The 68,949-nt window shown below is 36.6% G+C and overlaps 3 protein-coding genes and 1 long non-coding RNA gene across 5 annotated transcripts; 3 read left to right on the top strand and 1 right to left on the bottom strand.

The window, feature by feature from the left end:
• Positions 1-14,621: 14,621 nt before the first annotated feature.
• On the top strand, positions 14,622-24,542 carry LOC136852616 (zinc finger protein SNAI2-like). The gene is made up of 3 exons (XM_067127504.1): positions 14,622-16,321; positions 21,765-21,952; positions 22,395-24,542. The coding sequence occupies exons 1-3, from the start codon at positions 15,747-15,749 to the stop codon at positions 22,835-22,837; spliced, it is 1,206 nt and encodes a 401-aa protein (XP_066983605.1). The 5' UTR covers positions 14,622-15,746; the 3' UTR covers positions 22,838-24,542.
• Positions 24,543-32,581: 8,039 nt separating this feature from the next.
• LOC136852617 (uncharacterized) lies at positions 32,582-46,015 on the top strand. Its single transcript, XM_067127505.1, has 3 exons — positions 32,582-33,273; positions 43,549-43,657; positions 44,118-46,015. Exons 1-3 carry the CDS (start codon positions 33,259-33,261, stop codon positions 44,705-44,707), a joined length of 714 nt encoding a protein of 237 aa, XP_066983606.1. The 5' UTR covers positions 32,582-33,258; the 3' UTR covers positions 44,708-46,015.
• Positions 45,831-48,670, bottom strand: LOC136852618 (uncharacterized). Its single transcript, XR_010857200.1, has 3 exons — positions 48,500-48,670; positions 47,995-48,103; positions 45,831-47,207 (listed from the first exon to the last, which is right to left on the bottom strand). It is a non-coding gene; the product is annotated as an uncharacterized lncRNA (long non-coding RNA).
• A 745-nt stretch (positions 48,671-49,415) lies between these two features.
• On the top strand, positions 49,416-54,003 carry LOC136852615 (uncharacterized). Of its 2 annotated transcripts, none has more exons than XM_067127503.1 (3): positions 49,416-50,069; positions 50,670-50,769; positions 51,079-54,003. In XM_067127503.1, exons 1-3 carry the CDS (start codon positions 50,046-50,048, stop codon positions 51,603-51,605), a joined length of 651 nt encoding a protein of 216 aa, XP_066983604.1. In that variant the 5' UTR covers positions 49,416-50,045; the 3' UTR covers positions 51,606-54,003. The 2 variants fall into 2 exon arrangements, 1 of the variants encoding a protein (XP_066983604.1); XR_010857199.1 differs by having other exon boundaries at positions 49,421-49,721.
• Positions 54,004-68,949: the final 14,946 nt, after the last annotated feature.

The following is a 68,949-nucleotide window of genomic DNA, read 5'->3' as shown; positions in this document are numbered from 1 at the left end:
TTTCGTTTTAGCATCTAAATGCGAGAATTTCTTACTTCTTTTTTTTAAGAGACTTGACATTACAATATAAACCTCATCTCTTCGACTAAAACTCTTCCTTTATTGGCAGTAAATAATAAACCCCACCCCGTTTATATTCGACGAAATAATGAGATACGGAACAAGAACAAGCAGTAAGAAAAAAAATAATTTCGTTAATAATCTGGGACCAGACCAAAACAAAGAGAGGCACACCTTGCGCACATACAGAGGGAAGTAGAAAGCCACATTCAAAGTTTCACGAAACGGGGCCCAGAGCTATTAACGTCAGTCAGTACATGTGTACTTTGTGCCACATACCTCTCGGTAACTAGTGCGGTTAAAAATGCGATGATACAAAAATGGCAAGACAAAAATGCAAAAAAATAAGGAACTCGGGTAATTACGAAAGAAGAGCTGAAACTAAATTGGTAGCAAAAAGTAAAGAAAATGGACAATGACTGGACTGTACGTGAAAATAATTGGGTATAGGTAAAGTAGCTTCTGTTTTTTTTAACTGATGTGACTGAACTAAAATTTGTTTCCGCAAAATTATGAATCGGCTGGTACGAAATCTAACCAGCCTAAATCTATTTGTGCTCCTCCTAAATCTAGGTCACTACTACTTTGTTACTAGGCCTGAATCAGCCATAAATGAGGCGGAATTAATTCGTTATACGAAAAAGTAAAAGTAACACAAATAACGAAGAAAAGGTAATGCAAAGCTAGAGAAAAAGAAGTAGAAGAGGAAGTATGCAGTATGGTACATACGTGTATAAATCGCCCTCACTTCGGAGCGGCAGCTGAACAGAAGTAAACGAAGAAGAAAAACGCCAAGAAACAGGAGCGAGACACAGACCAGCCATTTACCGAGGCGGATGCCTGTCTTACCTGCAGAAGGGAGAAGTGAGGGTAAGCGGACGAGAATAATACTGTCTCCCCTCTGACTACCTGAAAAAAAAAAAAAACTCGGAGGGCGAAGGGGAAAGGGTGAGCTTTTCTACCACGATACCACACACCACTCCATCCTCCTCTCGAGGGTAGCCCTGTTTTGGCCCTGTTTCTTCTCCCCCGTCCCCCATTTACGGAAAAAGACAAAATATCTTCTAGAGGGGTAGTTTTGAGAGAGAGAGAGAGAGAGAGAGAGAGAGAGAGAGAGAGAGAGAGAGAGAGAGAGAGAGAGAAGGAAAAATTGGAGCGGAATGGGGCGAGACAGAAGAGGGGAGGAGGCAGCGGGGCCCAGCAGCAGCTGAGAACGAGGGCACATGCCCATCGCCACCGAGCAGAAAGGAGCAGCTCTCAGGTGGCTTGTGAGCTAAGGTGGCACTATCCTCAGCCAAACTCAGGTGGTCTCTTTCATCCCTAGTCTTCAGGTGGTTCTCCTCTGCAGGTGGTTCTGATTCAGGTGGTTGATGCCAATGTACCTTCTTCAACCAGAACCGTCGCAAAGGAAGAAGCCTCTGCTGCTGCAGATCAAGGCGCAACACTTCCACCCTCCCGTCCTGCCAAAGGTAAGACAAAAAGGAGAACATGATGTCTGGCGTTTTTTCTTGTAATGAACGATCTCTTAATGAGGAAGTTACAGAATTACAGACAATTATGTAAATAATATTGTTTATGTGTTATAAGAATTTAATCTTGTTCATTTATATTTGATCTAAGGGTCAGTGTTATGACTGTTCCTTCATCATAACTTATGGTTCATTCTTATAAGATTTGGGCTTTGTATTTGGAAAGTTATAAACATATCCTATTACCTAGAACCCAAATTTGATTACACTTCAATTCTTCAGTAAAGTTTATGGGTAAAATAATAAACTGGAGATTCATAGAAAAGCCTTAAAGGGACTTTTTGAATCATTAACTTGAGGAGAGAGAGAGAGAGAGAGAGAGAGAGAGAGAGAGAGAGAGAGAGAGAGAGAGAGAGAGGTATGACTAGGTATCAAGGAAGAGGGACAGCTGCTCCAAGGAAATGCCCCGTTAAGCCTGTAGTATATTTTTGTCTGCGGATGCCACCAGTTTCCTGTCTAGCAGGGAACCGTCGCGTTTTCCTGACGTATGTCCCTCTCTTCCCGTCTTTTAAATACCCATCTCTCTTCTTCTTCTTCTTCTTCTTCTTTCGAAATTTACGAACTTCGATCTTATTTTCAAGGTCATGAACACTTGTGAATCGACATGCTTTGGGGCCTGAGCTTTCTGCTAACTGAGTAGTCATTTTATATAAAGAGCTTTGACATACTTTTTTTTTTTTTTGAGAAGTGAGCACTCATACACGTATCACTGCCACATTCCCACTTGAACTATTGAATAATGGATGAACCCCCGTGCAGGAAACTTTCACAACACTAGCCTTGTCGAACCCTCCCTACACACACTCGCTTCTTGGATTTTGAGGCCCTTCCTTAAAAATACTTCTTTCCCGACCGTTTTAAAACACTATGATCCATCCTTTCAATTACACTAACCCGTTTGAAGCTCCTATGTATCTTTGCATTCCTCACTCTGCCAGCTCTCCTTAAATCACAAAATATGTAGTGCACCGTTCATCTCTACAGCTTCTACCTTTCTTTCATTTGCATTTAACATTCACACTTCATTTCTGTAATGAAGTTGTGGCTTAACTATCACTTTATACTTTCCAACATTGGCTTCTAAAGGCAATCCAAGTTTTCTTCTAATATTTTGCCCACATTCTGTTATATTTCCTGCTTCATGTAATCTGTGATTCGCCAAAATCTCTATTCCAAAGTACTTATTAGAACTTACTGCTTCTGTTCTCCCACCGCCTCTACTAACATTCACTGCACCCTCTTCCTGGCTCCCTTTTGCCATTATAACCCTACCCTTGCTCATATTTACTTTCAAAGTTCTCTTCTTGTAAACACTTTCAAAATCTTTTAATAAAGTCTGGAGCTCTTCTTCATCATTCCCAATCAGTACTGTATTGTTTGCGAACATCAGTGATTCCACACTCGTTAGCGGTCGGCCCATCTTATTCCACAGTTTTGTCCCACATCTACTGTCTATCCCTCGACTTCTCCTGGCACTTCATCCATAAATATATTAAACAGGTACGGAGACATAACACACCCTCATACCTACACACTCTTAACACCTGCTTCACTTCCTTCCCAAATTCACTGGGAACCTGACCAATAACGGTTGCACCAGAAACAATGCGTACATAAACACACTAATGAATGGATGACTTCATTATACATGGAAAGTGAAAGTACGTAGTCGGTTTTGTAGTATTGCAGTCACAGAAAATCGTTATCTTTAAAATGGAGGAGAAGGTTTCTAAGGCTACGAATCGCCAACTTTGTGCCGATTTCTCGTAAGAGTTAGTAGCCTGATTCCGAGAGTCACTTGATGAATATCTCCAGGGAATTTCATTACAACTGGTCATCTGTTCTTAATATATTCTGCTATACACATGCGTTGGCGAAGGTGTTTAAGTCTTATGGTTATCAGTAACGTACGTATTCTCTTTTCCAAAAGTTATGGTACTAAAGGGAATGTTAAGTGCATACCAGACTCTTCAGTGGGCACCAAATGACAAACCTAGTATCTTCCAAAATGCAAACCAGCGGGAGGGGCATTAAACACAGGGAAAGGACATCGTACAAGAATAACATCTGTTACAGAAGTCATTCATTTCAAAATAAAGCCATCACATTTAGAGCCGGAAATTACAAACAAGAAATGTAAGCTGAGAAGTGTAAAGGCTTCAAACGAACTTTGGTAATAGCAAGGGATCAAAATACGAGGAATGTAGTAAATGTTTGTTAAGAGAATTACTTAACTGTTTTGAATCTAAAAGCTGAATTAATACAAACGAAAGCCCGCATAATGAACCCGTTTTTTATTTTTTTAACAAGATTTCAAAGACGGAAAACAAATGCATAAATAAAAGATAATCAAAGTTAGCACGCCCAGGACGTCCTCAACAATGGCATGGTTATTATTTGATCACAGAGAAAAGAGCATGAAACTGAGATTTTGGCGTGTTTAAGTACGGCGACAACTTTTGTTTACATGTCCAGTGAAAAATGCGCAGCTGTTTCAGAGAAAATGTACGACGGTGTCGTGCGTAAGTCTAATTGTTGCGTCATAAAGTGGCGCAGGGTATGCTCAGATTTGCTAAAACATTAAACTTGTAGCTGGCAATAGATACGTATATACGTTGTTCAAACACACGCAGTTCTGCGTAAAGATGTAAAATTTCAGTATCTTAGAAGTACCAGTATAATATATATATATATATATATATATATATATATATATATATATATATATATATATATATATATATATATATATAATGCGTCTGGCGTAAAATCGAATTTACGGATACCATTGCCGCAAAGAAGAAATTGTTATGAAAAGAATAGAAATAAAGATACCAGAATGGAATATTATGCAAAATAGCCTGAACAGATTTCCACAATACGGCAATTACTGAAATTATCAAAAGGAAGTGGTTTCATCCTCGTAGTTCGCATTATAATAAAAAAAAGACTAATAACTTCAGTGACTTCTCGACTGGCTAACGCCCTAATTGAATTTAGTGAATGCACACACACACACACAGTTTAGACGGGAGGATTAGGATAACATCTAAACCGGGGATTTAGTAACAGTGATTTCGGGTTTAAGATAAAAATTTCACAACCGAAATTTTTTTCATGAAGGTGTTACGTGAAAGTCCGACAGTGGACCTGATGAAGACGGAATCTTCAGCTAACAAAGGTATAGTACGATGAGCGGCCCAAAGCATAGTTATGTAAGATGGTTGACAAGATGCGATAGATAGTCTGGGATATCAGCTACTACTAAGGGCTCCTACTAAAATCTTTGTTAATAATATTCGGAATAGCACTGATGCTGAAAACAAAAATATGCCCATTAAAAAGGACGTTTAGCTGACGTCTTTCATTGTGAAACTCTTTACAGAATACAAAAATCTTAAATAATCATTGAGAGTGTTTTTGAATCTTGTAAAATAGGTCATTTTCATTAAGGCCGCTAAACGTCACTGGGAAGCACAAACAAGGGAGAACACGGAAAGTCATAAATGAGGGAATAAAACGAGTTAGCCTACAGTAAATTAAATAATGATTAGACAAGATGTCAAATTAATGAGAGAGAGAGAGAGAGAGAGAGAGAGAGAGAGAGAGAGAGAGAGAGAATTATAACGTCTCATTTAAGGCAGCTTTCAGTCCGGCAGAGAAAATCTTTCCACCCTCTCAAGGCAATAGAATGTTTGTCTTATCAGTTATTGCTCGACACAACTAGACCGATTATTTTATCTCAGAGGAACACTAAAGACAGCAGTGAGATCAACCTCGTGCCAGGAAGACAACGCAACCCGTGATATACTGAAGCCCAAGATTATCTAAGTCAAGGCCTAGGCGGACCTAAATAAAACAGCCCAAATTTGCTAATACTCAGTGGAATGGTCTTAGTAGCTTCCAAAATGCAAAATATTTTCAGCGGACTAAAAATATTCTGAAGTCTTTTCCATTCCTTTTGCTAAATGATTGTCCCCAGCTTATGATTAGCAACCCATTCTAAGCGCCTTTATGTGGATCCAAATCGGAACGTCAATTTTAGCCTGAAATACGGAAATCTGTTGCCTTTGTATGGCAGGACGTACAGACACACACACAGTTACAGAAATCACCGAACTACAGAGTAACAGTGAAAGTTTAAGGGCTTACAAATTTATTTCAGGTAAACCACAGGCTTCAATAGTTCACATCACTACCAGCCGTCACTATCACCATTGCAACTGGGACAATCCGAGCTATATTTTCTTTGCCGGCTCTTAAGAAAAGAGGGAGAATAAAAAAATAAACTACTAGTAGTCTTAAACAATAACCGCGTTGAACACTCTTCTCACCAGCGAGAGTCCCATTTTCTTAAAAATTCAACTGACATTTGTTGACCTAAGCAATCTATGGTGTTTGATGAGGCAACGCCACGTTTTTGTCTAATGATTTTCTACTGATTGTGAGCTCTTCTGGTTAATAATATAGACTTTCCCTATATTAAATTATCTTTATTAAGTGTATTTCTAACACTCGTTCCATTTCGGAAACAGTTGCGGGAATGAAATTGCTGGAATTAATTCGACAAAATTTCCAAGTAGCCTATATATTTGATTCAGTCCTAGAGGTGCTCTGTAATGTTACGTTAAAAGCATTTACCGGAATGGATGAAGCCCATTAATCTGTTATTTTTTCTTGGAAACCTTTAGGCCACTTCATCAGACTATTTGAAGGTAGTCTGATTTTACGCGCATTCAGTAAGTTACCCGGTTCTCATTTAATCCTTAAACTTACTTAAGCATAGTTATACAGTACATACACCAATGAATGCTACTAAAATTAGTATAAATTAAATTGTTAAAATAAAAACTGTATCAGTTGTTGAAGACACATACACACACACACACACACACACAGAGAGAGAGAGAGAGAGAGAGAGAGAGAGAGAGAGAGAGAGAGAGAGAGAGAGAGAGAGAGAGACTGTGTTTACTAGAGCACGGAAACTTGTCCTTGTGTCTTGGTGTGGTGGTGGGACAGTTCTGTCTGGTCTGAAGCCCTAGCCTAGTTGGCAGACCTCCACCCTCTATTTATTCTCATGCTTTTTCTTCTGTTGCCTCTGACGTAGACATTTGCCAATGCAATTCGAAAGTTTATCCGCTGCTCGGCTTTAATTCGGGATATTGCTGGCCGCCAGTATCTGTTGCATTTTAATAAAATAAAGGCTTAGCGATACTCAGCCTAAGATAGCAGTGTGATACTAGAGAAGAGTTGTCACCTTAGCTCTTTGTTCTTCGTAATTACGTTGCTTTGGTTTAAGATGTAGCCTACTCTGTAAGTGTTTGATTGGTATTCACTGTTGAAATGTACATAAACCTAGAGCTTTTGGCAGAAGTTGCAACGCAAGAGACAAGAAACTGAGTGCGGGGATAAGCGGAATTTACAGGTTTAAGTTCACTTACAGGTAGTCAGCTACAAACCTGCGCTTTGAATTTCTAATGATTGTCTTCAATTTGGGCATACGTACTCTCAAGTTAGAAGTAAACAGTTCATGGGCAAACAGCAAATAACTTTACTCTCCTTTGCCTCTAGCTATTAATAAACATCCACCTCTAATGTTTCTACTCATCTTTCCACACACCGTCATCACACCGTTACCAAAACCGTGGGTTTCAGATTTCCCAAAGAGCTCAATATGAAAACAAGTAACTTGGCATTGGTTTCCATTTGGGGGTAATATTATTCTTCTTAGCATTAATCTAAACTATGCGACAACCTGGCCAGCTTCAATGACATCTGAAAGGATGAGTAAGAACTGATAAAATTGCCAGGTTCCAACTCAAGACCGGAACTGAAAAAAGGAAGACTACTTAAGACATGTCAAGGCTTTGTTTCCCAGCGGCGCCATTTGGTGTTTAGCCTAAGCCATCAAAGAAAAGTCTTGTAAATCTAGCTCACTTTTTTCTTCCTCTTTCCTTACCTTCAAGCTTCATATATATATACTTAGAGACATGTTTATATCTATGCATATATATCTATATTAACCTTCTGGTTTTCAGCAAGTCACTTTTGCTAAGGTTGGTAACCCCATGGTTTTATCTACCATGTTGAGATCCACTAAAGCCAGCTCCCGACCTGGTGCATTATTCACTGCTCAAGCCAACAGTACATTGGATATATAATTCCAACACAGTTCAATATTCTTTCGTTAACAATATTTATCTACCCTTCCTCAGATGGCTTATATTATTTGCTTACTGCCCTTGGTATATTTTCTTAAGCTCTCAGGTATAAATAACTAAAAAAAGAAAGAAAGGAAAGCAAGAGAAGGGAAACTAACGTAAATAAGACGCGGAGGGGTTTGCCCTCATTTGGCTTTCGTATGCCGGTTTTCCCTTCATTCCGCGTACGTTTGCTTGATACCCTCTTTTTTATCCTCTGTACTGTTCCCCCTTTCTTAAAGTTTACGCCCCTCTCTATCTCTCATTAGACAGAGAGAAATAATTTAGATGCAGTACGGTAATAAATACTCTGGGTGAATTAAGCAAAAAAGTATGTAAGTTTATTAAAATGTGTTAGGTAGAACATTGTAAGAATAATCTTTATACCAAAACAATTAGTGTTTAGCATAGTGTGATGAATGTTCAGTTCACGGAGGCCCACAGAAGGTGATTATCTGCAACGTCGCATCAGAAAGGGAATGCCAATGAATGAGGCAGCTTCCCTTAGGTAAGAATCGTCATGACGCAGCAGAACTGATATAGCTAGTAGAATTCCCCGAGGATGAAGGCCAATGGAAACGTCTTGTTGGCCAAAGGACCAAGGCTTACTTCACCTTAGGTACGCTCTTCTGCGAAGGGAAATGCCTCGAAGTTAGTAGTAGAAGTCGAAGGCTTTTCTTTTCTAAATCTATACATCAGGAGGTCTTTTCTTTCTCGGAGAGAAGCGTCACGCAAAGAAACCTGTGGCGGGAGGCCACGACGACGCCTGGCCGTCAGCCAACAGACTTTGAAGTCGACTACATTGCACATTGCCCACCTGTCTATGCGCACGCGCACGCCGGCAAAAACGAAGAGGAGCGATCATCAGCACACGTATACATACACACACAAACACGTACACAGGCACCAGCTACCTACCACCTGTCCTCGAAACTTCATGCCAGAGGAACGCAGCCTTGCTTGGCCTCTTGCTCGGCAGGTCGCAGATCGGGGACTGCAATCACGCCTACGAGATGAGATACTGCACGTAAACAACACCACCCACCTGTTCATGTCATTCTCTACCTGAGGTTCTTCCTCCGTCAACGAAGGCAGAGGAAACTTGAAAGATCGTTCTCAGTCTAAAAGTAAAATTTGTTTCCTCTTATAAAATGGAAAACAAGTTACACTGAACGCTCCAGGGTCGACATTTAAAAAAATGGTGAACAAAACGTTCGATTCAGCGCTTTCCAATTTTCATTTCCTTTTCGCAAGTAAACAGAAGGTGTCGGGCGGCCCTTTCGATACTTTGAATAAACATTACCTTGCAGTTGTACTGTAAACTACAAAATTAAGAGGGGAAAAGCGCATGTATGCATGTTACTACATATATAAATGAAAGTGTTAACTTTTGTGTATTTGTTGACGTCTCTCTTTTTCTCTTAAACGGTTGCACATAGCCAACCGAAATTTAGTCCTCATTATAGCGAGGTCAAGGTCTTCTGTATACTTCGAGGTCAAAGGTCAAATAGGAATTTGACTTCAGCAATAAATCTTGAACTACGCAAGATAGACATGTTTGAGCCACCATTGTTGCCGGTGTTCGAAGGGAGGCCAAAGCCACGGTCATATTTAAAGGTCTAAGTTTGAATAGGAATTTTTTCCTGGTCATAACTTTTGAACTATGTAAGATGGAGAATTTATATCTGGTGTGCAAAATCCTCTAATACACCTATAGGTCAAAATGTCATATATGGATTTAACTTTGGCCGTAACTTTTGAACTATACGAGACGGTATTTGGCATGCATAATCAAGTAGCGAAATGACACCAATGCACAGAGTTTGGTCAAGATCGATTTCATATTTCAAACTCAAGTGAAATAGGAATCTGTTACTGACAATAACTTTTGAAGTTATAAGATAGCCACTTCATGTCTGACAAATGTCAAACAGTAATTTAACCTTAGCCAAAACTCTGAGCCATGCGAGATACAGACCTCTCTGGTATTAACAATTCATTAATAAAGCCATTGTGCAGAGTGACTACAAGCTCAAGGTTATACTTGAACTTCAAAGACCAAAACAGACTTTGACTTTAATACAATAATTCAGGGTCACTTTATAGCTACTTTCAGCTTGGACAATTCTGGGCATTCTCTCAATATGCAAAGAGGAGAACCACTCACATATTTGCAGTCTACAGGTTACAATCACCGGTTCTGTGTAAATGCAACATCTGACAAGTAATGACCTGCCATCTTCTCGATTACTTAATATCTTTAATTCGTTATTTTCTGAAAACCTTGACGCTGAATTTGGGAATGAAACGAAGAAACTCCTCTCCTTCAGACCTGGATTAGGAGGAATGGCAAGCCAGTTCTGTACAACAGAAGCTTTCCGTCATGAACCTCTGGGCTACAGATAGACAGCAATACAAGTGCAATTACATAGATTACACGGGAATGTCCTGTTATTTTATTTGTGACCCTCACTACTCTGAATGATTTGTCCAGTAACACTTGAAAGATTCTTGAGCCCTGTTTTAATAAAAATTCATGATAGGGAATATCTGTTTTCTTGAGATTTCATTATGCTTACAGTGAAAAGGCATTACCGTATTGTCTTTCTTGAAATAACTATTCAAGAAATAGTTATGTGCTTACTTTCCAAAGTGTCAATTGCCTTTTATTTCTATGAGGAAATAAAAAAAGTTTTTTGCTTGGATTTCAGTTGTCTTACCATAGTAGAGCATTTGCTCACCTTTCTCGAAAATATAATTTTTCTATAATAAATTCCTCTCTTATTCTTCACAATAAATGTAGTGAGGAGGATTCTCTATTCACTCTTCATAGCTACCATTCTTTCAGAACTATAATAAGAATAAAGTCAGTCACGCGCAGTAATGTCAGAGCAGACAGAAAAATTTACATAGCTTAGGAAAACGATGGGAACATTCTGACAGCCCTTACCTGATAAACCGCATGAGTGTTGACTGATGAAGTCTCTCGTTCCTAACGACAGCAGGGAAGATCAAAGGAAAGCACCTAGACCCTGGCGGCATCCAGGTGAATTTTACTGGGGAGTAGGTAGAGGACCCTATCTGTTTAGCCCCCACTTCCACCCCTCCCCTTCTCCTCCTCCTCCTCCTCCTTCTCTCTCTCTCTCTCTCTGCACTTACATATATATATATATATATATATATATATATATATATATATATATATATATATATATATATATATATATATATATATATATATATATATATATATATATATATATATATATATATATATATATATATGTATATACATATGTGGTGTGTGTGTGTTTGTGCAGAGAGAGAGAGAGAGAAAGGATATATTTTGCGGGCAAAACAATAATCACACGTAACTGACAGTGATGTACTGTACAAAGGAAATTCTTCGCCAAATGTCAGTGACGATGAGGTATCCCTGTTTCTTAATCATTGTCAGAAAATTACTCCAGATTCCATATAAAGTTCATGATGGCGTTCTACATAACAATGGTTTTAAATTACAAATAATCTGCGCAATTATGTGACAGTGCGATCAGTACATAATGTTACTGAGTTATCAAACAAGTCTCGGGAACAGAAGGTGAGTACTAATTTATTCTACATTAGTCTTGGATTTGCTTTACCAACACTTTCGAAGATGCATTCCTTGTTTTGTAAAGCATAATCTACTTATTTTCGCAGCTGATTCATTTATTTTTGTCATTTTCCAACGAGCGAAACGTTTGAAAAGCAATATAATTAATGAGTTCCCGAAATATAAAGTAAAATAATCTTTTCAATTATCACTATCATCCTTTGTCCTTTTACTGTCATAGCCATCATTACTGCTCTCACTATTGTCTTTTATAGTAATAACAGCTATAATGATAATAACCACTAGTTCTTAGTAAACCAAAATAATGTTCTCAAGCTTTGTCATCAAGGCTGACAGCCAGTAATGGACAGAATTTGGCAGAAGTTCAGGAAATGATTTCTTTCCGTCTGAGAATATCTTTACGTTAGGGAACAATATAATTGTATTTTTATTCTTCGCAATGTATTACACAGTCCATTCTGCATATTTTTTTCATGGTAATTATGTATTGTTGTTTTCTGTTATCTGGTAACATTGTGTTCACCGGTTAAAGACTACGAACTTTGTTGCCCATAGACTCCGGGAGGCAGCAGGGACCACCATTCACCCTCGACCTCACAAGCATCTCTCCCAGGGTAAAGGAAATCTATAGAGAGAGAGAGAGAGAGAGAGAGAGAGAGAGAGAGAGAGAGAGAGAGAGAGGAGAGAAAGCTTTACTGTGTTATAGGCTATATAATCCTATTATTTTCCGAATAAAAATAATGGAATGATATGTGCGAACAGAATCTGACGGAAGAGATCAGTTACGTAGGCACCAGCATAGCCCCTAGAAGTACACCCCGAGAGAGAGAAAAAGAAAGAGAGAGACCGAGACAGAGGAGGAAGAGAGAGACAGACGGGTAGACAGACGACAGAAAGAAAAGACGGGAACAAGGTAGTGGGGGTACTAAGACGAGTAACTCGAGAACGCGTTGGAGGTTTGAACCGACGAGGAATACACCAGACGGACAGAACGGGACCCAAGGATCAAGGAACAAGATTTCTAATGAATTTGGAAGCGGCCAGAGGGGGCCAGCGTTTAATTTCGTGAGGGATAATTTCATAATTCAAGACAGGAAAAACAGGGATTGGTGTACGTTAACTGTGTAGAATATTTGATAGAATATATACATATATACAAATATATACATTTATATATATATATACATATATATATATATATATATATATATATATATATATATATATATATATGTTGTATATATATATATATATATATATATATATATATATATATATATATATATATATATATATATATATATATGCTGTGTATATATATATATATATATATATTTAAATATAAATATATAATATATATATATATATATATATATATATATATATATATATATATATATATATATATATATATATATATATATATATACTTGTTTTGGTTTTCTACTTTTCCTGTTTAAAACAGTAGTTAAGGTAAGTATCATGCCCCTGACTTTCAGCAATTGTTTCGAGATGAAGCAGCTAGCCTCAAGCCCTCTTCAAATGTAACTGTGACTAACCACAGTAGGCTATTAGGCATATATTACAAAGATATGTTAACAGAAGCAAAATAGGTTTCCATAGATCATGGGACCTTGTGTTTAAGTGGCATTTCCATTGTGCCTCTGTTGATCCAAGCAGTGAATTTTTAATTATGTTGATGGTAGTCAGTCAGCTATTGCGGGCTTTAGTCAGGGTGTAGAAGGGTATGGAGCCAGCAGCCTCATCCCATAATTCTACTTGAAAACCGTAAGAATAGCACCTTCTGCGGATACGTTCTTAAGAGAAAAAGACAATTTGTTGATATATATATATATATATATATATATATATATATATATATTTATAAAATATATATATATTATAATTATATATATATATATATATATATATATATATATATATATATATATATATATATATATTATATTATATATATATATATATCATTAGTTAGTATTCATAATTACGCATTCACAATTTATGGAATTAACTGATCAATTAACGATAATGAATAATGAGTACTGTATAATGTATATGGCATTAAAATATCTGTTTGGATATTGCACAGTGTTAGTGTGCAGCAAAATAGTAATAACTTTAAGTGTAGGCTCTTTAGCAGAATAATTACTATTTGTTATTATTAACAGCACTGCGGTTTCTATTGCTGTTATCGTTTTGTTACTGTTTTGTGTCACTTTAATTATTATTTTGATAAAATAGTTTATAGTACTACTACCACTACTATTATTGTTGATTAAACTTTTGAAAACAAGGAAAAATCACGGTTCCTAAAAGACAAACCATCTTGCATCTTTGGTTTTCACACACACACACAGAGAGAGAGAGAGAGAGAGAGAGAGAGAGAGAGAGAGAGAGAGAGAGAGAGAGAAATGGTTTTATGTTTGACACACGAGAAGCAGTAAGCAATGAAGAAATAACATTCCGAGATAAAAGATTCGTCAGACAAAAAAAAAAAAAAAAATATTTGCCGGTAACCTAGGACAAAGGAGGCTGGAAGTCAAGGGGAAGCGAACACAACAGGTGTGCTCGGGATGTCTTCTGTGTAACCCTCCTCTTATTCTTTTCATCAACAATTCTTACTAGACGAAAGTACAAGGTTTAAATCTCTCTCTCTCTCTCTCTCTCTCTCTCTCTCTCTCTCTCTCTCTCTCTCTCTCCCCTGGCGCGTACGAATGGCAGTCTGTCTACTTTGATAACTATTCGGGTTGCATGACCATCACAGGTTTTCCCCTCGTAAAGATGTTTCTAGAAAAAGAAGCGATGAAATTTTGAGGCAACTTTCAATATATAAGTTAAGGGTTATGGAAGCAATGTCGGTTGCTTGTAAACTTCAATAGAAAAGGCGAGCGAAGAAAGAAACAATGACAGCTCCTCTTCGTGTGATGACTCACTATAACCTATTGCAATCTGTTAAGCCAATTTCTTTCGGAAACTGAACTGCATCTATTACCATTTATATCTCAGCTTCAGATGGTGTAAGTATGTACATGAATTACGCAGCGTACGCTTTCATTTATTGCACACATGTAAACGTGTGTCTTTATTTAAACATACAAGTTTTAGTGCATGCAAAAGATTTAAAGTACTGACTTCACTTATTTCCGTTAATCGTCATCTAAACCCTGTCAGTCTTTTTACCTCTCTCTTTAACAGGGGACCTAGTTTACAAAAGGAGTAATATGAAGTATATGATATGCTGAGATACCGTCAAGAACCATTCGTCCTAAAAGAGATTTGACACAGGATACCCATGACAAATTCGGGATTATGCTTAGTAATTCATATTTTGCAAATGTTCCATAAGCAACTGCAATCAAAGTTCATTCGTAAAACCCAAGCACCTAGTAGACAAAGTCTTTGCCAAAAGGAACAAGAGGTCCCTCCGCAGGAAAAGAGAGAGAGAAAGAGAGAGAGAGAGAGAGAGAGAGACTCATAATCACAGTTTTCTGTTCTTCAGTGATGCTATTCTTGTGCAGTTCTTCGGAGCTCTGTTCCCTTCATGCCATTCCATCGGCATCAGTCGACGAAGAGCAAGATGTCTGAGAGTGATTAAGCAATAGGACTTAATCTCTGCAATGCAAATGTTCTCAAAGGTAGCTCAATGTAGGGAGCTGCATTCAGCCCTTAATTCATTATGGAGCAAGGGCGCAGGTGGCAGCAGATGTTTCAGAGAAGAGAAAATGGAAGGTGTTTGATGCTGTAGACGCAGTAGCAGAGAGACGGCGGTGGTTGGTAGTTGTGCCGATGATGATGGTTGTAATGGTGGTGGTGGTGGTGGTAGGTAGCCTAAAATAGGTGTGGTTGTGCTCGCACGTGGCAGGGGAGTGTCATGCCAACCACCGGCCGCCCGTTCTTCCAACCCCCAGTGCCACTACCAACTCCGAGCGCCCAGCAAGTGGCTCTCTCCCGAAAAGATTCGTCACATGTGTTCTTTAAGCGAAGGCATTTCTCTCTATCTCTCCTCCCTCTATCAGTTGCTAGGACTTTGACGGAAGAGCAAAAGATACATGAAAGAAAGTCTGAGGGAGGCCGTGCAAGGCACTACGCCAATCGGAAAGGGTCGTGATTGTGCGAAAGTCTTTGGAAGTTAAGAAGTCGGTTTACATGAGGATACCTTTAATCTTTCAAAGCTGTGCCTGCAGAAGGGGCCAGAAGAAAAGGAAGGAGAGAAACAAATAAAACAGCAAGAACAACAACAAGCGATCCAGTGTTGGTGACTGAGTGTGTGGCGTTCAATCATTGGGTTTTGTTTGTGACTTGCCTCCACCTCTTGCAGGTATGGGAGAGGCGAGAGTCGTGTACACAGTTAGTGGAGGGGCTTCTGGCACGCCTGTCCAAGGATCAGCCATCCAACCTCCTCCTCCACCACCACCGCCGCCCATGTACGTCAGCGAAGGAGGGAACGGGCCGCCCATGTCCCCTCCTGAGGGAGAGACCCCCTGGCCCCCTTCTCCTGCTGGTCCCCACGACTCCTTGACGCTGTTGGCAGACATTGCCCTCGTCTACGCCGACAAGCCCTGGCTGGCCGCCCTCAGGCCTGAGGACCTGCCCGCACAATACAGCACACCGACGCCTACGCCCGCACCCACTCCCCAAAGGGAGACCAGCACCCCGGTGTTGGAATTAGACGCGCACACGACTATCATCACAGTAGCCCCCCAGCATGATCAGCCCTTAAACTTGAGCACCAGCCCTCCTCGAAGTCCAGTTCTTCAGGCGCCCACACCGCCCTCCACGCCTCCTCCCCCCGTGACTCCTCCTTCATCCTCGTCCACTTCTACCGCCAGGGACGCCCACGTTTGCCCAGAATGCGGGAGGACTTACTCCACGTCTTCCAATCTAGCAAGACACAGGTGAGAATAAGACGCCATTTGCCCTTGCACGCACTTCGGAGATTGCTTCTCTCCATATCTCCAGATCTTTTATTTTATACGAACTCCTAAACTTTTCTGGGATATTCTTTCTCGATATCGTACACTTTTTTTGCTATGTAAGAAAGTATTTTTAATCCAGTGAGAATGCTCATAAAGCCATAACGTCACTTACATATTCAGAAGACGTAATTTACCCTCATAAGTAATGCGCCAAGAGATAATTTTTTTTTCTTCAGTTTTTTGGAAGGAACTACGTAATATTACATTTTCCCCTAAATACCCCAATTGATTTCTGTCTAGAGTTTATGTCCCTTTCGAAAGACAACGGATTTTAAAGAAAACAATTAAGGTATTTGCGCTCGTTCTAAACAAACACATAAAAATGGAAATGACCGGATTTAGCCTTAGAAATAAAACCCCGAGCCTTACACACAAACACACATAAACACGCACGCTCTCGTGCCCACGGTGCGAAGACAATAATTATTTATAGGTACAAACATTGGGGTGGGCGAAGTTTAAAGGGCCCGAGTACAGGAGGGGAAGTAAGCCCAGAAGTCCTCGTAAGGGGACGGGGGCCTCTGGGATGAGAGTAGGGGAAGGTGCCGGAAGGAGAGCGACGCATGAGGGAAGGCGGTGTGAGGGGAAGGGATGCAGGTAGGGATGGTAGTAGCCAAGAGGGTTAATCGGAAGGTACACGCGGCGCTTCTTCTTCCCCAGATGCCGAGGAAGATTCCTTAGCTACTTAGTTTCCTGTGTTTAAAGGTAATAGGAAGGCAGGAAGGAGGAGGAATGTAGGAGGGGGGTGGGAGAGGAGGAGGGGGAGGAGGACTCCGCGAGCGAGCAGCATTAACACGTGCGACGTCTGGTGGTTCACACACTCTCGCACTCACTCGCACACTCTCACATCGCATCTGTTGACGCAACTCCTCTGCCGTCCTGCAGAATGTTTACGCGTGGTAATATAGCTTTTGATTGCGTTTGTCTTCCGTTTTTCTGATTTCATGCTTTCTTTATTCCTCATATTTTTTCATAATTCAAATCTCTTACTATGCAGTTATTTTGTTTTTTTTGGTCAGTGTCCAATTTTTTTTCTATATTTGCCTTCGTACTTATAATTTTATATCATGTTCATGTTTTAAACTACGTTTCTCAGTTATTTCATTTATTTCACGGTTAATTTTTACATTTCTTTTATTTCACGGTTAATGTTTAAAATTTCTTTTATTCTGCGGTTAATATTTCATATTTCATTGATTTCATTCATCTCAAAATTATCTTGGTTTATCATCAGAATCCCAAAATCTGGATTCGTAAATATGCAAGAAATTGCTGTCTTTTTAACCAATGCTTTTTAACTTGGAATTTTTTGTTTTGTTTTTACCATACGAATATATGATAGCTCGCATTTTCCATAAAGGATAAATATTTCCTGTACCTTTATTAAAGAGAGAACTTACAGCACTTAAGATTCCATGACAATGATTAGTTAGCGTATGCCGAGGTTTTGTACGGATTGATTCGTTAAACACAAACTACAAGAAAAAGGGAATTGGCACAGTATAACACTCAAATTCGATTACAAAGAAGATCTCTGGTGCCTTGTCTCTCTCTCAGCCCAGAGAAGTCAAGAATTGTGATAATGGACACATTTCTTATCGTCTTTTCTCCGGAGGCAAAAGAAGAAACACCCTTCTTCTTCTTCTTCTTCTTCTTCTTCTTAGTTGGGGTTGCTGTTTTTTATGAGCCTCTATTTTTCCAGGTTTAGGCTAGCTTGCCCCTCAGTGGTTAGGTTTTTTAATCCCTGTACACCAAAAATCATTGTGCTGAACAATACCAAGATAATAATAATAATAATAATAATAATAATAATAATAATAATAATAATAATAATAATAATAATAATAATAATAATAATAATATACCTCATGAAAGGTCTTGGCCTTATGCAAATACAGAATACGAGACAACAGAAACAGTTTGAAAAATTAGCTAGAAATAAGCACCATTAATAACCATCGCGTTAATGATGACCTGAAATGTTGTGGTACCACTTCATGATTAAAAAAATCGACGACTTACTCAAAATTTGAAGAGCACTCTTAACTGGAAGCTATTTCCTTGAACGGCAAATATTCTGGGTACAGGGTCGTCAAATAAAAGTGCCTGGATGGTAGGCAGAAGCAGAGTCTTTACGTTAGATAGGAATGGGAAAAAAATTATTTTTGTTTTTATTTTTCTGTGGCGGACCGAGTTAGGATTCTCGCTTGGTAAGCTGCTAATCACTGAGATATTATTATTATTATATTATATCAGATTTTCGTACTGTAGTTTCTCTGTTGATGCCAAGATAACTTAGACGAATATAAATTAAGAGAACGCGTGGTTTTTTGCTGTGACATCCGTCACTGCTACTTACACCTCCCAGATATGTTTTGGAAGAGGCGTTCGCTACGTTTGTTTCTTTCAGCCGTGTTGTCCTGAGCTTATCTTCCCTAGACTCTGTTCATCTCTCTTTTTTTCTCATAAAGTATCCTGTTCCATGGAACATTTCTGAGCAAGTTAATGGGCTTTTTGGACTATGTAATGATAATAATAATAATAATAACAATAATAATAATAATAATATTAATAATAATAATAATAATGCGAGTGAATCTTGTTTGTCCTCCCCCGGATGACAGTATGGGAGACACGACACAGCCACCCACCCTTGCAAGCCAGTTCGTCTGCCCGGGTAAGGGCGGGGTAGGTAGGGGAACGGGAGGGTAGGGGAGTTATTCACCCTCCTCCTGCAAACCTGTTTGTCCACCCCGGGTGGGGCAGGGTAGGTAGGGGATAGGGAGGGTAGGGGAGACAGCAGCGCCGTTCCAGCGCTCGTAGCGCTCGCCAACGAGCTTGTGATAATAATAATAATAATAATAATAATAATAATAATAATAATAATATGATACGCTCAGGTACACAAAATTTCGTACATAAATACCAGATATACAGTAATTCATAAAAAAATAACTGTTTCGATTTCCTTCCCTTGTCAATGACAACAATATCGCCAAGAATATAACTTCATCTGATGCGTTCAAATAGTTTAACTACGTAGCTGCTTTCATAAGACATTGATTTGGTTAGCTGAACACTTAATTTTTTTTTCTCAGCTATATTGAATGACTTTTCCATTAAATTTCTGATATGACGACCCAGACTTAAGTTCTTTACAAACCTGATTCCGTGCTTCCAGTGAACCAGATACCTCGAAGATTCCATAAGCAAAGGTGTTTTGGACGGCGGGAAATAGTGTTATAATCACTCTTTCATATTGAATAGTTTACGTTAGATACTGATAGATCATAAGAAACGAATATTTGATAAGACAGAAAAAGTTTCTATGTTTCAGATATATAAGAAAAAGTACTTGTGTCAAAGTGTCCTGGAAAGGGAAATATTTCCGATATTTTCCATTCAGGTAATAATTCTTTGAAAGACAAACCCTGACTTTAGATTAACTCAGTTTCCTGTAAAAGCAAACAGCGATGAGTCACCGTTCTCTGCCTACTTTGATTAGATTGTCATGGATTTTCCTCATGAACTCGTATAGCAGCCCTCATATGTTTGTTTTTTAACACCCTTTAATGCTTCCTGATCTTATAGAGCTCTTATTAACATAACAAGGTATAGTGAACTAGATATCAACGGGAATTTGTCGCTTAATATTCTAAAAAAAGTTGTGTGTGTATGTGTCAAACTTATATATACTGTATATATATATATATATATATATATATATATATATATATATATATATATATATATATATATATATGTATATATATATACTGTATATATGTGTGTGTGTGTATAATCGAACTCCAATGGAACACCCACCTAATGTCTTTACCTTGCCCTGTCTTGAAGGGAAAGGAGAGATTACGAAAGGAGCGGGCACAACAGGTCCCAGAATATTTAGATTTAACTGAGGCGATAACTTTTAGCAAAGAATTGTTTGCAACTGCATCTAATGTTAGAATAAACTTCGAATTCATATCTTTTTCTATTTTACGACAAATAGATCTCTCGGTTCTCTTTTATGGTTTTAATCCTGTCTCATCTTAATGTAATACGAATCAGGAAAACACTGAGATGTACTTTGAACATGTACCGATGAGCCTGATCAGTGTGTTAACTTAATGCACTGATATTTGAATGCAGAGATTTTCTTACTAATGCAGTGGTAAGAAAATCTCTGCATTAAAATATCAATGTATTAACGAGGGCAACGATTCGACTTTCCTGCTGAGTAATTTGACTTATGGATTGTGGTTAGTTCATCTAATGACAGTAATTATGGCTAGAATTATAATACAATGTTTTCTTTTTGAACTCTGTGTCTTTTTCCATTATCTCAAAAATTTACTCAGCGTTCGATTTTCCCTGCTCAATATTATGCTGATTTAAACAGCCGTAATTTTAGCTCGAAATATTTCGTGAGAATGTATTCAGGGTCTGATAATCCAGCTTCATTCGAAGTTAACAGACTTTTACTTAAAGAACACCCTTTCCTTTCAAGGGGATCCCTTAGCACCTGTGACCCTGTATTGCGTTCATTTCATTCATTTTGCTGAGTTGTCTCTGTAACTTGACCCCCAAACGAAATTCAACCTAATTCGATTATTTCTTTGAGTGTGATTCTTTCCTGAATTAGTTTTGAGAGATAACTGGATTTGGAATTCTTCCAGAGGGGTCGCCTGATTTCCATATATATTTCGAAGTCCAATTCATTATCGGTCTTAACGTGTGTTACATCTGTCGTATCTCAAGTTCTTGGTTATTTACTTCTAAACTGTTGCTCTTGGTGTTTAAATTCCAGTTCATATATTCCTAGATATATTTCTGGTTTTGTGTAAAGTGAGAGATTAAGGATCTCTCTCTCTCTCTCTCTCTCTCTCTCTCTCTCTCTCTCTCTCTCTCTCTCTCTCTCTCTCTTTTCATTTTGTCACATGTCAAGATTCAGCACAAGAAGCAACAAACAAGAATATGCTTATTACATTGAGAACGGTTTGACATTCTTAGAAATAAATTTTTCTATCATATTTTATAATGATTTTAGTTATTGTAAAATTTTTCTCGATAGATTTTAATCGAAAACAAACATTCTGGTGATTACATATTTTCATAACTTGTAAATTACTTACATTAATTATAGTCGAAAGAGCTAAATCATGAAAAGATTAACATTACCAGTGATACCAGCCACTTACCAAACTACAGTCACCCATTATGCATCATTGATGATGAGTTCACCCACCACTGTCGAATTATAGTTGTTAAGTCCATCCGTCAGAGTAGACTCAATTGGGAGATAAGATTTTCTAAGAAGCAGATGTGACAAATAAAACTATATATTTATATTTTTTTTTTTCAGACAAACACACCGGTCACCAGATGACAAACGAGCAGCTCGTAAATGTCCATACTGTGACAAGGTGTATGTCAGCACGCCAGCCTTCAGTCAGCACATGCGCACTCACAACCAGGGGTGCAAGTGCCCCACCTGTGGAAAATGTTTTTCAAGGCCCTGGCTTTTGCAGGGACATATAAGAACCCATACAGGTTAGTGGTTATGGTATTTATGTAAAGAAGATGTTTAAGATGGCTCACCTCGACTGTCCCTCTCTTGATCGTTTTGGGACTATTTTGTAGAGGGACTGAGTTAAAGTCTTTGGCTGAGTTATTTAACCACATTTCTTATAATGATTTTGTCGATATTTTACCATTAAATGTCTGAAGATTTTTTGATAATAATGTTCAGTCTATGAAGCTAAAGTCTGGTTTTTACAATACCTTTGAATTATTATATTTTGTTATCTACAGTAGGAGATTTTAAGCAAAAAATAGGGCTTGGCAGGTGATGAGATAGCGATCTTCTACAAGATTCTCCTAGAAGTCTAGGTTTTATCTCTAATACCTTTGTACCTTTAACCCGACATTATTTTAAGATTACTTGTTTCTCTTTCACGTAAGAAAATCTATAAAAGATATTCTGCATTTCCAGGTGAAAAACCATTCCGCTGTAGTATGTGTGGGAAGGCTTTTGCAGACAAATCAAACTTGAGAGCACATGTCCAGACCCACTCAAGTGTGAAGCCCTATGCTTGCACTCGTTGTGGGAAATCATTTGCTCTTAAATCCTACTTATACAAACATGAAGAATCCTCCTCGTGCATGAAGCTACATCGAGCTATCAACCGCGGAGGAACAGAGACTTCTCAGCCAGCTTCTCCAAATTACACTCCTTCGGTTGGAGTTGTTCAGAGTGAATTGCCAGAAAACACGGTTATTCAACAGCACCTCACACAGCCACCACCTCCTCATCCTCCACAGCCAGGAAGCATAGCTTGCAACGGCACAGTTGGAGTGAGGATGGCCACTAGGCCTATGCACACGGTGACCATACTTAGGTCAGGCCCCCATTTGCCAGTGGCGAAGGCTCATTGACTTGAGGAATAGTCCAAGAGTCTTTTTAGGAAAGCTTGGCGGCTACTCTGATTCTTACCGGAGTACAATGACTGTTCCAGGTTAATGTAATATAGCATAGATATTACTATAGTACTTACTTAGTCTGTCTGCAGACAATTTGTAGTCACTGAATTAGGTCAGTGTTAACAGGAAAGTATACTCACTTGGGTTGTATGAAGCAGGGGAGACGATTTATTTATCTATTTATTGACTTATTTATTTATTTATTCATTTATTCCTTTGTCTGTTTATTTATTATGGTTTAGTAGTAGCCATGACTTTGCTTAATATACTGACGATTTTTCAAATTAAAAAAGATGTACAAGGACTTTGAATTGTTTGTTTTATGTTCTTTAATATCTTCATTATTCGGACTAAACTGAAGTATCCCTGCTTCTTACACGTTTTTAGCATTCTCATAGATCATCCAGTTATGGATATTCCAGATTCAACTTAAGGGACCGATTTTGGGTTAGTGCTGTGTCTTGACTGTGGTTTAGCTGAAGGTGTGGAGCAGTGTGTAAACAAAGCTTCCAGTTCTTCGCTAGGTGTCATTTGCCTTGCCATTAGTTAGCAGTATTGATTGTGGAACGCTTTATTATACTGTGCCACAAATAATCTTTACCAGCAGGTATCGATGTCAGCGGTGAAAACAGCCCCACGAAAGTGCCTGTGAAAGCCATGCAATACTCTGATCACTGATGCAATGAGGAAAAGTGTTCAGGCTATGGCGCGCAGAACCAGGCGCTTCCAACTGTTTTTGCACCGAAAGTAATTTCTGTACAGAGTTGTCAGTAGTTTAATTAAATGTGCAGGATGAGTTGTACATTGTACTAGTCGTTTTTCAGGTATAATGATAGGTTCTATTGGTGTATGAATGACACTCTAACTTATCTATTACTTGTTATTAGCAGTGTTAGGACTTGCTGTGTCTCGTTCCGCTGACACGTAGTCATGTTACTCTAGAGACAAATTTAACTCTACGTCGTGTATATAATTTTTCATAGCCTGAGTGCTATTTGATAGCTTCATGACTTAAGTTGAGGTAAGAGTTTTTCTTCCTTAGGTCTTGTTGCAGTGCATGAGTAATTAGTCTTAGTATTATAAGGGCCTTCTGATGAATAAATAAGCATCTTGAAGTCACCCTTTGCTTTTGTACTTAGCGTTACACAGTAATTATACCCTCGTAATATGAGAGATTTCAAATACTCCATAACATTGCTCATGAAGCGTACTCAAAATTAAGCTACATTTATGAATGATTTTATTTAGTATTATTATTTAGATGAATAGACTGTTAAGAGGGGCCATATGGCGTTTCACCTGAGATGATATTACACTCTAAGAAGGTTTATGGTTTAGTGTAAATTTATTTGTGTGTCTGTGTATGCATGCAGGGAGGGCCCCCCTCAGTGATGTGACCGAAATCATCAAGTGTGTAGGTTATATTCTTATAGTGTGCATAGTATGTGTAGTAGAGTTTTGTTTGGGAGAGCGTAGTTCTTTAGTTTTCACAATTAGACTTGGATGGGATATCTAGTCAATAATTTAGGTAATGGTATCTTCGCCAAGCCTTGAAAATGGGGCTCGGCTCAATTCCTGAAGTGCCTGTAGTCATAATCTGTGGGACCATGGAGTATAATGCTTTTTTACCCTTTGTATAAATTTTTAGATAAAAACAAAACATCAAAATACTCAAAAATATGTATAGGTATTTATGTGTCATGAGATATAGATCAGTCAGTCTTATATACAGTATATATATATATATATATATATATATATATATATATATATATATATATATATATATATATATATATATATATATACAGTATATATATATATATATATATATATATATATATATATATATATATATATATATATATATATATATATACATACTGTATATCGCCATCACAACCGGTCACATCAAGTATCATAAGACGATTTTTCCAAAGGCCACATATGCTAATAATGTTAGCATTGACACCAGTTTTCTAAGTTATCTGAAACAATGAAAGTCACTGATGATATGAGACCCACTTCAAGAATAAAGCTATCCATTAGAGGAAAAGGAACGGGAAAAACATTATAAAATCAAGGAAATATAAGTAGTTTCTTAACTAAAACACAGGCTATTGTATATTTTACAGTTAAGTTCCAAATTCAATATTTTTTAAGTAGTAAATACTTCTACCACCTGTTTCTTGCCGGTATTAACCTGGTATGTATCCACCAGGACCCACTTATCCACCTACGCTTCACCTCAGAGATGCTAGTACTAAACATGGCGGAAGTACTAGCCCTCGGGGATCAAAGTATTGTATACACCCATTTATATGTATTTCTGTATATTAATAAACGATATCTTTGATCCGCGAGGGCCTAGTACTAAAAACGGCGTCCCACTGAGCTTCCGCCACGTTTAGTATTAGCACCTTGGAGGTGACGCGTAGGTGGATACATACCGGGTTACTGCCTTTCTTGCCTTGACTTCAAGTCCTGTAGCAATAGCCCCTTATGGCCGTCTTGATGTAAGAAAACTATTTTAAAACCACGTGGAAAGCAAATGGAATATATGTTGTTGGTCTAAGATAATTACTTCAAGAATTCCAGGTCTGGTTAAGTTTTCTAAAACAAAAATGAAAAAATTCCAAGAAAAAACAGAGATGAATAAAGTAAGAGGGGAAAGAAACAGGACACATTCATTTGCATATTCTTTATTGACCTTAGACCTACTTTGTTAGTCACTTATGTAATCAGTGTTTCGTCACCCTGCAAATGGGTGCTAGCTTGAAAAATGCTGTTATTATTATTATTATTATTATTATTATTATTATTATTATTATTATTATTATTATTATTATTATTATTATTATTATTAGTGACCTCGTATTCTTATGGAACAAGCCAAAATATCATGAATTTCCCTTATAAGAAAATGAAACAAAAAAAGCCTTTTTTATTCAAAAGACAAAACGACCATAGTAATCATAATCACGATAACGCAGTGAACACAAACTTCAGTACAGACTGATTGATTTTCTATGTCTTATAGGCGCATAACCTTCTCTCTTTTTAGCATTCACGTAGGTTACTAAGAGAACTATTTTTTCTTCTGATCGGTTTCAGTACTTAATTAACATTAGCAACGAGCAGTCTGTACCAGTTCTTGCAGAGAGAGCTTGGAGGGACTCACCCAGTGACAAAACAGTCTTAGCAATCCATGTATATGATCATTGTTACCTTTCTGTTGGGTTAATATCAGTAAATAAATCTTGTATAAAACATGTACAGTTTAGTTCAGTTGTGTCTGGTACAACAGCGTATCCTAACTATCCTCTTGTTGGATGAAGATAGGAGTAATCGTGTGAAGTTTCTCTCTGGGAAGGTCTATTAAAACCTAAGAAACAGATCCCAATTCATCCCGAGAAATTCTGTAAAGAGAGCGTCAAGCAACACGAGAATCTGACACAGCGATAGAAGAGTTCATGTTAGGTATGAGTCTTAACAGAGGTTTAATAATGCACATTTTGCTTGTTCAGTCATGTCTCCTGACAATGTCTGGCAAGGAAATGGCCATACGACGGATTTTCTAAGCAGAAAGTAAATTTTGTGAAACAGCAATACAAAAAAAGCTGAGTTATTCTTGCGGATCTTTGGTTTCATTTTATTTCAATAGTTTTAGTGTCAGCAGTGTTCAACGCTGGCCAGTTTCTGTATATAATTCTTCTTTTAGTCTTCTGTTCTCTTCATTGAGGGCGTCTGTCAGAATGACCGCCCTTGGCTTTGGTAAGTGGCTTTAAAAATCTATTTATTTATAATATTTATACAACTTTTTTACATTAAGTTCGTTTTTTTGTATTTATGTGTGTTTGTGTGCAATATGTTTACGAAATAAAGATAGAATAAAACCTTGCTTTCATTACCACTGTCTTGCTAAACACAAAGTACATGAAAAATAAAGACACTGCGTCGAATAAGCAACAAACAGGCAGAACAGTATTGTTATAATATTAAGTCCTCCTTAGGCTTATATTATCATGAGTAACAATTATAAACACTTTGATTCTTTAACGTTCGAACTCTTCTGAGGTTTTAGAGAGAGAGAGAGAGAGAGAGAGAGAGAGAGAGAGAGAGAGAGAGAGAAGCCCATGTTCTATTTCCTTGAGATTGTGTGTTCAATCAGCAGGGTACTTAATATCCCAGAAGAACTGATGTAAGGTAAAGGAAAAACATCAGCATTAGACACTCGTCAAGTGAGAATTGAAGGGAGAGAGAGAGAGAGAGAGAATGGAGCTTTTGGACCTCCACATCAGTTTTCGTTAGAAAGTATTATTATTATCATTATGGTTACAACGAGCATTACTGCTCATGGTGTGAGCGCAACTTAAAGTGTGTAACATCATCATCCATGAGCAGCAATATTCGACGGAATCGTATGAGTAGTAGTAGTATATCTTAACAGGTTAAAATTGAAAAACTGGGAAATTATTCCCAATGGTTCCAAAGAATCATGTTAGCTCCAAGTCCTCTGAGGAATTATTTTACAAAAAAAAAAAAGAAAAAAAAAAAAAAATTAAATAGTTTCAAAATATTATTCAGATTGAGTCTTCTCTGACACGGTCTCGATTCAATGACAAAGGCTTACAAAGCAAGTAACTAGTCTATGCAGTATTTACAGAGTTACAACTATTCCTTTTTTATTCTTAGATATAGACGTATTTAACTTAGTTGAGACTAAGTTATAAAAGGAACAGATCGATGTATATATATATATATATATATATATATATATATATATATATATATATATATATATATATATATATATATATATACTGCCACGATGTGTGCCAAGTACCTGGTTTTTACACAATTAGTCACAATATCCAAAAATTTACTTCACTTCAGCCAGATACCTGAACTCTCATAACAATAAAATTACAACCGAGCACTCTAAAAGTAACAGTGATCCCCAAAAACTTGCTTATCTCTTGAAAAATCAAACTAAGTTTATCAAGATATGTGTGGGGTATTAGGAATTAAACAAGAAATATACTAGAGAAAAAGGGCATCACTCCATCAAACAACTGTTTACCACTTTGCCTTATGCACACACAATTATTCCTATTCACTGGTGGTCAACAAATGAAACACTGTTTAAACATTTTAAATGCAAAATTTTATTTTTAACTTCAAAATCTATGATTAGAATTCACAATCTGAAAAATTTACCATTACTTGAAAGCAACACAAGATTTATTTAATTCTTAAACAAAATTAATTCACAAAATTTTAATTTATCAAGGAATTACATTAACTAAGCAAAATTTAAACTATCAAGAATTACTCAAGATTTGAAAAGGAAATCTTAATAAATGAAACTTAAATCAAGTATGCAATGTTAAAGACCCAAAAATGTGTAAAATGCTAAGTAAATAAGTGATAAATCACCAACATAAAAATTGGGCAAAATCAAGAAATTGCAAACACAAGAACACATAAAAATGCACAGAAGATTTATCAACACAAGAACACACAAAAATGCACAAAAGATTTATTAACACAGGAACACAAAAAATGCACAAAAGGTTTATCAACAATAATTGCACTAAGACAAAATCTTCCTAATATACCTTATTATGCCATGGTAACAATAAGAAAAAATCCACTTTACCTTACACAAGCTTGTGAGAACCTTTATAAAATTCACAAAAACACACTTTCTATGAGGCACCTGTTACATTTCTATTACACTTTTCCTATGATCAGATCTCAAAAAGGGAATATTATTACTAGTGGCCACAAATATATATGATAATAAAATTTTACTCTGTTTTGAAGAAAGAGAGAGAGAGAGAGAGAGAGAGAGAGAGAGAGAGAGAGAGAGAGAGAGAGAGAGAGAACAACCAACTAACCCCTACAGGGTCTCTTACAACAATGAAAGCCTCCCAGGTTCTACTGTACTTTAAAAGAAATCTATGTTGCCACCAAGGCATTTTGGGAAATGGGCCTGGGAATTTTCCCTGGAGAAGGGATTTTTCCCCCTGGGCCAAAAGGGTCATGTAGACCTGTCAGTAAAATCTCTTTTAATGACAGGGGATTTCCTGACTTAACACTTGTTCAAACAACAGGCTACCAGTGTTATCTAAACCTGTCATCCCACATCTCTTTTGATGTCAGTTTAAGTGGGTAAGGCACAATCCTTCAAAAAAAAGGCGGTTACCCTGGTTGAACACCTGACACCTGTGTAAACATCACCAGCCTACCACTTGAGTAAACATCACCCTAACAACAAAAATGTATTTTTAAATTCTACTTCCCTATAGAGATCTGATATCTGATATTTCAACAGTCATTATCACACACAACACATGACAAATACAAGAGAAAATACATTAAATTTACAGAAAACATACATATTACAAAAACCACGTCATTAGAATATATATATATATATATATATATATATATATATATATATATATATATATATATATATATATGTATATATATATATACACTGGGTGTTTCAAAATAAGAGGGCCCCCTCCACAGAACGAATGGAAAGTTATGAAGTTTTCTGCTGCAGCCCATCTCCAAGTACATTATTTTAAGTTTCTATTAAGCTATTTTTCATTTTACATTTCTTGTATTTTCAGACTGAGTGACGGAGTTAGATACAGTATGGCTAACGACGCGGAAGAAATCAGATGGATTGACCAAATCCGGGCTATAACCTTCAGAGAGGCCAGGGATGCTGGCACATCCTTCATTTCACGTTCCTGGATAGCTAAATACATTAAAATGAATCCTTTGTTAAAAGAAACTGGAACAAAAATCCATAGGACTGTCATTGCAAAAAGAGTGAGAATCTTGGAAGGCCTGAAGTCCTTTCTCAGGAGTCAAAAGACATCATAGCTGAGGCAGTGGGTAGACCAAGAAAGTCTTTATGTAAATTGGCGCTTGACCTAGAAACAAAAAGGGGAAAGAAGAGAAGTTATAGTGCTGTATATTGTGAGTTGAAAAAATCTGGTATCAAGCCATTTCATGTTATCAGCAAGCCCAACATCACTCAGCAACAGAGAGAAGACCGTGTATGTTTCTGTGGTTCATTTCTTAAAGATTGGGATGAAGCCGACTTTCTCCATGTTGCCGCATCAGATGAATTCTTCATTTACACAGTCAGGAAGCCAAATAATAAAAATGACATCATTTGGGCTGCAAAAGTTGGATGATATCAGCAATGACGTGCGCTATCGCCAAGTTGTGAAATTTCCTGAATGTTTGGGAATTTTTCTCTGTTTCACAGCCAAATGGTTAATGTGGATCATCAAAGAAAAAGGACAGTCATGGAATGGCGAATACTTCAGAGAAACTGTGCTTACTGGTGGAGTATTTCCTTTCCTCAAAGATCCTGAAAATGTGTTATCTGTTGAAGAAGTCACATTTTTGCATGATAAGGCACCATGTTTCAAGGCTCTTCAGACACAGGAGCTGCTTCGAAACAGTGGTATTGATTTCTTCTCATCAAGTGAATTTCCAGGTAGGTACCCTGACCTTAATGTGTGTGAAAACATTGGCAGTATCTTAAAGGATCGTGTTGAAGGGCGCACAGTGAACTATGATGGTATACCAAGCCTGGACGACCTGCGAAGAGAGGTGACCGAAGTGCTCAGGGAAATGGAGTTTGAGTCTCAGCTTTTTTGCGATTTGCTGAAATCATACCCCTCAAGAATGCAGGCTGTGGTACAGGCAGATGGAGGCCACACAAAATATTAAATACTCAGAGAGAAACTTAAATAAATACCTGTTCTGAATTACTTTTGTTTTTGTCCATATCAATTTTAGTTTATGCTGTAGAGGGGGGAGCTCTAATTTCGAAACCCTGTATGCATATATATATATATATATATATATATATATATATATATATATATATATATATATATATATATATATGCATACATACTGTATGTATGTATGTATGTATATATACACACACACATATATATATTATATATATACTGTATACATATATACAGGGTGTAACATGAGTTTATGCAAATATATTTTGGGAAATGAAAGAGAAAGTAATTCTGAACAGAAAGTGTTCTATAAACATTTGCATTTTAAGGCTTCATTTGTCGGTGAGGTGAAATTTTAAAATAACTGTTATTAAACGGGCAAGGAAGATGGCATATGGAATATTGGAGTGAGTAGTCAGGGATATGGAGGGGAGGGAATGGAGCTGATCAATTCACTTGTTACAATGAACAGTCTCGCTTTTCCACCAAGATAAGTGAGCGCGTCTGGCTTACAAGTGTCAAATTCCAGATTCATTTTGAAAGCAACTGAAGACAATGCTTTACCATTCCAGTAATGTGGAATATGGAGATAAGATGTTTACTGATGGGTTTTGCAACAGTTCAATTTCTAGATAACATGGTTGTAAACTCCACTTTTATACAAAGAAGGAAATCGGCGATTAGCCCGATGTGAATGAAATAAAATTTGTTCCTTAGATACTGAACAAAGGGGAAAATTGAAACCTCCCTCTCCGTCAATGGTATTCACTGGACTCGGATAGAGGAAAGAAAAGCAAGCCTTATGGAATCTTGCTTCCATCAAAGATAGGCCTATTCATTAAACACCAATCAAAGATTTCAAATGTATTATCAAAAATCTCTCCTTCTCCACCAAAAATATTCATCACACACCAGCCAAAGGAAAAAACGCCCCTAGGAAAATGCTTTCGCCTCTGTCAAATTGAAAAGAATGGGAACATTATGGAAAATTAAATTTCTTCATTCTTTCCTGTCAGAGGTAGCCTATTCATACAGTAACTGAAAGAGGCAAAACAGCTGAAATTGTTCAAAGTGCAGTATCCTCCCTACCTACAATCCCTTGTCATCATGATTACTGTCACTATCACTCATTCAGCATAGGCATAGGCCTAGTCCTGACTCCTGATTCAACAATACCGTGACGAGGCGGTAGGACAGTTTGCGCTAGAATTCAGCGATCACAAATGACTGTTGCCAAACAACATTTACTCTAGTTTCTTGGCACATAAGGCTAATCATTAAAATGAATTACATGACACCTGTTCACGGGTGATTTACTAGTTTAAGGGACTATAATGTTACTTTTTTCTACAACCTGCAAGAGAAAATCATAAGTAAAAGGCTAGCAGCTGACTTCCCCCCACATCCCTGATTACTCACTCCGGCATCCCACACGTGCCAACTTACTTGCCCGTTTAATGATAACGATTATTTTAAAAATTCACCTCACTGACAAAAGAAGCCTTAAAATGTATGTTTATAGAATGTTTTCTGTTCAGAATGACTTTTTCTTTCATTCCCAAAATATTTACATAAACTTGTGTTACACCGTGTATATATATATATATATATATATATATATATATATATATATATATATATATATATATATATATATATATATATATATATATATGCATAGGTGAGTGTTTTGTGTAATATGAAATTCCTCATAAACAACGCTTTATTTTTCTGAGAAAACTAGCTGAAAAGTATTTTTTTTTGTAGGTCATAAAGCAAAATAATAAAAAAACACTGAAAATAGATATCAGCCGCAGGCGTTCAAGTTTTTTGTGGTTTCTATCTGAAAATACATATCTCCTGCGATAACACCGATAAAGACGGGAAGATAAGGAAACACAGACTCACAGTCTTCCCTAATGTTTTGTGAGTGATACTTAGACGTGTCCAAATCCGAAAATTTTGCAGATGTAGAATCCTAAGGCCTAGACTTCGGTATCCTACTTGAAGATATGCTTTCACTAACACGAAACAGATCGTATAATGTGACAAATTATTCAGCAACACTGAATTAGTGGTTTCATGGAAATATAATTCCCAGTCAATCTGTAAGCGAAATTTGCTCCCTGAGTGTAAGCACTGATTCGACAAAATACCGCCTTGAAGGGTTGCAAAATGTTTGCACGCTTGGAAATTTGCAAACATATTCTTGCTAGAGTCTGAATTAATGAGAATTTGATCGAAATATATTGCCATGCATCACCAGGGGGAGTGAAATTGAACCATCGGTTCTGAAGCCATAAAATTGCAGAGCGTATAAGACCGATACTTATTTATTTCGCTTATCTATTTAATACTAAAGTGCCATGAAATAAAGAACTGAAAAGAGATGAAGCTTAGTGAATGGCAACTAATATTCAAATGCTCGTTGCCAGAAACTGCAACGTGAGTCGAGACTAACAGGAAGCTTTCCAGATTAGGTGGCGGCAATGCCCTTGTGATTACCGGTAAATAATAAGTCGTGGCAAGTTTATTTACTGAGATTAAATTTTATTGTGCAACCGCAAAACAGGATCGTTTATAATGCAAGAAGGATGGGTATGTAAAAAAAAAATTGTTGTCCCCTAAAGCAGGGCTTTGTCGCTTTTAAATGAATCTTTGAAATTGGAATTTTACTGATTAAATAGTTAACCCCTACTTACTAAGCGACAGCTGTGAGAGTGAGAGCCTCCTGTCTGCGCACAGTTACCTGGATGTAGACATATATGCATACATTCAAATGCAATGCATGTGTGTCTATGTCTGTCTTATTTTACTATGTGCACGTACTTACACGCACATGCACATGCACACACACACACATATATATATATATATATATATATATATATATATATATATATATATATATATATATATATAATTATGTAGAATCTACAGATACATATGTAATTGTAATAGTCACGATGCCCTCTTAACTTCTCGAATTCTTCGCGTTTTTTTGGATACGCTTGTCACTACAAAGCCTTAAGATCCAAGTGCAAGAAATTGAAGTGGGTGAGATGTCTGGTAGTGGGAAACGAACCCACGTTACCATAATCACAACGAAGTCACGTTGTCGACTTGACCACGTGGTCAGGTAAATGGCAATTTGAAATAGTACCCAGAATAGGTGACAGTAATTTAACTGGATATTTAGAAAGTCTATAACTAATAGAACCGGTTGAACTGATAATGGGCCAAATAGGAAAATCTCTTTTATGGGTTTTGATTAATCCGTACATGTACGATAAGGATGGACCAATCGTTGACACTCTCTTTTATTGAACCGAATTCCTTTAGTATGACATCAGCTAGTGGGTCTTTCCATAGTTTTTTTGTAACCACTAGAATCGGATAACAGTTTTCCATTTTTTCAACATAGCTAATTTTATCCATTACTACAAAACAACTGGATTTGTTGGCTTTTAATGTGCAAACTTTTATCTTCCTTCATTTCATGAATTGCATCTATAAACCTTTTCGGGAAATTCACTATTTTATTAGGTATTTGCAGTAAGCCGAAGAAAAGACTTTAACTAAATTTAGTGAAGGTGATACAGTTTTGTTTTTCTTTTCCAGTTTGGATATCTCTGAGGTGATGTTTATGCACAAAATGTCATCACTAAGAGAATATGATAAGCCATAGCCTAAAGCATATTTCAGATTCTGGTCCAGTTCTTTGTTCGAGAGGTTTATTACACAATCGTCTTTATGTTTGTTATTCCAATCACTCATCTCGATGAGACTTTTTAATTTATGATCCAGGTGGTGAACTAGTTTGTTTAGCTTGAAACTATAAGTTTATTATAAATTCTGTTCAGTAGCACTGTTATCCAATCCGGGGGAATCCTATTCATGAAATTAAATCTATCCGTTCTCAGTTTTTTTAAAATATTGAATTCGAGCCTTCTTGTCTTTTCTATATGTTTCTTGAGGGAGATTACACACAATTCATTGAAAGGAGATTCACTGTCCACCCGTAATCGTGATCCCAAAGTCATTACTACCTAGACGATGGATTGTTTTTTCCCCCCCTCAGAATTTATTATTATTATTATTATTATTATTATTATTATTATTATTATTATTATTATTATTATTTATAGTAATAATAATAATAATAATAATAATAATAATAATAATAATAATAATAATAATAATAATAATAATAATAATAATAATAGACTTATTTTACATATATACACCGGATGACAGTTATATCTACTCTATAATAATAAAATCAGAGTGGATCTTGTTTGTCTTCCCCTGGGTGACAGTAGGGAGACATGACACAGCCACCCACCCCCTGCAAACCAGTTTGTCTGCCCTGGGTCGTGGAGGGGTAGGTAGGCGAATGGGAGGGCAGGGGAGACATCCACCCTCCTCCTGCAAACCTAGGTTGTGGCGGGGTAGGTAGGGGATCGGGAGGGTAGGGGAGACAGCAGCGCCGGGTAGCAGCTGTGTAGCGCGCCCCAGCAAGCAGTTATATTTATTTATATAATAATATTATACAACTGGGATGGGATTGTGTATGCAGTATTACCATCTTGTAATTGTATTTTCATATGGTTATAAATGCCTTTCTACTTTACTAAAAAAGATTTCATTTGTGAACGATTTTGCCTGTGATCTTGTAAGTATGAATATACTTTCCCATTAATCCCATAAATATCTGAGCCATTCTACCGTACATATCTGAAAACTAGAAAGGATAATCCAGTTTGTGAGTTAGTTGCATCGGTTGATGTTTTTTTTGTTTATAGACGACGTTACGTATGCACGATGCTTTTTGGAGTACGCACTACGTATGCATATTTTGTTCATTTTTGTTATTGTGAGATTAAGGCGGAATTGTGCCACTGCAACCTTTTATCCAATCAAGAAGGCTATTATTTAGGTAATATGTGTAACCTTCTTATGTAGTGAAACTTAGAAAAAAAAACATGTTATAGACAAGTAGCGAATAATTTTTACATGGTTCCTGTGTCTATGAGATAAGCATATCGTGGACTGCATCATTGTTTCTTATCTGTCATATATCTTAGATTAAATTTGATTGAAGGGATTCAAGGACAGTGCAAAGGAGTTGATACTTCATAACCTTTTATTTAGAGTATATTTACATAAGGCCAGAAACGTAAGTAGAACATTCATCTATAAATCTATAAACAATGCGTGAAGTAACTTTATTTACAACAGAAATAACTTACATAACACACTTGACACACGGCAATAAAATTTTCCATGTTCCTTATAGTTTCTCGGAACCTTTTCTATTTTTTTAAGCAGAGAAGACTTAACTTACGAAATATCACAGTGATCCTGGAATTTTAACCTGAATGTCATCAAACCCGTTGTAGAAAATGGAAATGACAATCACTTAGCTAAAATGGAAGACACTCGACGTGAAACATATTTTGTAGTGGGTGACACTTAACACTCATGTTGTTTTGATGTAAAATACAGAATAAAAAAAAATTACATCAGTGTGCAAAGGCAAGTACTGTTTTATTATGGGGCAAGACAATGTAGGTACGATAATTAAACTGTCGAGATCGTATCTGCGAAAGAAGTTTTAATGGTGAATCAGCATTACCTTTTAATACTAAACAAATTAGTGAAAAATTATGCCATACCCACACACATACATACACACACACACATATATATATACAGTATATATATATATGTTTATATATATGTATGTATATAATATATATATATATATATATATATATATATATATATATATATATATATATACTGAGTATATATATATATATATATATATATATATATATATATATATATATACTGAAATTCATCTTCTTTCGACAAAGCCTATCAAGATTAGTCACCAAACGACCTCATATAAGGAGAGGACGACCTATGCGTCACTGAATAAGAAAAACCGAAAGAAATAAAGAAAAATGACAAAACACCCTCGGTTCTGCCGGACGTGTGAGTGTGGTTTCGAAAAATAGAAAAGTACAATTAGTCAAGCGACTTCCTTTCTAAGAATATGTTACATAAGGACCCTAGGTAACTTCTCATGAGAGACATACTGCACAGTAGGTTCAATAGTTCACGTAACATCGTTAACTTGGAAAATATTAGACCTTTCTAAGGCCTTCGGTGCGTACTTTAATATATTCTTATACATGGATGTTTTAGGTAGATATGGACTTCATTGTTCATATATCATAGAAAAGTTACAGGTATAGTCTACCTTTTCTGCAGAGAATATTGACCTGTTAATACTGAGCTGAAATGAAACCAATAATAGGTTACCATTTTGATTTCAGATATTAAAAAAATATCATATATTAATTTGATAAACCCCTGCAGTTTTTAGCACAAGTCAACATTTCTGTTGAATGTTCTGCCAAAGGGACCGACACATTTTTATCGTAGACTTTTCGAAATAAGTATGAAATAAAATCTTAACGTCGAAATATTCGACGAAATAATGTCTTGGACCACTAAGGGACCTTTTCCATGAAAGGTCCTCTTTTAGGAATACGTAGTTCAAGTTTTTTTCACACTGTCTAAAAGTATTAGAGTCATCTTTTATGATTAATTTAACGCATTATTGAAGTGGCTCTTTCTAACGAAAGCCATAGACACTATTGGCGGTCGAAAAACTAGACTCTAAGGAGTCTATTCTGTTTAAAGGAACCATTGGTCGTCTGGTGTTTTCTAAAACGACCTGATCACAGAAGTCATCAATCTCTTCGTAAATGGGTTCGTCCTGGTTCTCATAACATGGGGGCGCGTCCGTTTCCTCGTAGAGATGTTCTTCTGGGTCCTCGTAGATATGTTCCTGTATGGAATTTGTGGCTGCAGTTTTCCCGTGGTTCTGGAAAAGCATGTGTGATTTAACCCACTTCTTGCAGACGTTGCCCATGTTTGTATTTGCGGTGTACGACCATCTCTGGTCACTCGGGTCCACGTTACACCCACTGGCGCTCGAGCAGCTCCCGGGAACTGAGGATGAGGGGGTGACCTGTCTGTGAGGTGAACTCTGACTGCAAGAACTGTTGGAAAATCTCAGATCATGAGAGCGACTCTGGAAGATCGCCGGGGATGATATCAGAGAGATGGTCGACCTCGTTGATACCTTGAACGAGTTGCAGGCACTCCGCGCTCTCGACTGCCTTTTCAGCTTCCTGGAACAGTAGACGATAATGCACACGAGCATGATCACCAGCAGAATGGCCAGCAAGAAAAACATGATCCATGGAAGAGCAGCTCGAGAGAGGAGCTGCTGATAGTCGCGCGGGTCACACTCGTAGCTCCACAGAACTGACCCTTTCACCAAGACCTGGATGTGGGTATGGTTCAGCGATTTGTAAGTCATCGGCTTTCCTATTTTCTTTTCATCATCAAGGAACACTTGGTATATCTTATGTTTCTTGTTTGCGTGGACTCTCACCTCGTGCCAGCTTTCCGAATCACGGAAATCCTCTGAGTACAGCCTCCGTGTCCCTAAATTTCCCATTCCAAAAAGGGCAGGCGAGCAAACTCTGTGGTAGGTATTAATTTCCATGTACTGGAAACCTCTCTCCGGTTTTATGTATATCTTTGGGGTATTCCCTGTGTATGTTTCGATAAGGCAGGGCTCAAGGCCCCCATCATCAACGTTTCTGTAAAAGTGGCATCCAACACTATCGGTAGCTTTCAATTTACACCGAGGCGTGGTTTCACAAGTCACGTCACTTGCAACTGAGCCGATAAAATTGCGGATAGATTCCCTTTCTTCCCCTGAAGAGGACTGCACGCACAGTGCAACAAAGACAACCACGAAAAAATACTGATCCATTGTCGCAATGAAGTTATTCACTTGCACAGGAGAGCTAAAGTTGTTCGAGGGCAAAGACCTTCACCATCTACTTCCCATTTACGAGATAAAGTTTTTCAAGGTAGGCCTCATTCGCCACGATTTCACTTTCAGAAACAGGACAACCTGGAGCTATGCGTCAGCCTCCCTTGACAGTCAGCTTTGAAGTGGAAAAATAGGGTAGGAGAAGGGTTAACCACATATGATGAATAGAGTGATTCACATCCTGTCGTGGTATGTATGAGACACCAGAATAAAGAAAATGCAGGTATGGATTCAAAGAAACCACACGTGGACATATTCTTATTCATTTTTAAAAACGATGAAATAAAAGATGGAAGGGTACTTGTGGTTCAAAGGGGTACTTGGCGCTTCAGAGAAGATGACCAAGATGAGTTTGGTAACCCTTTCATGACGGGATAATCTGATTTTTTCTTCTTTCTTTAGTCACTGGGCATAAAACCACGGGTTTTTTCAACAACATTTTTAATAAATTTATATTAACATGATAGAACGACAAAATTAGAAGTGATGATACTCCCAGACTGATTCGCTTGTGAAGTAATCTGTCACAAACTTTGGCAGTGCAGACTGGACCCTGGAACTAGTTTCTTAATTTCGAAATGTAAATCTTAAACCGATAATAATATTAATAAATGAGATGTCACAGCTTAATCTAGCTTTCGAAATAAGTTATCATGCTTGCATAGGAAATGAGGCTAAGGGTATAGAAAGTGGGAGAATCGGAATCATATCAGCATGTTTCAGAAGCAATTTTAAATGTCGATTTGTTAAGTGATATTCACGAGGTCAAAGGTTTGTAAGCCATCTGCAAAACTTTTATTTACAAATTTGTACTGTCCTGTGAACCACTGCGCGAAATAAGCTATTGAACTGTGAACTCAGACATGTTTCTTTATTAAGTGACGTCATTTCTCACCCACAATACTGAATGGCAAGCTAACAAAGACAGGTGAACACTCTGACTGTTGCTAGGGGGAGTTTATGTACTATTGAAAACATTAGTGCAGAAAACACCTGACAAGAGATATGGGCAAGCACACACACACACACACACACACACATATATATATATATATATATATATATATATATATATATATATATATATATATATATATATATATATATATATATATATATATATATATATATATATATATATATATATATATATATATATATATATATATATATATATATATATATGTATGTATGTGTGTGTATCCACACTAGCGCAGTAATGTATAAGTTTATAAATAAACACACGCGTGGATACGCAAAACTAAATAAAAATATATTAATTCTTATTTTTCATCATTGTCATTAACAATGGGCAAGTATTCTTATGGAACAATTACAATGCCATAAATCTGGCTAGAAAGCTAATATTGCTTGGAAAGCCCAAATGTGAAAAGCAAGTAAAAAGAAAATTAGAATAAACTGAATACTTATGATAACAATAAATACATAGTTAGCTGATAAGATGCATAAGTGATTAAAAAATCAGTAATTAAGTAAAGAAAAGGAAGCGCGAAATAAGAAAAAAAATAAATAAATAAACATACGATCTGAAACCAGATCGAGACAGCCATTGCATAATGAGTCGCTGATTCGCTGTCATTGCTGACGCATCGTAGAAACACGATGACGTCACAAGACGTGAACGAGAGAGAGCCAGTTCGTCACTCACGCAATTTCACGAGTTTCTGGCGACGCGTGTGAAAGATAAAGCGGCCTATTTTTTTTCTTTAACGCAGGATGTTTGTTTGCTCAAAGAGGGAGGGTATGTGGCTTAAAGCCACGTTTGTTGTGGATTTTTTTTTATTTTCTTTTTATTATTCGTGAGTGTTATTCATGATTACTATCTGCAGTGAAGAGTTACAGCCGTATTGTGCTGAGCTGTGGATGGTGAAACATGCGGTATTTTACGCCAGATGATATTTCTTTAGTATCTGTCTGTCTCTGCCTGTCTATCTGTCTGTCTGTCTGTCTGTCTCTCCCTTTAGCTCTAACGCTACTTTCTATGACTCTGTCTTTTGACCACTGCCCTAAGCCTAACTAACCAGTCATGCTATATAAACGCAATAAGTATCCATAAATTTATTTTCTGTGCGTAATAACGATAATTTATGAATAAAGAACCACACATTTAAACTCGCCGTCGTCCAACCCGGCGCCACCCTCCAGCCCCTACTCCTATTTGAGTAGCCAGGTGAAGGTGATGTTAATTAACGTTCTTAGGGTCAGGAATTTCTTTCCTGATTCTCTTTTATATTGTCATTTTCTTCTACTTTTTCCATTTGGTCGTAAACTTTGCACCACTCAGCCAGTATTGATGGGATAATTGAAGTCGTGACAACTCTCTCTCTCTCTCTCTCTCTCTCTCTCTCTCTCTCTCTCTCTCTCTCTCTCTCTCTCTATATATATATATATATATATATATATATATATATATATATATATATATATATATATATATATATATATATATATAATGTATGTATATATATATATATATATATATATATATATATATATATATATATACAGTATATATCTCAGTCTATCAGTTGTAATTTTGTCATTGATAAGTAATACTAACAACTACTTCAGGCAAAGCGAAGCGGGAGACCTAAAAGACAACAGAAGCCTCACTTATTTGGGATGGTCTTCAAGAATGTTAACAATTTTGAATGTCAGAAGACTCATTTACTTGCTGCCGTCCAGTCAGTATTTACGTAATCACGGTGAAAAGATTTATTTTTTTAATATATCAGAAATGGGCCTAATCCAAAATCTCCCTTGACTGATTAAGCCTGCAGTTACGATTAGGTTAGTCCTCAGATGCCGCGTTGTAAGGTATTGTGAAGTATTTCAGCTTGAAGTTATCAGTTTCTTTTAGATAATTCTTGAGAACCATGAAATGCTGGGTTACATGATGAGCTGAGAGATATCTGAATGTTCAATTAATTTTCGTCAGAAACCTTATGAAAGATTTATCTGAAACACAAAGATTTTTCTGATGCTGAATGTTTCGTACGTAAACGTAAATGCCCGTAAGGACTAGGAATCTTTACTAGTCTCGAAAGTTCAAGTAGTTTTTAAATGAATAATTGTATTCATACAATACCAAAAAGGATTGTCACATCTGAAAAGAAAAATGTGCAAATTAAAAGAAATAAAACAAATGTAATTTTTGTATTCCTTCCAGTGTAGAAAAAGAATCACAGATCTTCATGTTTCCTTCCGTTCTCCCGAAATTCACCGCAGTGTTTTGTCAGTGCTCGAGGAAAGGGATAATCAAATCAGACTTCAGGATGCCTGCCAGAATAAAAAGAAATCGCTAAGAAATTTTTATATATATATATATATATATATATATATATATATATATATATATATATATATATATATATGTATATACACAAGCGTGGAGATTTGTGGAAAATAAAGCTCAGAAAAGCGACGGAATTTCACAAACTCTCTCCTTTACAAACGTCGAAGGCGACGATGATGATGATGATGATGATGATGATGATGATGGCAGGAAAATGCGTCTAAATAATCAATCTATGAGACATATTTCTCTAACGTTTCCCGTCCTTTTATGCTCTAACATTATATCTCTGTCAACACCTATAACCTCAGAGAGAGAGAGAGAGAGAGAGAGAGAGAGAGAGAGAGAGAGAGAATGAAAAAATGATGAGCGTTTTCGTTCATACCCTTCGAATCCAACAGACAGAGAGAAAAATGATTTTTTGTAAATTATGGACAGGTGTCACATACACTTACGAGTGTCTCAGGTTACTAAGGACTCTCAGATGACTAATAAGACATCCTGTCCTTAGTCAGTTTCCTGCCTTCTGTCTTAAGACCATACTGTCGGTAACCGCTTCCTAATGTAAATATTAGTCATACGTTCTCGTACCTGTAGTCAATGGAACAGGGCTTTAACACTTTAATGTTCGCCGACTGACTGTGTAATAAAGAATGGAAATGCAGTAACTGATTTTGCTTGAATATTGCTTGACTGATTTTTAGTGTCTGGGATTGCTTTAAAACGGTCAGTTTTATTTTTTTCAAATGAAGAGTAAAACGCTTATTTTTCTGCTGGCTAAGGTCTTAGCAGCCAGTGCCCTGATAGAGACTATATATCTTGTGATGAAATGTATAATATGCATGGCTGCATTTAAATTGGATTGAAGGAGAACTTCAGTCAGCCTCAAAAATATTTGTAAAAATTTCTCGTTAATCTTGATTCTCAGAAATTAAAGGAAATAACCGACAATTCTCCCTTATCTCTCATCTTCGTTATCTCTTCAGACGGCAGAATAACTTCTCACCTATAAGGGTGTCTGTCTTGATAAAGTATAAATTGAAAGATAAAACTTCACCTAAAAAGTCTGAAAATTGTATTTAACGGTCTCCGGAGGCGTCGCGTGTGTGTGTTTCTTTTATTTTTTTTGTCTTCGCAACCTGCCGTCTTCGTAGTCATCAGAAGCATATGGCTCATTTGTTTACTTCGATAATTATGTAATTTAAATAACTTTGCAAGTCATTTAAATGAATTGTAGGTTTTAACAAAGGGAACAGACCACGATTTGATCAATTTCTGTATTGCATTCAGACGTCTCTGGATTACCATAATGTTTTATTTCTTATACCGCTTAACTGTCTCAGTATTAAACGCTTTAAGTAAGCTCAGTTTACTATTATTTTAGGAGATTTTCGGTAATTTGTATGGCATATCAAGGTTTCCAAGTTTTAACAAAATAAATGCATAAATTTCATTACGGCATCTCAACTCATTTGGAGCCCATCTTACAGTAAAATTTAATGTAGATGAATAATTACTTATGTTGCATATAGATATAAAAAGCTGTGAATATATAACAGTTTCATGGCTGTGGACAGCTTGAATCACTTGAGGATATTTTGGAACTCTTATAATTCTGTATTTATTTCAGGTAAAAGTTATTCGCTTGATCACCATCTTCGTAGTGTCAGGTCTTCTCATTATCTTGGCCCTGGTGTGGATCTTCACCGATGGCTCCTTCTACAGGAATCGCTTCTTGGGTGAGGGAAGGTTGAAAAATTTAGCAATGATGTTAACAGAGGCAAGAGGTCACAAGAAAGAAAAAGCAAGGATTTATGATTTGCGAAAAAGAAGAGACACAGCCGCATCATAAAATGAGTTTGAAGAATTGCTATTAACATTGTTGCTGTTGTTCATTCACTGTCTTGCCAACGTGCCTTAAGTGAAAGAGGAAAAAGAATTAACAGATGTTCTCCTCATTCCATAAGGTTTGGTGAGGCATCAATTGTACCAACAATATTCAGAATTCCACGATTTAAATGTGGTACATCTGAGGCTTTGGTAGTAATAATATACTGCTTCTGTTATTGTGTTTTAGATATTCCTTGTAATGACCACCTGACCAAAATGATAGATTGTTATTTGTTCGTGGTCTAAGCCTGATACCTTGTTCATTTCTTTGCTGTCATCTTACTAATATTGCATTCTGCTCTTTTCCAGAATCATTTATGGTTCTTCTGGTTATCATATTAGTCTGCACTACTGTGGAGGTGTGTTGGAAACCTTTTACTTCCGAGTCCTCCTCTGCCCCCAGCTTTCCCAGCCATGGAGGCAGTGTTTCAAGTAGCACAAATGCGGATATACCTCTGGTATATTCTGAATCTCCTCCAGCCTATGAGGACGTAGTCAGAACAACTTTTGAAGAAACCAGTTTTTCAGAGGTTGAGGGTCCAAGGAACGATTCTAGCCTAGGTGCCGTTGCCTTGCCTACTGATTCGAATGGTTCAAGCTCATCCACTAGCAGTAGTGAAATGACGAACGATGGGCGCAGCCTTTCCAGAGGTGTTTTACTAAGGACTGAGGAGACACACGACGATTTTCAAGAAGTCTATATCCCAAGGAGATATTCACCCTTCTTCAGTGAAGAGGGTCCAGTCCCAGGCTCGCCCACGACGTCAAGAGAACTACAGCTTGCTGTCGACTGCCTGCCGACTTACGAAGAGGCTGTTTGTACTCTTCAGTTACAGTCCAGGGACCCAAGTGGGAGCGACACCAGTGTGCAGAACAGTAACCTAATTTTATTCATGTGAACCAAAATGGGTGCTAATTTTTACATAAATTTCAGCAAAAGATGTTAGTCGATACCAACACTGTCTTTAAACTAAAAGCACTCTAGGTGTAGTTTAAATATCTAAAATTATTTAATAACTGTTTTTATATAGTGGACAGTGCAGAGAAAAAACAGATGTAAATGGAATGTAAGCACCCCGTACGAAAAACTGTTATTTTAATATAGTCTTAAGATATTCATGTTTCATCATACCAACTACAGCAGCATTACAAAAATTGACAAAATTTACAAAAATATATACGACTATTGTTACGAATTTTTGTTTTATATTATGCGATGATGAGTTTAAAATATTAATCCTAAAAATTAATGACAAATTACCGAAACTTTGTACTAATTATCACTGCAGAGAGTATCTTATAGTTATTTAATGCTACTTGCCAAAAATGACAAGGCTTTTTGTTAAACCTGTAACATCTCTCAACTCACCAGTGCTATGGGAGGAATTGTATCTATGTTGTAAAGTATTATTATAATTCTGAGAAAAAATTAGAAAAACATATTAATATTCATAACTGGAAAGTACGACTAGAATGTGATGAAAAAAAGTGCTGATTTGCTCATTCTTCCTTGCGGAAATAACTCTCAAAAAGACTGCTTTTGCTGAATTACCCTTCAGTGGAATACTATGGATAACGAGCGCTACAGGTAAAACAGTAAAAAGTAGTCAATAGAAAATAGAGATGGTACGAATTCAGAGTTGGTTTTATTAGGTAACTTGATGATATCTAAATGTAGTTTTGTCATTCTAAAGAAAAAAAAATTGACGAACCACATGGCGGTATAACAGTATCATATGTCCACGATATTCTTGACATAAAGTAAGTGAACTGAAGTAAGTTGTTTTTAATATAGTTACTGTATTGAAAATAGTTACTGTTACAAAGCATTCAGTATCAGTAGGATTATCAAATATTTATGTATATTTTAATGCATTCATTACTATGTTATGAAAATCACAATTAATTTTATGGTGAAAAATAATAATTATATAACTAAGTTGATCATACTTTAGTAGTAAGTTTTCTCATAAAACCTTTCATTGATCAATAGATTTGGTAGACATATACAAAACAAAAAAACGTGAGCACCACCTTCATTTTTCAAGATCTTGAGATACAACCAACGCGGGCAACAAGTTTTCAGTCATTATTACTAACAGTGACACAAGTAAAATTAATCACAGAGAAACATATATAAATTATTAAGAAAAGTGTATATGGATAATGTTGTATATATAATGTTGAAATAAACATGAAATAAGAAATACCTAGACCTTGAATGGAAACATAAACCAGAAAAGGAGAGCCGCTCCATAGATATCCCAGTGACACTGGTACTAAATGTAAACAACCTCTATTTCAAGAACAGCATGATCCAGTAGGAATTCGTAGACAAGCAAAAGAGTTTTCGTAACATAAGTATGAATATTCGTATCACTAATACATGTGCACATTCGGCCACATATATCTCACGTTAGTCTTTCTTAAACATATGAGATTTAGCCGACAAATACTAAGTTTCCAGCTTTATATGCATAAAAGAAAGAGACAGGTGAACACCGACTTTTGCCTAGCCTACAAAAAAAGTTGTTGTCTCACTAAGAAAATCTTACTTATTCAATCATGCTTATATAGTTTGATCAAAGCTTCTTTAAATCAAAACGGATGTCCTCACTGTAATATCATCCAGTTATGAAAAATATCACTTACGTTTAAGGAAGTGTCCTCCAGATATGTAAAAAAAAAAAATAATAAAAAAAAATTGCACCTTTCATTATTATAAAAATCTTCACCCCTACGGTAACATTTGAATTCTTTAATGGGCCCTAAATCTATTAGTCTCAGGTAAGGCCATACTACAAAATAATGTCGCGAATCGCCACCGTAAACAAAACTGAACTTTACGAAGAATTAAAAGAAAAAAAAAAAGACATATGGCTTTCGGGCAAAATTGTATCACATTTCCCGGGATGTTTTCAGTTATACGCTGTTTCCCATAGGAAGAACTGGAAGACTTAAAGGGCTGACATCACGACCATAATCTTCTGGGATCGGTCTATAAGGAATATTATTTTCCACGGTTCAGTGGCAGAAATGTTTCCAACAGAAAATCCCAACCAATAGGTGTTGTCTCCTTTTAGAAGAGAAATAACCAGTTTTTCTAACAGATTTTACCCCCAAAAGTACTAGAAACTACAAAGTGCCCAGAGGATATAGGAGAATTTCCCATGACTTCGTAATAATCTGGTGGACCATCTCCTCCCTGTCGATTTCCTTTTTTTACTGATCCTGATATTGTTGGGACACTGAGGGGCTCTGTGTACATAACCTGCTGGTTTATGGGTGTAACATTACTTGTCTGGTTACTGTTTCCGGAATCGTCGTGTCTCAGGAGGCCATTGATGTCTTGTTGGCAGTAGAAGAAAGCAGTGGACCCGGAGAGTGCGGTGCATAGCCCTGTAAAATTGAGTTTGTTTTGAGTTTCACCACTCAGAAAAAGTCATTAACTGTAGATGGTGGTCAGATGTACGAATGTTCAGTTTAGCTGAACAACTTGTGTAAATACCACACTAGGTTTATTCAATATAGTCTTCGAGTTTGAAGTACATGGTATGCAGACATGAATGCATATATATATATATATATATATATATATATATATATATATATATATATATATATATATATACATATATATATATATAATATATATGAACACAATCATAGTATGAGAATGTTGTCGATTTGAAAATTAAGTTTTCAGGATATTAGGAATCAGATAGCACTACAGAGTGAGAAATGATAACATGTGAGAAACTGCGGAAGTTCTTTATGTAGATGAAATAATAATAAAAGGGAGATGGGGATGACTTTGAACACGGCCTTCGAACAACACTTAGAAGAATGGTACATGATAGCGTCAGCTGGCCTCCTGTGAGCGTCAAAAGAGCCGGAGGATCTAGATCTACTCTGATGGACTGAGAGCTGTGAGGCGGGAGACCGTAGATGAGTTAGGATTCGTAAAAGAGAAAGCACAGGAAATGAGAGAGAAACGGAATTTCATAGAGACCCTTAACGCCCCAGCGTCGGAGCGGATGATAATGATATCGATAAATATACAGATTAATTTAACAACATCAAGTCTGGAACGGCCAAATGGCATTTGTTTATCGTTACTACAATTAATTTCAGGGCATTAGATCCCTTATTCAGAGTGGAAACCATTATACCGCAATATACTTACCGAAAAATATGGTCAGAAACGTTAATCCAACGAAAGCAGCTATGATTGTGCATCCGATTCCTATGAAAAAGGCTAGGAGCGGTATCCCCCATCTGCAGCGTTTAAAATACTGGAAAGTAAACGGATTAATGTTGAATATGTATATATATACAATTTAGAAAAAAATATGGATGAGTATCTTTCAGTCACTTTGTGAAGTTCTAATGAAGATTCGCTTACGTTCATGTCGGTACAGAAATAGACATACCAGTAAATTACAAATTATCTTGAAAGACTAGCGATCTCTTAGGCCTACAGATTTCCATTGCCCGATTTTCTGGCGTGCTGTCGACTCCACATTTTGTGAACTGAATAACTCGAGAACAACTTTTATTACTGTGCACATAAAATTTCGTAAAAATGTGTAGCTGAAAGGGAGGAAAGTCTTGTTAGAGAGATTTGACGCTCTGTCAGCTCTCAGAAGAAGAAGAGATCCAGAGAGCTGGAGAGAAGGCGGTTTACATACCTCCTTGATACCATTACACCTCATGTTGTCTTTCCTTGTAGCTACGCTTTCCTTACGTTTGGTTGTTTGTCCTTTTCTTTATCTGTACTCAGTCACAGCACGGAATAGATAAAATCAACTTTACTCTGCCTGTTTACCAGGGCTGAGGTGCAGAAAGTCGCTTATCTAATCAGATAAACTTATCGTACCTTTTATCATAATTATATGGTCTTAAAGATTGACGTGTTATCGTTGTTTAATGAGATATGTTCCTGAAATTTAGTAGTGCTCAGTTACAGTAAGATGTTTTGTTATAAAGCCTCGCAGGGGTTAAAAAAATATGTCACAGAAAATCTTAAAAGGCATATAGAATAAGCCAAAAATATTATTAATTTATAGCCAGCACTAAAGAAGAAGGAACCCATAAGTAAAAAATAAGACAAAAGCGTTTCAAAGTTAAATAAAGCAATATGCAGATATTTATTAAATAAATAAAGATAAAAAATAAAGATATATATGTGCATATCCATCTATATATATATGTGTATATTATATATATGCATATATATATATTTATATATATAGATAAACACATACATATGTATACATATACATATACAAACACACACATAGACATATACAGTGTATATATTAATAAGGTAAAGTTAACTTTGATTCTAGTTTAATCAGCCAAGTTTTTAGTCCAGTACAGTGATCGCCTCATGAGGGTCATTCTGGTAATCCAGAAGGTTATTTTGAGTAATTATAATCTGTGCTACGGTCAAGGAACATGAAACTGATTAGAATCTCGCAAGCTTTATTCACTTTTTTTCAACCGATGCAGAGTGGGGTCAGGGCTGAAGGGCGTAATCAAGTTATCTGATATGAGAGAAAATATGATAAGGGCAAAATGACGCAGTTATTCAAATAAGATGGTGTTTTAGTTAGAGACAGCAATAAGGCTAAAGCGTGTGTTTCAGTATTTGTGGGCTGGAAAAGTATTATGAACGTGGAACATAAAGGACTGAAACAGTCAAAATGGAATGCGATTTCCATCCTGTTTGTGCGTGAGATGAAAAAGAATCCTGATAACTTGTTGTCTATATTACAAATTGATGGTTAAATTTTGGTAGAAATGGAGTCGAGGACAAACATATTTAATAGTGCGGTTTCTGAATCACAGGAAAGAGATTCAACCAATATGGCAGGACACAGAACTGAAAACAGAATTTCCTTTTGGGGGGTAAGCCAAAGAGAATCATTTCACGTCTTAAAATACGAACAGAAAATTAAACTCTTTTTAAAATCTGTTGTCAATCTGTTGTCCTCTCTGATGTGGAATTAATCCTTAACTGGCTCATCAGTCTCAAGTATGATGTAAATTTTTGTTCCTCTTCAATCAGGATAAGAGGCAAGAACTGCCATGAAGGATGATTTTTCGTGTTTGCTTGCAACCTATCAAGAGGCTCTAAAGATTCTTTTACAGCGTTATCTAATCTTGATGAGATGTAACTCCGAAGTTGCTTAGTAAGAACATGTGACTGATTTCGTTGATGTCTTATGTTAGATGCAGCTTGGGACAACAGACCCAGTAAGTCTGACCACCAGGGAGCCATAATATAAACCTCAGGTTTATAGTGATGAGGGTTAAATCAGTCAGTATCTTGCTCTTCTTCCATCTGAGTATCTGTAAACTAGTCACTGTCTATAAACCCAAATCATCATTATTCCCCCTTTCTGCTCACAAACAGGTTACAGTATTTCTCACTGAGCTGTAGCTTAGATATACGGTTTCCAGTGTTTTATAGTTATGAAAGTTTATATTCATTTAAAGCTGTTGGATATATATAATTGTATAAACATTTATATATATATATACATATAATTATATTAACATTTATATATATATATATATATATATATATATATATACACATACAGTATATATACATATATATTAAACGATTTTCCATGACAGGAAGTGACTCCAAAGGAAAAATCACAAATTTAATGCAAACTTCTCTTTAGATTTTGTTGAAGGGACTCCTGTACCGTTAATCAGCAATATGTGTTAACCGTGCTGAAAAAAAGAATAATAGCCTAGGGGAGAAAAAAATAGGTAATACTGTTAGAGGACAGACGGATAATGTATGCCTTTATTTATTCTTCTACTTCTTCCTATTAATTTCAGTATTTCGGGTTTGGTAGGCCTCTGCTGGGATTCTTCCTTGCGGTCTTCATCATCGTGTTTCTGATCATAGTAGGGTGGCCAATTCCAGCCGCCTTTTTCGGTAAGTTCAGGAAGATGGTTACCGTGTTTTTTTTTTTTTATATTGTGTCATATACTTTCCTTTTCTTATTGAGTCATGCAGGTTCTTAGCGTGATGATTACAGAAACAAAAATTTTAGTGACAGAAACCAGTAACGTATCAAATGTAGAATCAGTGACAAAACAATGAATGAGCCTATAGTGTCATCTCGCAGGTGTTTTGCAATATTGTGTTAATGAAAGAAAGAAATTTTATTCTGTATGTTTTAAAATAATAATACTCTTACGACTGCGTTCAGGGTAAATGTAGCGTCCATTCGTTGTGTTTCAGTTCTCGTATCCCTGGGATTCCTCTACGGCATCTATAAATCCTGCCAATCGACCGGGAGGGAAGGCGTCAACGTCCCTGGGAGGAGAATCAGAAGTCGCGAGCCTCCAGGAGACAGAGCCCCTTTCGATCAGAACAACCAGATGTTCTTGGAACTCGCTGCAAATGCCCTCGCAAGGAACCACAGAGGAACGCCTGGAAGCCTCCCACCGCAGAGTTCCGCGAACAGGGCGTCTCCTCCACCCGACGACCCGCCTCCAGATTATTACGAAGTGACCGGAATCTCAAAATCTGTCGGGTTTTCTTCGGGAGAAGGAGGATGCAACCCCTCGTCGTCGCTATCGACGCGTCCTTCAAGTGCTGGTGATCTTGGTTTCGATGTCATATCAAGAGGCGATGGGTGTGGTATTCTGCCGTCAGGAAATCCTTCTCTGGCGCCTTTCAGACTGCCCAGTTATGAAGAGGCGGTTGCCTCTGGTCAACGGAGTAGCGGTGGTCACTGTGCTGCAGAAAGCACAGACACAGAATAGAGACAGATAGCCTCAGTCTTTACTATATTGGCTCTATTTTCTTTTGTCATTTAAAAAATTTAGATATACAGATGAATTCTATGAGAGATATGGAAACGTTGACATTATGTTTCTGATGAACAGTTGCTGATAGATACATAAATATTTTACGTGGTTCTCTTGACAAAATACATTTTTTTAAAGATTTATACAAGAGAAAACGAAACCGAATAGCAAATGTGGCAATAAATAAATAGCAGTGACCTGTCGTACTTTGAAACAAGTGAATTTCCCACGTTTTCGACGTTCCATAAAATGGATAAGAACATTGTCAGCTATTTCTGTCACAAGATTGTTATGTTCCCATGTTGCAAATACCAAACAGTAAAACAATTAAAAAAACGTAACTTTTATCACATTTTGACAAGAAACAGATTATGGCCTCTCGACATGGCATTTTAGTGCAGTGTTCCACAGCAAATATTTCTATCATAAGAGTGAAAATCTATTTGTTGTTGTACTAGAGTCTACGCCGATCACTTTCTGAAACAAAACTCATACAATCTCTGTGGTATTCAGGATGCAGAATCTCACTACCTGGGACTTTAAAGTTGCTTCTCTCAGATATTTCTTTTTTTCTTTAATGCTTCCACACTTGGAAAGTGCTTGGACTATTAAATCTTCGCTGTTTCTTGTTTGATGAAATAAAAGGGTTAATGGTCTCTTTCATTTGATTCAAAACTAATTTTAAAATGTGGTCCATTTTTATGTTGTTTAATGCGTTACTTGTAAACCAAAGATCACCAGAGCTAGCTGTAATTTAAAGACATTAGAATTCTTAGAGATTTAGCTTTGCAAGGCACCGAAACTTACCAAAACAGACTTATTGGTCCAAGTTCTAAATAAATTTTGCAAACCTCATGTTGAGGGCAGTGAGAATAATAAAACTGGCTGAGCGCAGTAGAATATCTAAACCCGAAGCATTCACGCTCATAATCACGCAATTCTGAAAATATCATTTCTATTTATAGGATTCTCGAAAGAAAGAAAAGAAAAATTCTAACTTTCTATAAGTTTTTTTTTTTCATTTAGTTTAAAAGACCTTGTAATTTACATGCGTTCATCACACTCTTAATTAATGTAGCAAAATGCAAAATCCGGTCTTGCATTTACAAAAATTATCAGCGAGTTGTTTAGTTTGTAAGGAGGAGAGAGAGAGAGAGAGAGAGAGAGAGAGAGAGAGAGAGAGAGAGAGAGAGAGAGAGAGAGAGAGAGAGAGAGAGAGTCTGTTATTATTGAGTCTGAACCATACTCTTACCGGCTCCTGTGTCTGTTTCATTTATATGATACTTGACCTTACTGCTTTTACTTTATTTACAAGGGAAAATACTCTTTTACCTGAAAAGGTAAAATCAGACGTCTTAACCCACAAAAGATTCAATTTTTGCCCACACTCTCACAATCATTAATCTCTAGTACTGAGAGGTTCCAGCAGAACAGGGAGCCGCCATGTTGTGTGGAAATTGTCGTTGTAAGTCATAACAAATAACTGGTCACAGATAAGATGTTCAAGGCTCTAAGGTCTTAATATCATCATTAACGATCCGCTTGTCAAAATTTATAGGTTTTAGAGGGTGTTATTATGCTATTGAAGTTATTTTGTCACTAATATTTTTACATCAAAACAATACACATGTATTGATATTGTTCTGAATATACAGGATATCAGATAATGTTAGTTCTCCCATTTTTTTCATTTGGTACATTTGGTCTGCTCAGTACATTTGGTCCACTGGGTCCGTGTGATCCATTAGATCTATTCGGTATATTTGGTACATTTGGTCCACAGGGTCTATGTGATCCATTAGATCCATTTGGTCTAGTTGGTTTATTTGGTCTAATGGGTCCATGTGATCAATTAGATCCATTTGGTAACCCGTAAAGTTCGTTTAAAACGTACAGGCTTGTAACGAATTCAGGCTTGTAACGAATGAAAGTGAAATCCCTGGTCCCAATTCAAATAAATGAACTTGAAATTGTAGGTATGTAACGAATTCTTTGTTACGAAATCAGGTTTGTAGCGAACTATTTTGTACGTCCCTGTGACAGTTTTATTAGTAAAAAATACCTGTTGTAACGAAGTGATAATTTTATTGTTAAACAAACATCAAACACTTGTTATCCCAGTGAACTGCTAATACTTTGTTCTTAATCTTGTCTTTGTTGGCTATGAAAAATTTTTCCCGCAAGAAAACCATGTTTTTGTGGTACAATAGTGCTTAATTCTTAAACTGTTTGTGCACGAAATGATAATGAAAATTACTTTTTTAACAGCTTACTGCTCTTTTGCTCAATTTAATTGCTTATGACTTTTTGTTGTTTTTTTTATGTAATGCGTAATTAAAATATTTTAAATAAATATACTGTGTTACTTTCTTACTATTCCAAGTGAAATCCGTGTCAACAGATTGTTTCTTAAAAAAAATTTAAAAAATTTTACGTTCAATACACAACCACTATAATAGAAGTGTAATAAAATTCACATGCACACGTATTACACTTACCCCGGACATTGTGTACATTGTGTATCAACTTAATCTCATTTAAAGGTTTTAAATAAAGGAAAAACTACAAACATAACTTTATTTTTGTTGTAAAGATTAAAATACATGCCCACTTCATAAACTAAGAATGACTTTTATTGAAATGTATAAGAAATCTTGATACACTTAGGAGGAGCGATACTTTACCGTCTGGATTTCATTCTGTATCAAAACAAGGGAGGAATCCAGTCACTTCAAGTATCTCTTTTCATAACGAATTGCAGACGACAGTCCCCTGGAATTCGCTGTAAACGAACTCTACTTATTTAGTACATTTTGGTCCACAGGATCCATGTGATCCATTAGATCCATTAGGTATATTTGGTATATTTGGTCCATAGGGTCCATGTGATCCATTAGATCCATTTGGTATAATATTTGGTACATTTGGTCCAGCGGGTCCATGTGATCCATTAGTCATTTGGTATATTTAGTACATTAGGTCCACAGGGTCCATTGGTTCCATTTGGTATACTCGGTACATTTGGTCCACGGGGTCCATGTGATCCATTAGATCCATTTGAACTACTTGGGTACATTTGATCTATTGGGTCCATGTGGTCCATTAGATCCACTTGGTCTATTTGATACATTTGGTACGATAGGCCCATACAATCCATTAGATCCATTTGGTCCATTCTCTTCATTAGGTTAATGGGCCCATTTACCCCAGTTGGTTCACTAGACCCATTTACTCCCCTGGGTATATTATGTGAACACTTAAAATTTTGTTACATTTCCTTTATGAGGTAATCTGGCATAGTACAGTACATTTTATTTATTGAGTGAATTTGGTACACTAGTTATATCTTGTTCATTGGTATCTTTATACATTGGATACATTTAGTTCGTTGGATGCATTTGATTCACCGATACATTTGTTCACTGAGTACTTTTTCTACATTGGGTACATTTTGTACTTTTGGAACATTTTATTCATTAAGTATATTTACTACCTATTAAGTATGCTATCTACATTTTCTTCACTGTGAATATTTTGTTCATTGGGATATTTAATAAAGTTTGTTCATTTGAACAGTTGTACATTTGGTTCCTGTGCATATTTTGTACCTTTGCTTCATTTTGTTCCTAAGATACATTGGTCTGTTTGGTACATTCTGTCTAAGGCGTACATTTTAAATCTAGGGTATATTTTGTTGTTTAGATATGTCTACCAAGGGTGCATATGGTCCATTGTGTATATTTTGCTGACTGGATGTATTTTGTTTAACGAGATCATGTTTACCTTGGGTGCATTTTATTTGTAGGGACATTTAGATCACTTCGCTCATTGGGTACATTTGGTATGGTGGGACTTACGCCCACTGCTTACATTTGCTAAATAAATACTTTTGTTCATTAGGTATGCTTTGCAACTTCATTTTGAGTACCTCTGTTACACTTTGTCCAATGGGCAAATTTTCAACTTCGGGTACATTTGGCACAACGGACCCAATGTGTTTACGGGGTACTTTTTTTTGCAACAAGCCCAGTACCCTCCCAGACTTCTGAATATTAGACAGTCCTTTAACTTCAAACGTTCTTTTTCCCAGAAGGTAAAAACATATCACCTGATGCTGTCAGAAAGCCAGGCGTGGCTCGTAAGACTTTCTGTACTTACTGATATGATGGTGTTGATGCCATTTCGTGACTGGGATAAATTATGAAATGAACCTTTGAAAACAGAAACAGCTAAAGGTAGCTCATTAAAAAATCAACTCCGACTAAGGATTAAGCTGAGAAGAAGAAGAAGAAGAAGAAGAAGAAGAAGAAGAAGAAGAAGAAGAAGAAGAAGAAGAAGAAGAAGAAGAAGAAGAAGGTTGAGTTGCTACTTCAGAAAGTCATACAAAATTGTCTTAATTTCTGACTTACAATTCTTTTTAAAAAGGCTAGGATTGATCCACGTGCATATTTTACAATGAATATGACTATTAACATGGAATGACTTTCACTCTTACAGGTGAAGGAAGGGCTTTTGAAAAGGAAGATTTCCATCAATAGAATACTTATTTAGACAGGAATGATGCTTACGGTCCATGCAAGATCTCCAGATTTCTTTTTCATTATGACCTTTTTTAAGGTTTACCGATCCATTTCTGCTCCTCCAACCACTTTAACCTGCTCTACCTCATCTAAGACGCTCACCAACCTTTCAAGAGATGATTGGTTATTAAAGTGAGCCAGTGATGTTCCCATTAGTACAAATGGTGTTTTAATGGTTTTAAATAACTGATTCATTACAGTAGACCCATGAACACTATTCTCCATCAATGCAATCCTCAAATTGGGTACACTTGTGTCAATGGCATTTTTTGACATCACGATGGGAACAATTGTGATGTTATAGTGTTTTCTTATTTGTTTGACAACAAAGTTAACTCTTTCAGGTGTCCAGGATGTAGCTGGAAGAATCACTGTAAGAACTTTGTTGAAGTTTGGAACATAGTTACAATCTTCAGACTTCATGCCAACCTGACCTAATGCATCAAAAGTAGGTTTATATGCTTCAGGACATACATGGCGAGAGTTGTTCGATAAAGATTTGATTGAAGTGACATTAGCAAGTAGGGCAGAATATTCCCTAGGAGTCTGCAACGATAAATTTATCCTTGGATCCAACTCTTCAGCTACTGCTGCTAGCTTTAAAGCCAGCTTCGCAACTATAACTGATTGATGACGACTTGTGTAGGGAAAGTTCCTGTCAAAGACATCCTGAGTAATTTTTCCATCATTATCTGCAAAATTATCGTTAATCGCCTATACCTAACATTCATGTTGCATTGTCATCAAATTTCCATCTCAAACATGGACAGAAGTTGGATGATTATATTGTTCATGACAGGACCAGAAAAGAGCCCTGTTTTCCTAGTTTCACTTGTGTAAGAGGTCTGTTGCGTTAATATCATCTTGTCCCTGCTATAATAAAACAATTCTTTGAGTATCCTCTGAAGTAAAATGCTGGAAACAGCAGTAAATAGCTTTAAAAGTAACAGCTGAAGTAGCATTATGCTATACAGCATGCTGTTTATCACACCACATGATGTCTTATCCATATGCTGACTGGATGTATTTTGTTTAACGAGATCATGTTTACCTTGGGTGCATTTTATTTGTAGGGACATTTGGATCACTTCGCTCATTGGGTACATGCAGAGAGCACAGACTATTATTCACCCAATGTTTTATAGGTGAAAGTTATATGGATCCATCTCTCCAAAGATTAACAGGTCATACAGCGATCCAAAACAAAAATCATCAATGTTTTTATTTTATCTTTAAATAGTTAATGTTAATATTCTAAGCTGGATTCATGTAATGAATATATAAGAAATATCGTGGAAAAGATGTACCTGTTAGACGAACGACTTCTCTATACACCTCTACCAGTGTAGATGCCAATCTCTCCTGACATCAGGGCTCATAACAGTAAGATCCTTTTCTGCAGATTTTGACGTTTCTTGTGTGATGTTACTGATATATTTTCTGTTCTCGAGTCTTTTTCTTTTTGCCCATTCATTTCCACTTTTCTACAGAGGCAAAGACTTCTGAAAATAAAGAGAGAAACGTAGAAATACCCATCTATCACACGACAATCACATTGAGTCTACAGCTCAAGTTGGTGCAACAGAATCTCACTCCTGAGAAATCCTGTATAACATTTATCTAATTTTTGTGTCTTGTTTTATGTCACTGTAGGTGATATAAATGCCATTTTTTTCATACCAGCTGTAAGATAATTACACCTTTTTGAAGATATATTTTATTTGAAAATTGTTGAATGAATCTAGTATAAACAGCCTGCGCACAGTAACACATATATTTCACTGCTGCAATCATCTATTTATATAAGGAACTAGTTAGTTTCAGACATTTCCTATCGACCACCGAACCAAAAGCCTGGATCTTCATGATCCTAAGAGGATAATGTCTAGGATCTGAGTGGATGCACACTTAGTGGAACTTAGTGGAACTTCAAAAGGTCAAGCGAAGGTGCAATGCATTACTACCCTAATGCTATTTTCCTTGCACTTTAATACAATTTTATCTATTTGTTAATATATTTTTTTCTTTTAATAAGTGAGATCCCTTCTTTCTGTACTTCCCTTTACCTCCTCTTACTTCCTAATGATCACCATATTCTTTGGAAGCTCGAATTTCGAGTCAATGGCCCCTGTGGACTTGTTCCATATGAATAGGGTTCATCTTCTGAATAATAATAATAATAATAATAATAATAATAATAATAATAATAATAATAATAATAATAATAATGGTAAGCAATCACTTACTACCCAACTTGTCCTAGAAAGGGAAGCTACAAAAAATGGCTCAGTTTTTTCATAATGCAGAAATAAGTTAAATCACGGCAGGTGGAATTATTTATGAGATTTTTATCAAACATGACACGACAGAAAAAAAAAGGCTGAAGCATCATGTTTATGCTTAGGCCAATAAGAATTATGAACGGGTCCTAAAAACAAAAGAAGAAAGAAAACGACATGGAAGAGATGGAAATGGAAGGGCAGCACCTTCACTTTAAAGAGAAAAATGTAAATAGCTGAAGCAATAAAAAAATACAATGCAAAGTAAGTGATGATCCCACAAAGTTAAGATACAGTGTTTCAACAGACAGCAATGATTTTAAAGTAACTAACAAGCAGATAAGACACTGAAAATAATTTGATAATTTAGTATAGTAAGGTTTTCTTTAACGGAATAGCACCTCGGGGTTTAAAAGTAAAATAACATTTTAAAAATCATATAATAGTATGAATTTAAAAGAACTTAAAATAAAAAAACAATGTTATTTTAACTAAGTTGCGAATAGAGTGTGGGGCTCAGCCACCTTAGCAAAGGTGCAAAATGAAGGTAAGTTTACAAAAAAGTAGTGATTTGTGAAATATCGTATCAGAATGCACACACACACACACACACACACACACACACACACACACATATATATATATATATATATATATATATATATATATATATATATATATATTATATATAGATAGATAGATAGATAAATATAGATACAGTATTTATATAAAACAACTCACCATGTTCAGTTCTTCGTTGGACGAGTCGGTATAGTTCTCGGCTAGCACTTTGCTGGGCCCAGGTTCGAGTCTCCGGCTGGCCAATGAAGAATTAGAGGAATTTATTTCTGGTGATAGAAATTCATTTCTCGTCATAATATGGTTCGGATTCCACAATATGCTGTAGGTCCCGTTGCTAGGTAACCAATTGGTTCTTAGCCACGTAAAATAAGTCTAATCCTTCGGGCCAGCCCTAGGAGAGCTGTTAATCAGCTCAGTGGTCTGGTTAAACTAAGGTATACTTAACTTTCCTGCCTAACGCTCAAAAAGAGGTTGGAAAAGACCCCCTGTTTAAAAGAAAGCACACCGAACTTAGCAGCGATAAGGGACAGAACCACTAGACCTAGCAACAGCACCTTACCCGTACGATTTATAAAGTGCAAGGTAAATCTGAAAAGGGGCTTAAGAAGAAGATATTAATATCATATGCATTTTGGCGTAACCAATCTTTTTGTGTGAGTCAGCATATGGATAAGACATCATGTGGTGTGATAAACAGCATGCAGAGAGCACAAACTATTATTCACCCAACGTTTTATAGGTGAAAGTTATATGGATCCATCTCTCCAAAGATTAACAGGTCAACAAATCTGGCAGTTCTAGCCATGAAAGGAAAAGGCAATGTCGTGGAGAGTTAAAAAGATTTGCAAAATTGTGAAAAATGTTATATACATTCGATGTGACATCTAATATATAGTTTTATCTTCTTACAGTGAAGTTTATAGTACATATCAGCAGAATATATAATATATCAAAACGTCACAAGGGGAATCATGTTAACATAATTATTTGCAGTAGCATTATAGTGCTACTGGCCTACTGCACATAATTTTCACTAATATTTATTATAATCGTTAGGAAACTCACACTTTATTCCATTTTATATCAGAAGGTAAAATAAAATAAAAACCCTTATTCAAAGCAACAGCAAATAGTTAAATCATTCTTTTCGTCTTTTACGTCAATTGGCAATTTGTCCTGATTTTATGTGCAATTTTAAATAGATAATCTCCTCAAGTCTGAAGCTGTACAAGTAACATTTCCTTAAAATAGCTTTCAGCCGTATATACTGCGTGTGCCAGCATAACAAACTCCATGAACATTTAATTATTGCTTTGAAAATGCAGAGAAAATTAGTCACTCACTTTCTTAACATTTCTCTGAAGAACTGGCTACAGCACCAAGGTCGAGTATGTGCACCGGCGTCTGCGTCCTCCATAGCTTGAAATGAAACCTGCAGGTAAAATGGTGGTATCGGAGGCTCATTTTATATTATATTATATTATATTATATTATACATACATATATACATATATACATACATACATGTATAGGTATGTATGTTGTGTACGTGAGTACGCTCACAGAGCACCCATACATATGTATATTGAGGTTGCTAGTCCCATGCCCTTTTCCTTCCTACCTGCGATCCACCGCTACCGACCAGCTATATACTTCACTAATTAGTTCAGTCACTACGGCTTTTTTTTCAGAAAACTGGTCTCTACCAGAAACCGATCTCGGGACTCTAGCTGGTGAGGTGAGGGTCATAATGTGACCAACTGAACTTCTCACCCACCCACCCACACCCACACACACACACACACACACACAAACACACACACACACACGCACTGTGTCTCGATTTATTTCATGAACTTGATTTTCACCAGATAGTAGAGTAAAATGGTGAAAACCGAAGAGAGAATCATGTGCAAAAGCTCACGTGTTATCTGCTGAAATTGCTGATAACGTCTTTGAGTTTGTCTGCACTTTTTATACGAACAAATAACTCTTAGTAATATATAACAGCTCTTATAAAGTAAAAAAAGAAAGTCTGGAAAAAGCAGGCTATTTGGTGATCTAAAACGCGATGTGACACAAAACACTTTTCATTTTCGTCTTCAACCGATTACACAAACACATTGCATCACAATAAAACAGATGTGAGCATCGAAATAAACTTACAACCTGCAGTCATCTGCTGCACATCCCAGAGTTAAGGTGAAGCAAAAGAACGCTTCTCATGGACGTTCATGTGTTGGCTGAATACAATGCATCTTCAAGGGAATAACAGAGGCGGAAAAGTTATACGCAACAAGAGTTGACGTGGCGCTTTCGAGTTGCTACATCTCAGCTTCGAGTGATAAAAATTTCGCTAACGTGTAAAGACGCCACTTTGATAACATAAGACAAAGAAACTATTTAAAATATTAGCCTATAGTCCGTCGAGCGTAATTGGTCAAAAGAGGGTGTAGGGAGGGTGAAGCAACGTGCCACAGGTACTTTCCGCATGATGCGAATCAGCAATTCCAGACTTCCTTGTGATTCTTTAACAGAAGACTTTATTTGAGAAACATACCTAATTACAATTAAGGACAATATTGTACTAACTATTGATAAAAGTAGCATATGAAAATATTAAATAAGCCAATTTGACAACGCTTTCCTCACCTCTGCCAAATATTCGTTGCTCCTAAGGGGATGGTGTGAAGGAAAACAATTTTCATTTTGGGTCGGTAGCTCTGGGTCAATTCTTTTCACCAAAGGACCACTGCACTTTACAGTCACATAGTTGTGATGAACCTTGGCAACACGTAACTTATAAGAAAAGAAGAAAAAAATAATTATCAAAAAGAATACCAACGAGCCTTACAAATAATGGAAATAACGTAAAAAAAAAAACAGTCCGAAATATTTAATTTAAATGACGTATTCTTACTCCTTAAAGAAAAGGCAGAGAGAGAGAGAGAGAGAGAGAGAGAGAGAGAGAGAGAGAGAGAGAGAGAGAGAGAGAGAGATTAACTGGAATGAATGAACATTTAAATTTAATTTAATATTTGCTTACATATCCTCATATATGACAATAATATTTATTCCAAATAGAAGCGTTATCTCGAAACTCTGCTGTGTATAAGAGAGGGAGGGACAAAAAAAAAAAAAAAAAATAGCTGAGGATTCTAACAGGCTAAGGTTGACGGAAAGGGTATCCACAAACCCCGAGTTACCCTCTAGAAAAGGAAACATGTCAACAGTTTTATAGACAGTTTTTCGTTAAAATACATGGTATTTAGATATCCCGTTCTTATGTAATTTTGCATCTTTCCAATTATTGGTATGATAACCTTCATTCAAACGTTGAAAGCAGAGAAGGTAAACAATATATGTAGAGGCGTTATCTGTAGTACTATATAGTTCGCTAAGCGGCCGCCAGAGCGGCGCTGCCTGCAGTCGTAGAGCATCTTTCAATTTCAAATCCCGTTCGGCCGTACCTCGGAACGGTGGTGACTGGACGAGCAAGACAGCAAGTTAGTGTGGCTTGTGATTTTCTCGTTCGTTATCTTTATAGTGGTACGTTGTGTATCTTATAATTGCTGAGTTGGGCACAGGAATTCTTTAAAAGAAAATAGAGTGACATTCTTCAAGAGAAAATGGAGGGACATTGTTAAAGAGAAAATGGTGTGACATTTCACAGGTAAGCAAAGCGTACCGGACGTTATTTACCCTCATTTTTGTAATAGTAAGGCAAAGATATTGTTAGTAGTAGATACGATTTCTCTGTTGACATATCTTATATTTTCAACATATTGTTGTGACATACGAGTGCAGTGGCGATTTCAGTTTTGAAACAGAACATCATTAATCTCTTAGGATATATACCGCGTAATATAGAATAAACAAAGATATTTCTCATTATTAAAAACGCTTAGGTTGCCGGGTTATGTCAACCAGTCTCGTCTTTTAAACAAGCCATTGTGATGCATAAGGACACCTGCTATTTTGTCACTCATTAAGAATTCTTTGCAATGGGTAGGCCTATAGGATACGGTCTGTGCCATCAGTTCTTTCCGTTTTAGACATGTAAAGGCAACGTTAGAGTTGTTCAATAAAACTCACTTAATCAAAGGTGGTTTGTCAACGAATTTCCGAAAGCCCACACCGAAAGTTATTCGAATCTAAGCAAAAATAGTTGCAATTTTTATATTTGTAACAAATCATGGTTTAACAGTTTTTTCCGTTGAACGATGTCTTATAGACGGATATTAGCAAGAAAAGTGTGTTTTGTAGCTAGGCTACACCTTTACCCTCAAACTGCTCATTTTGTAAGATTCCCTGTCATTTAGACCTTATTCTAAGTACACTTTAATTTCTAATATATAAAAATGTCTCAGTGGTAATAATTACCGAATCGTCATGTCAAGGAAAAACAGCCTTTAAGAATGGTAACTGTTTAGAAAAGAATCTTGGCCATGCACCGCTAGACCTATGCTTCTTGATTCGGCATATATTCATTGCCTGGTCCTTCCGCGAAGAACATTTTATTTCCATATCAGTCAGAATTACTTTCCTATGGTAGCCCGTATTTAACAGATCACACTTAATATCGTTCCAAAGCCTTCGAATAGGAGGAAATGACTTTGCTAGCCATTTCTGCCGTTGGGTTGTTCACAAGATGCTGAGTATGGAGGGAAAAACTATTTTTACTACACTTGTTTTCAAAACTCTCGCTAAACAGTATTCCGGGAGTGATACCTATTCCATAGTGATGCTGTTTCTTGCTTGCCATAATAAATTCTAGGTGGCATGTTGGCCTGGAAGTATTGTTTATGTAACCGTGTCCTTTTTTAAACCTTTAAAAGTGATACACCAGTGCAGTGGTTTTGTGTGTAGGCCTATTATATATATATATATATATATATATATACTGTATATATATATATATATATATATATATATATATATATATATATATATATATACTGTATATTATATATATAGGTAATTCTAAGCCGTAGTTCCGCGGTGATCTAGACTATGGCAATTGAAGTTTTCCTATGTTGTTTGGTAGATCTAAGCCGGCATTCCGCGGCGAACCGCCCACCCCCCTCCATAACCAATACGGCAAAATTGTAACCAGTAAACACCCCTAAAAATACCAACCTAACGTGCCCCAGGGGTGTTTACTGGTTACAATTTTGCCGTATTATCTATGGAGGGAGTTGGGGGGCTCGCCGCGGAATGCCGGCTTAGATCTACCCCGTCGTGTAGTCTTCAAAGGTCAATTACAGTTTGATTACAGCCGGCCGACAAAATATTTCTTTAAATTCTTGTAAAGCAAGTAAAATAACATAAGGAAACGTCAAATGCCATAGACTAGCTCACCGCGGAACTACGGCTTAGAATTACCATATACTGTATATATAGTGTTTACATATGGCCGCTCAAGTTCACACGTTTGGCAGGAAAAACCAACACTCCATAAAAGTCAGCAGATTGCTTTTCCTACTGTTGAATTGTGCTTGAGTTGTTTTAACTTTCTTGCAAATTCCTTGCTACCTTGTCCAACGAACTCTTATTACAGGGACTGAAAAGAATCTCTTACTTAACTGACACGTATTCACAAGTAATATTTTTAAACAGGAAATTATTAGTACTGGTATAGGTAGTACATTGCTCCAAAGGCAGTAGAACCAGGCTATACAAATAAAAAAAACTTATATTCAAAACAGTAAAAAGTTTTTTCACATTGTGAAAGGCTTTGTTAGTAAAACTACATTGGATATTTCAAAATGAATGGCCCTTTCACACGCACACACACATACTGTATATTCAAAACAGTAAAAAGTTTTTTCACATTGTGAAAGGCTTTGTTAGTAAAACTGCATTGGATATTTCAAAATGAATGGCCCTTTCACACGCACACACACACATACTGTATATACACACATAAACACACATGTATTATACACATATATGTATGTATGTATGTATATATGTCACATACCCCTTGAAATTTTTCATATTGACAAATATTAAGCCACAAATATTGTTTAAAATATCCAGTTTCCTGTACCTCGGGATATAGCGAATTGGATATTAAACAATATTTGTGGCTTAATGGTTGTGAATATATATATATATATGTGTGTGTGAGTGAGTGTGTGTGTATTGTTGCATATATATATATACATACATATGTGTATGTGTATATATATGAGAGAGAGAGAGAGAGAGTAATACAAAGATAGGCAGGGGCAATCAAGGTGGAATTCGTCCCGATGTTCAGTTTTTCTGTGCGAGCTCCTGAGTGCTTTGAACCGTCTCGCTTTACCCAGGAGGTAATAACAAGTCTGTGGTATATATTATATCCGTCTGCCAACTGATTTATTAAGAAATGGTGAGAAATTGGTTTATTTTTCCATGACTGGGTACTTAATTTTGTGTTTTATAAGTACATAATATTGAATAATTTTTATGTATCATACCTGTGAATGGAGTATAAAGCCTTAATCTGATTTGAAAGACTTTTAGAATGATTGATTTTTATATTTACATTTTTACAAATTTTTTATTGTTATAATAGAATTTTGAATGAAAGATTGAATTGGTAGGTCCATTGTTGATGGCTTTTGATTAGGCCTATGATTTCGTAAGTTTTTGGGGTATTCCACGATGAAGTGTAAGTGATGTTTGCATGAGACATTATTGACAGGTATACGTCTTAAAATACACGCAACAACACGACAGAAACTGCATCACTAAAACTAGACACGTAGCTCGCCAGTTAGAGCCAGAATATGCTTAAGAGTCTTGTCCAATTCAGGCATCTCCCAGAAAAAAAATGGAGTATGCAGAGAACAAAAATAAACATTAGGCAAGGAAGGGAATGGAAACAGAAAGCAAAATGTCATAGTGATGTGAGAAGGGATTACATCAACTAAGAGGGATATAGTGAGTAAATTGGAAGGGCACTTACCCAAACCGACAATGGCTGTAAGTTTTCACAATTGTGTAGTTTTCATCAATTCCATGTTTTGAGTATGATCTAGTCTGGTAAATGTTGATAGTTACATGTTACTTCTGAAATTTAGTGTGAATGGTTCCGATTTTCGTCGAAATATATGGAAAATACGTGAATACGTTTTATACGAAATGTGTATCCGACCCCACTAGTAAGGCAACGGCGGCCGTGCTATTTACTTTTGGATAATGAACACAATTTATCATAGTCTCTCAACTTGGTAGCATTATTAACAGAGAATAATATGTATATGAGGGAGGTATTTGTTTTATTAAATATTCCGGTCACCACTGCAGTTAAAAGCCATCTCTTTGACAATTTTAATTATCCCTGAACACTGAAGGGTCTTTCATGTCAAGCCATTCTATCCTTGAGAAAAGCTTTTTCTTTGACGTCATAATTACTCATGACGAATGTAGAATGTTTCAGATCTAGCTGTTCTACCCTCGTTAAAAGTCATCACTGACAATTACAAGCATTTTCTACATACGAAAGGGATGTTTTAAAACCATCTCTTAGACAGTCAAATGTAACCATGACGCAGTGAAAGATTTTTTTTTTTTTTTTTTTTTTTTTTTTTAGGTACTGCCTTCAAACTTATGTTCCAATTTTTTTTTCTTTTTCATGCCAAACGAGCTTACTTAAGAAAAATGGTTGATTTTGGGAAGATGGGTGGGTGTTGGGGTTCGTAGTTCTTCATTGGAGGGGTAGGTAGAGCTCTCGGCTAACACGCTGTTGGCCCAGCGTTCGACTCTCCAACCGGCCAATGAGGAGTTAGAGGAATTTATTTCTGGTGATAGAAATTCATTTCTCGTCATAATGTGGTTCGAATTCCACAATAAGCTGTAGGCCCCGTTGCTAAGTAACCAGTTGGTTCTTAGCCACGTAAAATAAATCTAATCCTTCGGGCCAACCCTAGGAGAGCTGTTAATCAGCTCAGTGGTCTGGTTAAACTAAGATATACTGAATTTAGTTAGAGTTTGTGAATGCTAGGCTAAGTGTAGGACACAGCTACCCATGGCGTGTTATGGGAAGTAAGGAGGGTAGCACAAGTGACTGCAGAACATGCAGTGAAACTGTTGGGCGAATGACTTGCTCTAAGCTTCAGGATTATACGGACAATAATCTCACAACTTTGAAGGATAGAGTAATACATCTGTTTACAGGGTGGCCATCAATGAAATACTCAAAAGGTTCAAGAGCTAGAATTCATTACCAGTCGCTGTTATGTAACCATCCAGTGTAGTCCTTCCCTAACAGTAACACGTACCACAACTACTGTCATATTATAGCAATACTCATTCACGTTAAAATTGTAGTAATTACTCCCCAAAACTTATTTCCTCTGCATATGATTGTTAGCAGGTGTACACGATTATGATTAGTATTATTAGTACTATTATCATTATTGTACCGTCGTGTATATGTGTATTACCGCGATTATTATTAATTAGGTTTAGCCATTTGTGTCAGTTCCATTATTTTTATAACTATTATTGCCACCCACGTTAAGGTCACTATCATTATTACTACTGTCATGTTTTTGTATTTACTATTCCAACTCAGACGTATCTTTTGGAAGGATAATCATGTTATTGTGTTGTTTTTCTTTGTTATGAAGTCTCCGTATTTGCCACCTGGACTTTTTCTAAGCTTTCTGCGTTTCGACGTTCATGCAAGTGGGGCTCCCGATCGGTCTTTATTTTTTTATTTATTTTTTTTTTTTTTTTTGTAGGCAGGGATGGCTGGCGTACTTTGAACTTCGTTTATTTTCATCCGTAAGTTCGGGTACGTGGACGATGCTGAAACCAGATTGGTTCTCTTGTTCTAAGTTTCATCAATCAAGCAGAATTTTGGAATTCAGACCTTTCTTGAAAAAATAAAAACCGACTTCAGTTCTTAGTCATGCCTTTGGTGCAGATGTGTACCTCTTCCTCTTGTGCCTTACATTATTTCGGTAGAATTACAAAATTTCACACGAAATTTTATACTTCGCTGGAACAAGCTGTTACTTTTCTTCTGGAATATTTAGTGTTTCTCAGTCCATTGAACTGCTCGAAGTGCAGTTCACCTTTAGTGCTGTTAAGGAACTTTTCTTGAAGGTTCACACTTTCCATCATGGAAACAGGTTTTCTTTGCTAACCACTGAATGAGTTAGTGTTGGGACCACCATTGCAGGTTAGATTAGGCCTCACCCCTCTTATTTATTATAGTTTACAGTCCCCTAGGTCAGGTTAGGTGCGGTTCCAATTGTGGTGAAGTACTTCCAATTAAGTTATAGCTCGGTGATCTAGGTTAGATTAGGTTAGATGTGGCCTGTTGCTCGTTTTAATTTTCAGTGCCGTAGGTTAGGTTGGGTAGGGGGTTGGGACGGGAGGGTCGTTGGGGGGGGGGTGGCAAAGCACCCGGCCAGGTAAGGACTCAGCCCCCGAGGGTAGGTTAGAATACATCCCTGTATTTAATGAATTCTGCGTTTTCTCCCACCCAAAAACCCCAGGTCCCCACTGAGGTCCCCCTTAATTGTAGGATGTAAGAGGGGCCACTATCTCTAAAATGACTAATTTAATTTACTAACGTTCAAAAGGCGCACGAAATCAGGAAAATCATCTTTACGTCTTGAGTGTTTTCCAATCTTATTCCTTCATGGCCATCTTTGTCATGTAAAGGGGGCTACAGCTTCTTCCTTTTTAACTCCAACACTGAGACTGATACGTTGCTCTATGAAACATTGAAATGGTAAATTTATTAGCCACTTTCACCATCAACATTATCTTATATGTAAGCTCATTTTCTGTCGAGAAATGGTGAAGTTTCCTCTAGTATCGTCACTTTAAATTCTGTCTGTCCTGATACGACGA

This window comes from Macrobrachium rosenbergii, chromosome 25, assembly GCF_040412425.1.
Source record: "Macrobrachium rosenbergii isolate ZJJX-2024 chromosome 25, ASM4041242v1, whole genome shotgun sequence".
NCBI classification, from domain to species: Eukaryota; Metazoa; Arthropoda; class Malacostraca; order Decapoda; family Palaemonidae; genus Macrobrachium; species Macrobrachium rosenbergii.
The sequence above is the reverse complement of the archived record's forward strand: the minus strand, read 5'-3'. Positions and strand labels throughout refer to the sequence as shown.

Coding starts and splice junctions, on each gene's coding strand:
- LOC136852616 (XM_067127504.1), top strand. CDS start 15,747: ATGGGAGAGGCGAGAGTCGTGTACACAGTTAGTGGAGGGGCTTCTGGC. Junction 16,322..21,764: donor TCCAATCTAGCAAGACACAG/GTGAGAATAAGA, acceptor TTTTTTTTTCAG/ACAAACACACCGGTCACCAG. Junction 21,953..22,394: donor ACATATAAGAACCCATACAG/GTTAGTGGTTAT, acceptor CTGCATTTCCAG/GTGAAAAACCATTCCGCTGT.
- LOC136852617 (XM_067127505.1), top strand. Junction 43,658..44,117: donor CTACAGGAATCGCTTCTTGG/GTGAGGGAAGGT, acceptor GCTCTTTTCCAG/AATCATTTATGGTTCTTCTG.
- LOC136852615 (XM_067127503.1), top strand. CDS start 50,046: ATGCAGCTTGGGACAACAGACCCA. Junction 50,070..50,669: donor AGCTTGGGACAACAGACCCA/GTAAGTCTGACC, acceptor TATTAATTTCAG/TATTTCGGGTTTGGTAGGCC. Junction 50,770..51,078: donor AATTCCAGCCGCCTTTTTCG/GTAAGTTCAGGA, acceptor GTTGTGTTTCAG/TTCTCGTATCCCTGGGATTC.